Here is a 72,089-nt window from a genome sequence, read left to right on the forward strand (position 1 = left end):
CCACCTGCATTCTGACCTACTTCACTCAGCTCAACTCAATACAGAAAACCTCTTTTGGGTCTTCTCAATAGAGATTTCCCTGGTGGCTCAGATGGTAAAGTGTCTGTCTACAATGTGGGAGACCCAGGTTCGATCCCTGGGTTGGGAAGATCCCCTGGAGAAGGAAATGGCAGCCCACTCCAGTCCTATTGCCTGGAAAATCCCATGGATGGAGGAACCTGGTGGGCAACAGTCCACGGGGTCACAAAGAGTCGGACACGACTGAGCAACTCCACTTTCTTTCTGTTGGGTCTATCCATTCCAGAGATAGTATGGAAATGTAAAGAGCAAACCATTATCTTGGAAACAAATAGCTTTCTTGTTTTACATGTGTTGTAACGAAGATGATGACAATAAAAAGACATTGGAGGGGACTTCTCTGGGGGCTCAGATGGGAAAGAATCTGCCTGCCATTCAGGAGACCAGGGTTCCATTCCCCGGTCAGGAAGATCTCCTGAAGAAAGAAATGGCAACCCACGCCAGTATTCTTGCCTAGAGAATCCCATGGACAGAGGAGCCTGAGGGCTACAGTCCATGGGGTCATAAAGATTCAGATGTGACTGAGTGACTAATACACTTGCCCTGGTGGACCATTGTTTAAGACTTTGCCTTTCTAGTGCAGGGGCTGTGGGTTTCAACCCTGATCAGGGGGCTAAGATCCCACACATCTTGCAGAAATAAAACCAAACATAAAATAGAAGCAATATTGTAACAAATTGAATAAACAGTTTAAAAATGGTCCATCTCCAAAAAAAAAAACAAAAAAAAACTTTTAAAAAAGACATTGGACACAGTGCTTTATACATAAAACTGCTTACTGTTTGGGTGGTACTTACTGGGCTGGCCAAAATGCTCCTTTGGGTTTTCTCTAACATCTTATGACCATTTTGGCCAACCCAATATTATCAGCTTCACATTAATCTTTTTATTTTTTTTTATATGAAAATCTTCTCTTGCTGGCCCATTCAAGACAATCCACCTGCATCATTGCCCCCACACCAATCTGATGCTCCCCATCTGCTTATAGAGAGATTACAAGTCTAAGGCATAGATGATGAAAAAGATTTTATCACATGAGGCATAAAAAAGAGATCATGATGGCTCAAGTCTATGCAAGAAGGAGACAAAAATTTGAGGAGAAACAAATAGCCAGTATGTATCAAACTCTATGAAGTGTGGGTATACTCACAAACTTAACTCCTTACAACAGTTCTAAGGAGACAGACATTATTATACCAGCCCTTTGTTCATATTTCTCCACCACCCAACTGGAGCCTAGAGAAGAGAATTTTCTCTGGAAGCTTCTCTGAATGGCAATCTTCAGCTCCTTATTCCTCAGACTGAATATAATAGGGCTAAGAAAGGGGGTGAAGACTGTGTAGGTGGTGGCCAGCAAAGTGTTATTATCCATGGAATGGGCGCCTTTGTGCTTGAGGTAGATGATGGAGGCAAAACCGTAGTGCTCGACAACTATGGTGAGGTGGGAGACACAGATAGAGAAGGTCTGGTGCCGGCCCTCAGTGGAGGGGATCCTCAAGATGGCAGCCACGATGAAGACATAGGAAAGGATGATGAGGAATAAGCACCCCAGCAGGGCCGTGACACAGACCAGGATCACACCCATGGTGAGAGAGGCTGTCTCCTTCCCACAGGCCAACTTCAACAGGGCAAACACGTGACAGCCAAAATGCTGAATCTCATTAGACCCACAAAAGGTCAGGTGAAAAACTATCAATGTCAGTATCATCCCCATGACTGAGCCACCGGCCCAGCAGCAGGACACAAGGCGGGCACAGCCTCGGGGGCTCATGAGCGTGTTGTAGCGCAGGGGGCGGCAGATGGCCACGTAGCGGTCATAGCCCATGATCATGAGCAGGAAGGAGTGGGTGAAGCCAAACGTAAAGGAGAAGAACATCTGGCTGGCACAGGCCACAAAGGTGATGGAGCGGTGGGTGGAGAGCATGTGAACCAGCATGCGCGGGGTGACCGCAACAGTGAACAGGATCTCAGAGATGGAGAGGGCACAGAGGAAGAGGTACATGGGGGTGTGGAGGCTGTGCTCCCTCCAGATGGTGCCCATGATGAGCAGGTTCCCCAGCAGTGTGAACAGGTACATCAGCAGGTACAGCAGGAAGAAGGAGGGCAGGAGCTGCTGAGGGAAGTTGGAGAAGCCGATGAGGATGAATTCAGACGCTGTGCTGTAGTTCTGACCAGACGAGGATGCTGCATCTGGGGAGATCAGAAACAAAATCAACAATGGTTTAAGCATAGGCTCTGATGTAGATCAAATGGAAATTTAAGAGCTGTATACTCTTTTAAAATGCCCTTACTTTATCTGGGTCTCACCATCTTCACCAGTAAAATCGGTGAATCATAATACTTCTTACTATTCAGTCTTGTGATAAAGATAAACTGAGATTAAATGCTTACATGTATCAAGTGCTTAAGACATAGTTTGGCCACTGGGTTCTCATTATAATTTTTTCTTTCAAAAGTAAATCATAAAATAAATTCAGAAATATTTCTAATTGAATTGTTTAAACATCAAATGTCAAAACTTTAGGCTAAAATGATAATGGAATTAAATATACCAATTTAGATATTTCATTAATAAATTTTATCCAGGAAAAAATTGTGCTTAAATAAAGTCAAATTAGGTTATTGGAAAAGATTAATAAGATAGAGAGACAGAAAGAGAAGATACCAACAACAAAACAGGAAATTGAAACTGGGAAGTAAATATAAATGTAATGAGTATTGGAAATTAATAAAAATAGTCAAACAGTATGTCAACAAATATGAAACTCTAGACGAAATGAATGAACTCTTAGAAGAATGTAAAATTAATCCAAAACTGGCACAGGAAAAATTATGGGTCCCAGATACATAAATATTTTTAAAAGTTTTAGTTAGTTAAAAAGCTTTCCTCCCTAAAATTATTTCCTCAATTGTATTTGCAAGTAAGCTCTCTAAACTTTTAAGGAACAGTGGGTGTGTATCATATGCATGTTCTTCAACAAACAGAAAAATATATGAAATTGCCCAGCTCATTGCATCAGGTTAATGCAATCTTGATTCTAAAACCAGGGAAGAATATTTGTAAGAGATGATAATTATGTGCTCATTTTATTTACTCATGCATATTTAAAAATTCATAGTAGGATATAACCCAGTAAAATCTCATGGTACTAAGAATAATATATTATGATCATGTAGCTTTGATTTATCCTATTAATGACAAGAATGGTTCAACATCAGAAAATCTATCATGTGATTCACTACATGAATAAGCTATAAAAGAAAAATCATTTACTTATTACTATTCCAAATAAGGCAGGAATAATGTTCTAATATTCAAATTTTATTCACAATTAAAAAAAAAACTCTTTTGACCATGTGGGAGGGTGACTTTCATAACTAGATTAAGAATATATACTATAAAGTCCAAAAAAGAGAGGATGTGTGTATACAGGGATCTTCTTGATGGCTTAGATCGTAAAGAATCCACCTGCAATGTAAGAGACCCAGTTTCAATACCTGGGTCAAGAAGATCCCTTGGAGAAGAGAATGGCCAACCACTCCAGAATTCTTGCCTGGAGAATTCCATGGACAGAGGAGCCTGGCGGGCTATGGTCCATGGGATCACAAAGAGTTGGATACAACCAAGCAACTAACACTTTCACTTTTTCATATGTATACATATAGCTGATTCACTTTGCTCTACAGCAGAAGCTATAATAACATAGTAAAGCAACTGAATTCCAATAAAAATAAATTGAAGACAAGAAAATACACCATAAACCAGCAAAAAGTAGTATACTAATGGGGGAAGTAGATGCATTATCTTAGGATCAAGAACAAGCCAAGCATACTTACGGTCTCTGCTGTTCTTTAACACGGAACTGAAAGTCATGAGTGGTGCTACAAGGGAAAAAGAAGATACATAATGATTGGAAGCGAAGACCTGAGCATCTATCTAGAAAAGATGAAAGAATAAAGATGTAACATGTTAGAACAATAAGAGATCACAAGGCTACATAAAGAAAGATCAACTTCCAAAGATTCATGATCTTTCCCATAATATTACATCTAATAAACATTCAAAGCATATGATTTAAGTCAAAATTAAGATAAAACTCCCACTAGCAACACAGCTATATAGAAACCACTCTCAAGCACTTTGGTCTCAGGGTATCTTTACACTAAAAAATTACTGAGGCCCCTAAAGGGTTTTTGTTTAAGTGGATTATAACTAACAATTTTTACTAGATTAGAAATTAAAACCAGGAATTAAAAAATATTTAATTATTAGTACATTTAAAAGAACACTAGTAAACCTAGCACATGCAAATTTAAGTAACATTTTTTAGTCAAGTAACATTTTCAAAAAAACTTAAGAGTGAGAAGAGTGGCTTCGTTGCCAATTTTTTTCGAATACACCTAATATCTGCCTTGTAGAAGACAATTTGATGGCAGTGTCTGCTTCTTCATTCAGTCTAAAACATCTTGATTTAGTTGAAGTAGATGATGAAAAACATTCTCATTGTTAAGGATTTCATGGACCTGCAGAAAAGTTGTGAGTGACTCCCAGAAGTCTTCACATCACACTTGAAATACCTCTGTTACAAAACAGCTGGAGTTAACCAGAAATGTAAGTACTCCAAAGACTTGGGTCTGAGAACCACTGACCCACAAACTGCAAAGGGCATCTACGTTGGGTGAGAGCTGAAGTCTCAGATGGACAAACTGAGAAGACCTCAGGCAGACTCTGAAGATAGAGCTCTTCCCTAACGACCTTCTCCCCAGGACAGACCTCCATCCCTAGGCTGGGCAATGCTTCCCACAATCGCAGGGTTCTTCCCTCCTACCATTCCCTCCAGGTCCCCCTCAGCCTGGCCTGCCTTTTCCATAAAGTGGTCAGGAGGGAGGGGCAGAAGAATCTCTGCTGCTTGATGCTATCAGTGGTACCCACAGGCCGGGGTGGGATCAGACCTCCTAGAACAGATACTGTCTGCTTATTTCTGCTGTAGCCTTTCCTGCTGGCTGCTCCCTAGGGTCTCTTCAGGATGCCAGCCTAGAAGATCTGTCCTCAGGGTCTGGAGAGGCTGGGAGGGGCCACAGGGGATCTTCAGGGACTGCTGCCTCTAAATTTCCTCCAAATATCCACACACAAAAAGACTCTCTGCCTCTGTACTCAGAGAAATCTCAGCCCATTTTCAGGGTTGAGAAGCTCCCAGTCATTGAGGAGACTAGGTTGGACACAGACACCGTCATCACCTTGGGACCAAGGAAGGGTCAGAGGGCAGGAGCTGGAGAAATCCCAAGTGGGAATCAGTGACTCTGCCCTGGGGTGAGGGCAGCTGGAGGGCTTCCCAGACAAAGGTGATTTGGAGCTGAATCTTGGATACTGGTTTCTCTTGGGCATTTTAAGTGTTCAACATCTCTGGTCAAATTGGATCATCTTACTTCTCTTTTCAATCAAATTCCACCCTATCCCCATGGTCCTGGTGACCTAGTCACATAGTCTGACATTCACATATGCCTTCTTGTTATGTTATAAAACACAAAGATTTGGGGTTTTGGTGTTGTCCTTGGCCTCTGACCCTGTGATAAGAGTGTCTTTTGTATGCTAATTGCGGGGAGCGGCTTGAAAGAGCTGACTCTGGGAGCTGCCTTGATTATCGAGGGTTCCTTCAAGGACATAGCTCTCTGTCCCGCCACCCCTCTGAATTTACTATCCAAAGATAAACACAACACTAATAAGCCTTGAATGCACACAAGACGCAGACAGACAGCCTTTTTACGATTACCCCTAATATAAATCAGGATGCCATTCCTGTGCTCTGGCGCCTAGTGAGAGTTCTAATTACTGTTATCTTAAGATGATGTACATGGGGAAGAATTTTCTTTGTGATGTCTCCTTCTTGGTTTAAGTATAAATGAAGCTTAGAGAAATAAAGGAGCATCGTTGACTGCAGCGATCCTCTCGACCCCATCTGTCCTGTCTCTTTATTTCTTAGCCTAAAGGAATGCGTCGTGTTGCTCGCTGAAATCTCCCGGCTGGTCCGGCACTAATGAGATGACTGGTGGCTGTGGGTTTATCCTTATAAAGCATCTTTTGTTTTCAACTCAAATATTTGACCTCGTCTTTTATGTTAACAATGTACCTTCCACAGAGGAATGTGAATTCCTGGATCCTCAATCACACATTTCCAAAAATCAGCAAGGGAGTCAAACAGATACAAAGGTTCATAGGACTCTATTTATTCACATGTTGTGTGAACTCCACCAACATTTCCTTTCTGCATAATGAAGATGCCTGTAGGTAGCCTCTGTTCTCTCTTTGTGCCATCTTGAGATAGCCCTCTGCCCTTTGCAAAACAGAAAAAGAGACCCAGATGTACAGAACAGACTTTTGGACTCTGTGGAAGAAGGTGAGGGTAGGATGTTTCGAGAAAACAGCATGTGTATTATCTATAGTGAAACAGATCACCAGCCCAGGTGGGATGCATGAGACAAGTGCTTGGGCCTGGTGCACTGGGAAGACCCAGAGGAATCGGGTGGAGAAGGAGGTGGGAGGGGGGATCGGGATGGGGAATACGTGCAACTCCATGGCTGATTCATGTCAATGTATGATAAAACACACTGCAATGATGTGAAGTAATTAGCCTCCAACTAATAAAAATAAATGAAAAAAAAAAAAAAAAAAACACACTCCCCCAAAAGATACGATTTTAACACAGTAATGAGAAATGTATGTGTTACTGGAATTTAATTGTGGAAAAAGGATTTCTGTAAGACATGAAATAACAACACACTTTTAACATGTGTACATGCTTAGCTAAGCATTGATGCCTCTTCCCTTTCTCCTTCCCTCTACCACCCTTCTTTCTCCTCTAAATCACTCTTTCTTTCTTATATTCTCTCCCTCCTTCATTTTCCATTCTACCTCTTCTCTCCCATAGCCCTGTAATTAGTAAACAATTTCCATGGAGACAAATAATTTATTATATCTTTTTCCTTTTTTTACATTTGTCATAACTAAAAAGATAGTCATAAAACACTGGACGTGGTGCTTGATATAGAGAAAATTTTCAATGTTTGTTGATTTTTATAATTATTTTCTGTTATTGTTTTTTATTTTATATTGGTCGGTAAAGAGAAAACTAAAGTCTTTTCTTGCTTGTCCATTCAGTAAGAACCATGGGCATCAGGGCCAGCACTCATTCATGGGATGCTCCCTACTTGACTATAGATACATGTTCTCAGCCATAGATGATGGAATGGAGTTTATCACACTGTGTCATGAAAGAGTGGTGCCAAAAGGATTACAAATGGGGGAGAAATAAGTAGCTAGTATGGAGTGTAGATTCTTCACCACCCAACTGGTCATCAGGAGCTTAGAGAAGAGAATTTTCTGTGGAAGCTTCTCTGTATGGCGTTCTTCAGCTCCTTATTCCTGAGACTGAAAATGATGGGGCTAAGAAAGGGGGTGAAGACTGTGTAGGTGGTGGCCATGAGCGTGTTACTGTCCATAGAATGAGAGCCTTTGGGCTTGAGGTAGATGAGGGAGGCAAAACCGTAGTGCACGACCACTATGGTGAGGTGGGAGACACAAGTGGAGAAGGTCTTGTGCCGGCCCTCAGCAGAGGGGATCCTCAAGATGGCAGCCACAATGAAGACATAGGAGAGGATGATGAGGAATAAGCACCCCATCAGGGCCGTGACACAGACCAGGATCACACCCATGGTGACAGAGGCTGTCTCCTTCCCACAGGCCAACTTCAAAAGGGCAAGGACATGACAGGCAAAATGGTAAATCTTACTAGACCCACAGAAGGTGAGATGAAAAACTATCAGTGTCAGCATCATCCCCATGACTGAGCCACCAGCCCAGCAGCAGGACACAAGGCGGGCACAGTCACGGGGGCTCATAAGCATGTTGTAGCGCAGGGGGTGGCAGATGGCCACGTAGCGGTCATAGCCCATGATCATGAGCAGGAAGGAGTGGGTGAAGCCAAACGTAAAGGAGAAGAACATCTGGCTGGCACAGGCCACAAAGGTGATGGAGTGGTCGGTGGACAGCAAGTCCGCCAGCATGCGCGGGGTGACCGCAACAGTGAACAGGATCTCAGAGATGGAGAGGGCACAGAGGAAGAGGTACATGGGGGTGTGGAGGCTGTGCTCCCTCCAGATGGTGCCCATGATGAGCAGGTTCCCCAGCAGCGTGAACAGGTACATCAGCAGGTACAGCAGGAAGAAGGAGGGCAGGAGCTGCTGAGGGAAGTTGGAGAAGCCGATGAGGATGAATTCAGACACTGTGCTGTCATTCTGACCAGACAAGGATGCTGCATCTGGGGAGATCAGAAACAAAATGAAGGCCCAGTGGTTAAAACAGAGTCTCCAACATAGGTTAAAGGCTAATTGAAGACTTCTGTACTACATAACTATCTTCTTAACTTTTCTGGGCCTCAAGTTTTCATCAGTAAGGTAGAGTAAATCATAATAGTTGTTATCATTCCATAATGTGATAAAAATAAAATGAGATCAGTATATTAAATGCTGAAGACCTAGTTTAGCTCCTAGGTTTTCAACAATGCCTACAAAATGAAAAGTTTCCATTTTTTGTAGGCATTGAGGACAAATATAGGTGATCAGCATCATATGCTCTTGAATAATGTGCCTATTGTAGGAAATACTTATTTGTTTCTCAAGGCTAAAATGTTTTTCCTCCAAGAATATTTGTCTTTTAATTGAATATTTAATCCTTTGATCATTGTGTAGTGTCCTTCTTTGTGTCCTTTCACAGCCTTTATTTTGAAGTCTATTTTATCTGATATAAGTATTGTGACTCCTGCTTTCTTTTGGTCTCCATTTGCGTGGAATATTTTTTTCCAGCCCTTCACTTTCAGTCTGTATGTGTCCCTTGGTTTGAGGTGGGTCTCTTGTAGACAGCATATATAGGGGTCTTGCTTTTGTATACATTCAGCCAGTCTTTGTCTTTTGGTTGGGCCATTCAACCCATTTACATTTTAGGTAATTATTGATAAGTACGATCCTACTGCCATTTACTTTGCTGTTTTGGGTTCGAGTTTATACACCTGTTCTCTGTTTCCTGTCTAGAGAAGATCCTTTAGCTTTTGTTGAAGAGCTGGTTTGGTGGTGCTGAATTCTCTCAGCTTTTGCTTGTCTGTAAAGCTTTTGAATTCTCCTTCATATCTGAATGAGATCCTTGCTGGGTATAGTAATCTGGGTTGTAGGTTATTCTCATTACTTTAAATATGTCCTGCCATTCCCTTCTGACTTGAAGAGTTTCTATTGAAAGATCAGCTGTTATCCTTATGGGAATCCCCTTGTGTGTTATTTGTTGTTTCTCCCTTGCCGCTTTTAATATTTGTTCTTTGTGTTTGATCTTTGTTAATTTGACTAATATGTGTCTTGGGGTGTTTCGCCTTGGGTTTATCCTGTTTGGGACTCTCTGGGCTTCTTGGACTTGGGTGGCTATTTCCTTCCCCATTTTGGGGATGTTTTCAGCTATTATCTCCTTGAGTATCTTCTCATGGCCTTTCTTTCTGTCTTCTTCTTCTGGGACTCCTATGATTCGAATGTTCGGGCATTTCACATTGTCCCAGAAGTCCCTGAGGTTGTCCTCATTTCTTTTAATTCTTTTTTCTTTTTTCCTTTCTGCTTCATTTATTTCCACCATTTTATCTTCTACCTCACTTATCCTATCTTCTGTCTCCATTATTCTACTCTTGGTTCCCTCCAGAGTGTTTTTGATCTCATTTATTGCATTATTCATCTTTAATTGACTCTTTTTTATTTCTTTTAGGTTCTTGTTAAACATTTTTTGCATCTTCTCAATCCTTGTCTCCAGGTTATTTATCTGTAACTCCATTTTGTTTTCAAGACTTTGGATCATTTTTATTACCATTATTCTAAGTTCTTTTTCAGGTAGATTCCCTATCTCCTCCTCTTTAGTTTGGCTTGGTGGGCATTTTTCATGTTCCTTTACCTGCTGGGTATTTCTCTGCCTTTTCATCTTATTTAGATTGCTGGGTTTGGGGTGGCCTTTTTGTATTCTGGTAGTCTGTGGTTCCTTTTTATTGTGAAGGTTTCTCCCAGTAGGTGGGGCTGGATGTTTGGCTTGTGGAAATTTGCTGGTTAGAGAAGCTTGTGTTGGTGTTCTGGTAGGTGGAGCTGGATTTCTTCTCTCTGGAGTGCAATGCAGTGTCCAGTAGTGAGTTTTGAGATGGGTCTGTGGGTTTGGTGTGACTTTGGGCAGCCTGTATGTTGACGCTCAGGGCTATGTTCCTGTGTTGCTGGAGAATTTGCATGGTACATCTTGCTCTGGAACTTACTGGCTCTTGGGTGGTGGTTGGTTTCAGTGTAGGTATGGAGGCTTTTGGATGATCTCTTATTAATTAATGTTCCCTGATAATTTAATATATTTTTATTTATCTTAATATTATATTAATGGTACTCTTTTTTCTGTGTTGTTTCATATTGATATTTACTATTCTAAATGAGCTGAACAGAAAGTTTGAAAATAAATAGATGGAAGAATATATGCCAGAAAAAATGTACCAAGTGACAGCTGAGGCAGTAATTTTGAAAACAGACAAAATGAAATTTACAGAAACAATAATTACAGAAGATTCTGTAATTACAATTACAATAATTGTAATTATTTACAATTGCAACTCAGAGCATCAGGTTTCCATGGAGAAATCTTCTGAGAAAGAAACCAAGCTTAGAATGTCTTGTGCCAGTGTGAAAGGGGACTTTCAGTGAGTGATGGCTTAATGTTGAATGCATGCCAGAACCAGATTGCAAATGTGCCCACTAAGCTGATTGCCAGAATGAAGGATCATTGTACAAAGAACGGAGGAGCAAGCTACATGACTCCACAAAGATGCAATCAGACAGATCCAAAGGTGGAACATGCTACAGAACAATTGACATAACAAGTGATTGCAATATACAGTCCTAGCTTGGATACTAGTTTAGATGAGCCAGTGTAAATTAATTTTAAGGCAATGGAGGAAATTTTCATTATGTTATGAATGAATAATTAGGTATAAGTAATGTGAGATCATTATTAACTTAATTATTGAGCAGGCCAAAAAGTTTATTCAGGGTTTCCTGTAATATCTTATGGAAAAACCTGAATGAACTCTTTGGCAAACCCAATATTAATTTTAAATGTGATCTTGTGATTTTGTGCATGACAAAAAGCATTCTTAGTTTCAATGTAGGCTGAAATTAAAAATTACACAGTCACACACACATCCACACTCCAAGAGAAAAAGAAAATTATTTTCTTAAGTATAGAAAAACATCATAATGATTGGCATAAATATCACTAATCTATGTAACTGTGTACCCTGGAATAGGAAATAATATATAATCAGCATAATTTCAGTGAATAGATATAAACAGGAAAAGCTACATTGATATGAGGTAGATAGATGCAATATGTAACTAGATTTGCTCAAAGTATAGAAAGGTAACTCATGAATTATTATTTAGAATGCAATTAATAATATCTGCAAATGGTGGCTTAGACGGTGAAGAATCCACCTGCAACGTGAGACTTGGGTCCTATCCCTGGGTTGAGAAGATCCCCTAGAGGAGGACATGGTAACCACTCCAGTATTCTTGCCTGGAGAATCCCCATGGACAGAGGTGCCTGGCAGGCTACAGTCCATAGGATCGCCAAGACTTGGACATGACTGAGTGACTAAGCACAGAACAGCATAAATTAGTTATTGGATATATTTAGACTCTTCAACAAAGAGAGATTAAACATTTTTTGAAGAGTTCAGGGAACTTTTACAAAAACTGAACTTGTATATAGGACATAAAAACATTTTCCATGAATTTCAAGTATAAACATGATGTAGATTAGAGTGCACAAAAAGTAGACATTGTTGAGCAGTAGCTTCTTAGATCCATTGTGTTTGGGAGCTAAAGGTTGTATTAAATAATACTTTGTAACAATAGTAAAATGTAAAGTAAATTTTAATACTTTATAAAATTTTATAATTAAACAATCGAAGCACCTAAGGTCAAATTTTAAACTAAACTTGTACTATGGAAAAATACACAACTTTCAATATATTTATGGAGAAACTTTTACAAGAAGAAAGTCATGCTTAATAAAATCAAAGTCAGGTTGTTATAAAAAATTAAAACAAGGAAACTTTTGGACTCTGTGGGAGAAGGCGAGGGTGGGATGATCTGAGAGAACAGCATCGAAACATGTATATTATCAGGTGTGAAACAGATCACCAGTCCAAGTTGGATGCATGAGACTGGTGCACTAGGATGACCCAGAGGGATGGAATGAGGAGGGAGGTGGGAGGGTGGTTCAGGATGGGGAACACACGTAAATCCATGGCTGATTCATGTCAATGTATGGCAGAAACCACTACAATATTGTAAAGTAATTAGCCTCCAACTATTAAAAATAAATGGAAAAAAAAAACAAGGAGAAGATGCAATAAGAAAACACAAAAATTAAAATTGAAAAATAGCTAGAGAAATAATGGATATTTTAAAATTAACAAATATATAAAAATACAAGTTAGGAAATTTGAAATAATGCACTAAGGAAATAAGTTTAGAATATATAGGGAAATGTAGCTTAGAAAACTATAAAATTCCAAGTCTGGTGCAAGAAAAAATAGAGACCTTGGTGACTCAAGTCAATTTTGAGGAAACTGAAAAATTTAATGAAATGCAGTCATTCCTCAATAATCTTGGCCCTAGTGGGTTTTCAGGTAATTGCTCTTAAAATTTTAAGGAACATTTAAGGAGTATCTTATACTCATTTTTAAAAGCCAGAAAAATCATATAAGATATGCTCTTCCTGTTTCATTAAGTTAGTGCAATCTTGGTTCTAAATCAGATTGAATGTTAATAAGAAATGAAAATTATAGGTCCATTTCACCTACCCATGCAGATTTTTTAAAACTCTTAAGAAGACATAGCCTAGTCAAATCCATTCTTTTTTCAAAAATAGTGTATGATGGTAACGTGTTTTGACTTCTCCCATAAATGACAAGAGTGGTTCAACATCAGAAAATCTATCATCCGACACATCAGCTGGATAAACTAAAGCAAAGAAATCATATAACTATTTCTTTTTTTCATTTATTTTTATTAGTTGGAAGCTCATTACTTTACAATATTGTAGTGATTTTTGCCATACATTGACATGAATCAGCCATGGATTTACATGTGTTCCCAATCCTGAACCCCCCTCCCACCTCCTTCCCCATCCCATCCCTCTGGATCATCCCAGTGCACCAGTCCCGAACACTTGTCACATGCATTCAACCTGGGTTGGCGTATAATTATTTCTATCAAGGCAGGAATCTATTTCCTAAAATTCCAGTCCTATATTTATGATTTTAAAAATTGGCATGTATTTAATATATGTATTAGTATATATACATAAAACATTGTTTTATGTCTACAACATAATGAATGATATATATATATATATGTGTGTGTGTGTGTGTGTGTGTATACACACACACACACACACACACAATCATTTATGATTTTAAAAAGCCTCTGCAACATGTTATGGTAAGGGCATTTCTTAACTAGGTAAAGAATATACACTATAGGTACTGGTACAAAACAGACACACACAATCAATGGAACAAAATGGAGAGATCGTAAACAAACCCATGCAACTATGTTCATTTAATCTATGACAAAATAGACCAGAATATAAATGGAGAAAAGATGGTCTCTTCACTAAGTGTTGCTGGAAAAACTGAACTAGATGTAAAACAAGGACATAAGAACATTTTCTCACAACATATTAAAAAATAAACTGAAATGGATTAAAGACTTAAATGTAAGACTAGAAACTGTGAAACTCCTGGGAAAAAACGTTGGCAGAACACACTTTGACATAAATTAGAGCAATATTTTTGTCTCCTAAACCAAAAGGAAAAGCAAAAATAAGTGCATGGAACCTAATTAACTTTAAAAGCTTTTTCTTGTATATTTTTGAGATTAATCCTTTGTCTGTTTCCTCATTTGTTATTATTTTCTCCCAATCTGAGGGCTGTCTTTTCACCTTACTTATAGTTTCCTTTGTTGTGCAAAAGCTTTTAATTTTCATTAAGTCCCATTTGTTTATTTTTGCTTTTATTTCCAATATTCTGGGAGGTGGGTCATAGAAGATCTTGCTGTGATTTATGTCGGAGAGTGTTTTGCCTATGTTCTCCTCTAGGAGTTTTATAGTTTCTGGTCTTACATTTAGATCTTTAATCCATTTTGAGTTTATTTTTGTGTATGGTGTTAGGAAGTGTTCTAGTTTCATTCTTTTACAAGTGGTTAACCAGTTATCCCAGCACCACTTGTTAAAGAGATTGTCTTTTTTCCATTGTATATCCTTGCCTCCTTTGTCAAAGATAAGCTGTCCATAGGTTCGTGGATTTATCTCTGGGCTTTCTATTCTGTTCCATTGATCTATATTTCTGTCTTTGTGCCAGTACCATACTGTCTTGATGACTGTGGCTTTGTAGTAGAGTCTGAAGTCAGGCAGGTTGATTCCTCCAGTTCCATTCTTCTTTCTCAAGATTACTTTGGCTATTCGAGGTTTTTTGTATTTCCATACAAATTGTGAAATTATTTGTTCTAATTCTGTGAAAAATACCGTTGGTAGCTTGATAGGGATTGCATTGAATCTATAGATTGCTTTGGGTAGAATAGCCATTTTGACAATATTGATTCTTCCAATCCATGAACACGGTATGTTTCTCCAACTGTTTGTGTCCTCTTTGATTTCTTTCATCAGTGTTTTATAGTTTTCTATGTATAGGTCTTTTGTTTCTTTAGGTAGATATACTCCTAAGTATTTTATTCTTTTTGTTGCAATGGTGAATGGTATTGTTTCCTTAATTTCTCTTTCTGTTTTTTCATTGTTAGTGTATAGGAATGCAAGGGATTTCTGTGTGTTAATTTTATATCCTGCAACTTTACTATATTCATTAATTAGCTCTAGTAATTTTCTGGAAGAGTCTTTAGGGTTTTCTATGTAGAGGATCATGTCATCTGCAAACAGCGAGAGTTTCACTTCTTCTTTTCCTATCTGGATTCCTTTTATGTCTTTTTCTGCTCTGATTGCTGTGGCCAAAACTTCCAACACTATGTTGAATAGTAGTGGTGAGAGTGGGCATCCTTGTCTTGTTCCTGATTTCAGAGGAAATGCTTTCAATTTTTCACCATTGAGGGTGATGCTTGCTGTGGGTTTGTCATATATAGCTTTTATTATGTTGAGGTATGTTCCTTCTATTCCTGCTTTCTGGAGAGTTTTAATCATAAATGAGTGTTGAATTTTGTCAAAGGCTTTCTCTGCATCTATTGAGATAATCATATGTTTTTTATCTTTCAATTTGTTAATGTGGTGTATTACGTTGATCGATTTGCGGATATTAAAGAATCCTTGCATTCCTGGGATAAAGCCCACTTGGTACAAGCAACTCCTGAAGCTCAATTCCAGAAAAATAAACGACCCAATCAAAAAATGGGCCAAAGAACTAAACAGACATTTCTCCAAAGAAGACATACAGATGGCTAACAAACACATGAAAAGATGCTCAACATCACTCATCATCAGAGAAATGCAAATCAAAACCACAATGAGGTACCATTACACGCCAGTCAGGATGGCTGCTATCCAAAAGTCTACAAGCAATAAATGCTGGAGAGGGTGTGGAGAAAAGGGAACCCTCTTACACTGTTGGTGGGAATGCAAACTAGTACAGCCACTATGGAAAACAGTGTGGAGATTTCTTAAAAAACTGGAAATAGAACTGCCATATGACCCAGCAATACCACTTCTGGGCATACACACTGAGGAATCCAGATCTGAAAGAGACACGTGCACCCCAATGTTCATCGCAGCACTGTTTATAATAGCCAGGACATGGAAGCAACCTAGATGCCCATCAGCAGATGAATGGATAAGGAAGCTGTGGTACATATACACCATGGAATATTACTCAGCCCTTAAAAAGAATTCATTTGAATCAGTTCTAATGAGATGGATGAAACTGGAGCCCATTATACAGAGTGAAGTAAGTCAGAAAGATAAAGAACATTACAGTATACTAACACATATATACGGAATTTAGATAGATGGTGGCGATAACCCTATATGCAAAACAGAAAAAGAGACACAGAAATACAGAACAGACTTTTGAACTCTGGGGGAGAACGTGAGGGTGGGATGTTTTGAAAGAACAGCATGTATATTATCTATGGTGAAACGGACCACCAGCCCAGGTGGGATACATGAGTCAGGTGCTCGGGCCTGGTGCACTGGGAGGACCCTGAGGAGTCGGGTGGGGAGGGAGGTGGGAGGGGGGATCGGGATGGGGAATACATGTAACTATATGGCTGATTCATGTCAATGTATGACAAAACCCACTGAAATGTTGTGAGGTGATTGGCCTCCAACTAATAAAATAATATTAAAAAAAAAAAAAAAAAAAAGAATATAAAAAAAAAAAAATAAAAAAAAAAAAAATAAATAAAAATGCACATAACAAAGGCAAAGCAAAAAAAAAAAAAAAAAAAAAAAAAAAAAGCTTTTTCTTTCTTGCATATAGGGTTATTGTTACCATCTTTCTAAATTCATGTCAATGTATGGCAAAAACCACTACAATATTGTAAAGTAATTAGCCTCCAACTAATAAAAATAAATGAAAAAAAAGTTCTTTTATAAAAATAAATAAATAAAAATAAACAAATAAATAAATAAAAACTTTTGTATAGCAAAGGAAACATGGACAAAACAAGAAAACAGCTTACAGAATGCAAGAAAATATTTGCAAATACCATGACTGAGAAAAGTTAGTATACAAAACATAATCATACATCTCAATATAAAAAGCAACCTAATAAAAAAATAGGCAGAAGATATGAGTCATCAGTTTTCCAAAGAAGATATACAGTTGGCTAACAGGAACAGGAAAAGATGCTCAACCTTGCTAATTATTAGAGAAATGCAAACAATAAAAAGAGCTATCATCTCACATCTGTCAGAAGGGCTATCAACAAATTCTAGAAATAGCAATGTTGCAGATGATGTGAAGAAAAGGGAACTCTTGTACATTGTTCATGGCAATGTAAATTGCTGAAGCCATTATGAAAAACAGTATAGAAGTTTCTAAAAACAATAAAAACAGAATTACCATATTATTTAGCAATTCCACTCCTGGTTATACATTTGGAAAAAATGAAAACACTTATCTGAAAATAAATTGTTAATAGCAGCACAATTTACAATAGACATGATTTGGAGTATCCCAAGTGCCCAAACAGCAGATAGAATGGTTTAAGAAGATTAATAATATTATCAGTATAAATAATATATATAATGGAATATTATTCAGTCATGAAAAGAACAGAATTCTGCCACTTGCAACAGCTGGGTGGAGCCAGACAATATTATGCTTTGTGAAATAAGAAAGAGAAATACAAATATTGCATGATATCACTTATAACTGTAATCTAAAAACTAATGCACACAAATGTATATGTAAACAGACAGACTCACAGGTACAGAAAACAAACTAGTGAGTACCAAAGGGGTGAGGGAAAGGGTGAGGGAAAAATTAAGGGTGGAGATTAAGAGTTACCAACTTCTGTGTATAAGCAACAAAAAAATATTGTAGAGCATAGGATATTATAGCCATTGTCCTATAATAACTTTTAACATAATGTACTCTGTAAAATCACTGGGTCATTATGCTGTACACCAGAAAATCATGTAACATTGTAAAACTCAACTCAAAAACACCTTAAAGCAGAATATATGCTACAAAACTAGCACATAGTTTACTAATGGGGAACTTTAGATGCATTATTTTAGGAGCAAGAATCCAAGGTTGTCTCTGTTGTCCTTTAACATGGAACTGAAAGCCATGGGCAGGGCACAAAGGAAAGAAAAAGAGAGAAGGCATAGCAGGTTGGAAGGGAAGAAACATGATTATGCATGCAGAGAAGGTGAAAGAATGAAAATGAAGTTTATTAGAACGTAAGAAGCACAAAGTTTCAGAAGGCAAGATTGACAACAAAGAAACATAGTGTTTCTCATAGTATTACACCAGTGATTATCATTCAATACATATAATTTAAGTTAAGTAGGATAAGACAGGGCAAAGGCTACTAGAGTTTCGCCAAGAGAATGGACTGGTCATAGCAAACACCCTCTTCCAACAACACAAGAGATGACTCTACAAATGGACATCACCAGATGGTCAATATTGAAATCAGATTGATTATATTCTTTTCAGCCAAAGATGGAGAAAAAACAAGACCAGGAGCAAAAATAAGTCAGCAAAAACAAGATTGGGAGCTAACTGTGGTTCAGATCATGAACTCCTTATTGCAAAATTCAGACTTGAAGAAAGTAGGAAAACCAGTAGGCCATTTGGATCTGACCTAAATCAAATCCGTTACAATTATACAGTGGAAATGGCAAATAGATTCAAGGATTAGATCTGACAGAGAGAGGGTCTGAAGAACTATGGATGGAGTTTCATGACACGGTACAGGAGGCAGTGATCAACACCATCCCCAAGAAAAAGAAATGCAAAAAGTCAAAATTTTGTCTGTGGAGGCCTTACAAATAGCTGAGAAAAGAAGAGAAGCTAAAGGCAAAGGAGAAAAGGAAAGATATATCCATTTGAATGCAGAGTTCCAAAAAATAGCAAGGAGAGATAAGAAAGCCTTCCTCAGCGATCAGTGCAAAGAAATAGAGGAAAACAATAGAAGCTAAAGACTAGAGATTTCTTCAAGAAAATTAAAGAAACCAAGGGAACATTTCATGCAAAGATGGGCACCAAAAAGGACAGAAATGGTATGGACTTAACAGAAGCAGAAAATGTTAAGAAGAGGTGGCAAGAATACACAGAAGGACTGTACAAAATGATCTTCATGACCCAGATAACCACGATGTGATCACTCACCTGGAGCCAGACATCCTGGAATGCAAAGTCAAGTGGGCCTTAGGGAGCAACACTATGAACAAAGCTAGTAGAGGTGATGGAATTACAATTGAGTTATTTCGAATCCTAAAAGATGATGCTGTGAAAGTGCTGCACTCAATTTGCCAGTAAATTTGGAAAACTCAGCAGTGACCACAGGACTGGAAAAGGTCAGTTTTCATCCCAGTCCCAAAATAAGGCAATACCAAAGAATGTTCAAACTACCGCACAATTCCACTCATCTCATGCACTAGTAAAGTAATGCTCAAAATTCTCCAAGCCAGGCTTCAACAGTACATGAACTGTGAACTTCCAGATGTTCAAGCTGGATTTAGAAAAGGCAGAGAAACCAGAGATCAAATTGCCAACTTCCGCTGGATCATCAAAAAAGCAAAAGAATACCAGAAAAATATCTACTTCTGCTTTATTGATTACACCAAAGCCTTTGACTGTGTAAATGACAACAAACTGTGGAAAATTCTTAAAGAAATGGGAACAGCTGAACACCTTACCTGCCTTCTGAGAAATCTGTATGCAGCTCAAGAAGCAACAATTAGAACTGGACATGGGACAAAAGACTGGTTCCAAATTGGGAAAGGATTATGTCAAGCCTGTGTTTTGTCATCCTGCTTATTTAACTTGTATGCAGAGTACATCATGTGAAAGGCCAGACTGGATGAGGCACAAGCTTGAATCAAGATTGTTGGGAGAAATGTCAATAACCTCAGATATGCAGATGACACCACCCTTATGGCAGAAAGTGAAGAACTAAAGAGCCTCTTGATGAAAGTGAAAGAGGAGAAAAACCCAGTGAAAAAGCTGGGTTAAAACTCAACATTCAAAAAACTAAGATTATGGATGGCATCTGGTTCCATCACCTCGTGGCAAATAGATGGGGAAACAGTGGAAACAGTGAGAGACTTTATTTTGGGGGCTCCAAAATCACTGCAGATGGTGACTGCAGCCATGAAATTAAAAGATGCTTGCCCTTTGGAAGAAAAGCAATGACAAACCTAGACAGCATATTAAAAAGTAGAGACATTACTTTGTCAACAAAGGTTTATCTAGTCAAAGCTATGGTTTATCCAGTAGTCATGTATGAATATGAGAGTTGGACTATGAAGAAAGCTGTGCACTGAAGAATTGATGTTTTTGAACTGTGGTTTTGGAGAAGACTCTTGAAAGTCCCTTGGACTGCAAGGAGATCAAACCAGTCACTCCAGAGGAAATCAGCCCTGAATATTCATTGGAAGGACTGATATTGAAGCTGAATCCCCAATACTTTGGCCACCTAATGTGAAGTACTGACTCACTAGAAAAGACCCTGATACTGGGCAAGATTGAAGGCAGGAGGAGAAGGGGATGACAGAGGATAAGATGGTTGAATGGCATCACTGACTCGATGGAAACAAGTTTGAGCAAGCTCCGGGATTTCACGAGGGACAGGGAAGCCTGGCATGCTGCAGTCCGTGGGGTCGCAAAGAGTCAGAAAGACTGGATGACTGAGCTGAGTATAAGACTGTCAGTAGTGACACAGACTATAAAGAAATGCTGTAAACATCTTGTTCTCAGGGTCCTTGAAAGAAAAATTATTGTGTTTGCAAAAGGTCTTTTCTTCGGGTGAGTTATAACTACTGATCTTCACCATTTTTGAAATTGAATCTGAGAATGATTTACAATATTTAATATTAACACATTTAAGAGAACAGTAATAAACCCGTTACATTCTAATATAGCAACACTTTTAGGAAAGCAGCTGCATTTTCAAAAACCAAGTAGTGAGAATAGTGGTCTGGTTTCAGATTTTCTCAAATATGTTCCATTTCTGGCCTACTGCAAGACAACTAGATTCTGGTGTTGGATGCTTAACTTCATCTGTGGCAATAAAGCATATGACAAAAATACATCCTGACACAAGCTGGGAAAATAAGGACCTGAAAATAAGGCCCTTGAGAAATGGCCCCTGGACCCCATGGGTCCTCATGTGACATTTTTAAAAGCTCTTATACAAAATATCCAGGATTTAACCAAAGACATGCAATACCTCCTGAGACAAATATTTTAGCCTATAGCAAACATGTAGAGGATGACTGGAATACATGTAAAATCATACACACTTGTGAATGGGATGACCTAATATGGTAATAATATCTCTTCTTCCCTAAATTATCCTGTCTGCACAATTGCATTAACTACTCCATGAATGGATTATAAATTTAATAATTATACTAACCTTCTTCTAAAAATAAAGTCAGAGTGAATCTATACATCTTATAAATTGAAGCAAACAGGAGAAATATTGTATGTCTTCCCAGATGTTGTGACACATTATAGAGTCACTGTCATTTTTAACAATGTGAACCAAGAACAGAAAAAGACACTGGTAAATTGAATGGATATCTCAGAAAATACCCATCACTATAAAAAATCTAATATATGATAAATGTGACAGCACATATAAAGGAAAAGATGCATTGTTTACTCATTTCTGGTGGGAAGACAGGTTCTTTTAGGAAGCAAACTTCATCTGAATTTCTCTTCAAGACCACATACAAGGTGGAATCCAGATGGATTCAAGACATATATATGAAATATAAACCATAAAGTTAATGGGGGGAAGTGTATGAGAATTACTTTGTTGATCAAGCTGTGAGTGGAGAAGGACTTCCTAAACAAAACATATACAGCACAAACCTAAAGGTGACAGGAAAACATCAGTGTTTTGAATTTTGTTTCCACAAAAGATACCCTGAATAAAGTTAACAGGCAGATGGAAAATTGGTACAAGATCATCTGCATTGTCTAAAACAGGTAACACTCTCAAGAAGAATAAAGAAGAAGTAGGTACCTCGATATAGGTATGAGCAAAGGATACAAAGGAGAAATCACAAGAGCTACTCAGGCAAATGAAAAGATGCTCAAAAAAGGACTGCGGGGAATGAATGAAAGCAATGGAATTTCACTGTGTGCATATTCACACGTACATATTCAATTTCCCAAATTGGAAAATGCCGTGGTGATTGGGCAATGGGGAGAGGGGAATCCTCCTGCATTGCTGGTTGGAATGTAGAATGGTGAAAATTAAGAATCAACATGCTCTGTACACCAGCAAATTCATACCATATCACAATAAATTTGTTAAAATTGATAGAAGTTATAACACAAAGAGAGACTTCTAAGGTAAACTACGAACTTCAGTTAATAATAACTGATCCATAATGGTTCACCAGTTGGAACAGCAGTGCCAGACTGTTACATTTGCTCAGTATGTAACAGCATCCCAGGCATTAAGACACCAGATGTCTGTAGCATCCCTCTCTCCCAAGATCATGACAACCAAGCTATCTCTGAACATGTCCAATGTCGACTGTAGGACAGAACCACCTCAGGTTAAGAACTGCTGACTTAGGAGCAGCAAAGCAAGCCTAGGCTGGTTGAGAACCAATGGTTCAGAATGACTAGACACAGAAGAGCCCCAGCAGCCTCTTGGGAATGAAATCCTCTCTTTTGGACCTTCTCCCCAGCCCTGACTCCATCCCCAGGCTGACCAGAGCTACCCACAGCTGTCTGATTCTGCTTTCCTACCCTCTGCCTTCTGATGGCCCACAGCCTGGCCTGCCTCTTCCATGAAGCAGCCAGCAGGGGAAGGCAGAAGATGCTCTCCTGCCTGATGCTCTCAGTGGTGCCCACGCAGGGCTGGAGTCGCACCTCGGGCTCCTGGAAGTGATCCTGTGTGCTTTATCCCTGCTGTGGGTTTCCAGCAGGCTGCTCCCCAGGAAGCCAACCTAGAAGCTTTGTCCTCAGGGTCTGGGGAAATGGAGAGGGACTTCAAGGGGCCTTTGGGAGCTTGTAGCATCTACTCCTTCCTCTCATTATCCACATACACAAAGGTCATGAGTCTCTCCTCTACCCAGAGGGACATGAGCCCCTGCTGAGGACTGAGGAGCTCCCAATCTCTGGGGGAGACAGGGCTGGAAACAGATGTCCTCAATCCACTGGGGTAAAGGTAGGGTCAGGAGGAAGGCAGAGGTTGGAGGAGCCAAGAGTGAGATTGTAGGACTGTGTCCTCAGAAGAGAACAGCTGGATGGCTTTTCAGAATAGGAGTCAATAGGACCCAGTCATGGCTGGGTCTTGAAGAGTCATTTTCCTTGTGTAACGTATGTTTTCTGGCCATATTGGCCAAAAGTTGCCTCTTCTCCCAATCAAATTCTACCCTATTCCCATAGTCCTGTTAGTTCAAACCAGAGAGTGGGATGTTCATATAGGTCTCCCAATGATGTCATAAAACATAACTATATGGCAGAAAGTGAAGAAGAACTAAAGAATCTCTTGATGAAAGTGAAAGAGGAGAGTGAAAAAGTTGGCTTAAAACTCAACATTCAGAAAACTAAGATCATGGCATCCAGTCCCATCACGTCATGGCAAATAGATGGAGAAACAATGGAAACAGTGAGAGACTTTATTTCCTTGGGCTCCAAAATCACTGCCAATGGTGACTGCAGCCATGAAATTAAAAGACACTTGCTCCTTGGAAGGAAAGCTATGATCAACCTAGACAGCAAATTAAAAAGCAGAGACATTACTTTACAACAAAGGTCTGTCTAGTCAAAGCTATGGTTTTTCCAGTAGGCATGTATGGATATGAGAGTTGGACTATAAAGACAAGCTGAGGGCCAGAGAATTGATGCTTTTGAACTGTGGTTTGGAGAAGACTCTTGAGTGTCTCTTGGACAGCAAGGAGATCCAACCAGTCTATCCTAAAGGAAATCAGTCCTGAATATCCATTGGAAGGACTGATGCTGAAGTTGAAACTCCAATATTTTGGTCACTTGATGTGAAGGACTGACTCACTAGAAAAGACCCTGATGATGGGCAAGATTGAAGGCAGGAGGAGAAGGGGACAACAGAGGATAAGATGGTTGGATGGCATCACTGACTCGATAGACATGAGTTTGAGTAAGCTCTGGGGGTTGGTGATGGACAGGGAAGCCTGGGGTGCTGCAGTCCATGGGGTCGCAAAGAATCAGACACAACTGAGGGACTAAAGTGACTGACTGACAGATTAGGTCTTTTGGCGTTGTCTTTGGTTCCTGACCCTCTGATTAGAGTGTCTTTTGTATGCCAATGACATGATTGGTGGCTGTGGGTTTATCCTTTTATAAAAGGTTTATCTTTTATAAAAGATCTTCTCCCTCAACCCAAATATCTGGCCTCATCTTTGAGTTAACAATTGACATCCCACATCAGGTTCCCTTTCTTGGTCCTCAGTGCTATATATTCCCAAACACCAGTGTGGGACTCAGATAGACATAAAATGCCTCGTGATTCCCTCCATTCACATTTATGTGACTTCCACCAACATTTCCCACCTGCACAATGAAGGTACCCATCTTTGGCCTCTGACCTCTCTTAGTGTAATCTTGAGACAGCATTTTGCCTTTTAACACACTTCTCAAAGAGGTGCAAGTGTAATATAGTAGCAAAAATTGATGTTTTACTGAAAATTATGTGTGGGAAAGGAAGATTCTCTGGAGAAGAAAATGGTAACCCACTCCAGAATTCTTGTCCAGAGAATCCCATGGACAGAGGATAGAGGAGCCTGGCAGGCTACAATCCATGAAGTCACAAGAGTCAGACATTTAGCAACTGAACCACCACATGTGTGGGAAAAATAGAGATTTCCATAAGATGTTGGATAATAGCACCCTTTAATATGTTCATGTTCTTACCTAAGCACCCATCGCTCTTCCTTTTCTCTCCCCTCCAATTCTTTCTCTGCCTCTCCCTTCCTCCCTCCAGCCTCTTTCCTTTCTTCCCTTTCTTCATATGGAGATTGCTCTACTAGCAACCTCCTCTTCTCTCGTCTTGCCCAGGTTTTGCCCTGTATATGCTTTAATCCATTGAGTGATCAGATCTAATGAGCTCAAATACTACTTGCCTGCTTTGTCTCCCTCCCTCTCTGACTCTCCCTTACTCTCACAGTTGCTCTCTCTAGTTTGAATTCCTCCATAGTTCATTCAGTTCAGCTCAACAGAAAGACTTCCTTTTCTATCTATAACTCCAAAACCAAGTGAGAAACTGTGAACAGTAAGCCATTTTCTCTGACAATTACTTTATTTTCCATTGTACATTTGTAATAATCAGCATATGTCAATAATAATAAAGCACTAGGCACAGTACTTTATGCATAAAAAGACTCAATTCTGACAGCATTTATTACTTATTTATTATTTATTATCTTTAGCTTATTTTGTTTATTCTTATCTTTGAGCACAGAGGAATAAAATCTTCTCCTTGCTGCCTATTCAAGAAGAAGCACATATGTCAGAGTCCTCACTCATTCTTCTGGTGGCCCCCACCTGCCTATAGAAAGGCATAGATAATGGGATGAAGTTCCTCTCACTGAAAATAATTTAAAGATCATGATGATAGAACTTATGGAAGAGAGGGAAATATTGGAGAAAAACAAACAGTATGCATGAAACTGCATTGGAGTGTGGATAATCGGCAGACCTGAATCTTTGCAAGTTTTATGGAGACAGACATCATTAAGCCCAAAGCTTCTGTCACCTTCCATACCACCTAACTGGTCATCAGGAACTTAAGGGACAGAAAGTTCTGCGGGAGCTTCTCTGTATGGCGTTCTTCAGCTCCTTATTCCTAAGGCTGAAAATGATGGGGCTAAGAAAGGGGGTGAAGACCGTATAGGTGGTGGCCATGAGTGTATTACTGTCCATAGAATGGGGGCCCTTGGGCTTGAGGTAGATGATGGAAGCAAAACCGTAGTGCACGACCACTATGGTGAGGTGGGAGACACAGGTGGAGAAGGTCTTGTGACGGCCCTCAGTGGAGGGGATCCTCAAGATGGCAGCCACGATGAAGATATAGGAGAGGAAGATGAGGAATAAGCACCCCATCAGGGCCGTGACACAAAGCAGGATCACAGCCATGGAGACAGTGGCTGTCTCCTTCCCACAGGCCAACTTCAAAAGGGAAAACACATGGCAGAGAAAATGGTGAATCACATTAGACCCACAAAAGGTGAGTTGAAAAACTATCAGTGTCAGCATCATCCCCATGACTGAGCCACCGGCCCAGCAGCAGGACACAAGGCGGGCACAGTCATGGGGGCTCATAAGCATGTTGTAGCGCAGGGGGTGGCAGATGGCCACATAGCGGTCATAGCCCATGATCATGAGCAGGAAGGAGTGGGTGAAGCCAAACGTAAAGGAGAAGAACATCTGGCTGGCACAGGCCACAAAGGTGATGGAGCGGTGGGTGGAGAGCATGTCCACCAGCATGCGAGGGGTGACCGCAACAGTGAACAGGATCTCAGAGATGGAGAGGGCACAGAGGAAGAGGTACATGGGGGTGTGGAGGCTGTGCTCCCTCCAGATGGTGCCCATGATGAGCAGGTTCCCCAGCAGTGTGAACAGGTACATCAGCAGGTAAAGCAGGAAGAAGGTGGGTAGGAGCTGCTGAGGGAAGTTGGAGAAGCCAATGAGGATGAATTCAGACACTGTGCTGTCGTTCTGACCAGACGAGGATGCTGCATCTGGGGAGATCAGAAACAAGATGAAGGCCCAGTGTTAAAACAGAGGCTCTTCCATAGATTAACGACCAACTGAAGACCTCTATACTAAATAACTTCCTGAGCTTCCCTGATGACTCAGGTGGTAAAGAATCTAGCTGTAACTAGATTCTGCAACTGGAAGACCCAGTTTCCATCCCTGATTGGGGAGATCCCCTGCAGAAGGGAACAGCAACCCACTCCAGTACTCTTGAATGGAGAGCTCCATGGACAGGGGAGCCTGGCAGTCTACAGCCCATGGGGTCACAAAGCGTCAAACAGGACTGAGCCACTAACATTTTCACTTCATATTTATAACTATTTTTTAAACTTGTCTGGGTCTCAGAATCTTCATCAGTAAGATGGAGTAAATCATAGTAATCCCTGTCATTCATCTTTATGATAACAATAAAGCAAGACACAGATATAGCAGACACAGACAATCAAGGTCAAATTCTCTTCAATACTGTGCCTATGCTAGAACATATATATTTGGATATTGAGGTTCTAAAATTTTTTTGAGAGTCTTTGTCCTTTTATTGAGTAGCCCTCTTATATTTATTTTAATTCTGTTTGACTGGTACTCACTTCAGCTATCTTGTTTTGAATTATATATTAGTTTCCTAAAGAAGCATAAGCAAAGGTTTGAAAATAAAGGAATAGGCTGCAACTAAAGATCCCACATGGCACAACCATCCCACATGGTGCAGTCAAAAAAAGAAATAAGCACTTTCAAAAAGAAAATAAAATGATGGACAAATGTATCCCAGCCAAATAAGCACCAAAGGAAAGCTGAAGAAGTAATCCTGAAAGCAGAAAAAATGAGAATTTAAGGAAAGACTGATTATAACATCTGTTACCCTGTTCCATTAAAAGGAACCAAGTTACCTAGAGAAATGATCTGTGCATGAATGGCAAGCCTAGGACACTGCTGCCACAGTGAAGTGGAACTTCCACCGAGCAATGTATTTATGTTAAATGATGCCAGAACAGTATGGATGGTCCTCAAAAATCTATAAACAGAACTACCATATGATCTGGCAATTCCAATCCTGGGTGTGTAACTGGAGAAAATGAAAACACTAGTTCAAAAAGTACATTCACCCCAATGATCACAACAGCACTATTTACAAGATATGGGAGCAACTTAATTGCCCATCAGCAGAAGAACAGATAAAGAAGATGTGGTTTATAAATACAATGGATTATAATTCAGCCAGTAAAATAATGAAATTTGTCATTTGCAGAAACCATGAACAGACCTAGAGAATATTATTCTTAGTGAAATATATCAGATGGAGAGAGACAAACACTGTAAGATATCACTTATATGGGGAATCGAAAAAACAATACAAATAGACTCACAGATAAAGAAAACAAGCAAGTGGTTACCAAAAGGGAAAGGGAAGGGGAGAGGAAGAAAATTAAGGGACTGGGATTAACATATAAAAACTACTATACAATACAGATACAAGTTGCTATATACAAAGACATACTGTATAATACAGGGAATTATAGTTATTATGTTGTAATAACTTTGAAACTTTGAATGGAATATAATCTGTAAAAACACTGAATTACTAAACTGTACACCTGAATCTAATAAAATGTTGTAAATTAACAAAACCCCAATAAGAAATAAAATAAATTACAAACACATGCACACACCAAAGGAAAAAGAAGAATATTTTATGAAGAGTAGAAGAAAATTTTAGAGACCTGAATATCATTTAACATATAACAATATACACTAGAGTGTTAGTAATAAATAGATGATGTCAGTGAAATAGATATAATATACAAAGAGATAAATCAACTTTGGATAGTTGGATAAAATTATTGAAGCTGGAAATTTTAAGAGTTCAGAAATGCAATTTGGGAATTATAATGCAATTAATACATACAGACATAGGCTCCTGAATATACTTATGCCTCTCACCAGAGATTAAAAATTTTCTTTCAAGAACATAGAGGACTTAAATGAAATTTGTTTGAAGGTCAAGAGAAACCTCCATCCACTTCAAAGTATAAATATTATATAGATTACAATGCATTATATTTGGAAATCGATGGAGAAGAAATAGCTTTTGAAATTCCATAAGTTAGAAAGCTCAATACAGTATTAAATATGCTTTTGTTTCAGTAGTAAATCATGAAATAAAGAAATATTTATAATTAAATAATTTAAACATCAAATGTAAATATTTTAAGCTAAAATAGTATGAGGGAATGAAGGAAATTTACAGATCTACATATAATTATCAAGAAACTATCCAGAAAATATTATGCTTCTGACAGCCAATATCGGGTGAATGAAAAAAGACTAATAAGACAGAAACAAACAAAAGATGCCAATAAGAAAACTAAAATTAAAATTGGGAAATAACTAAAAAATTTTGGATATTTAAAAACTAATAAAAATAGAAAGAAATTATAAGTTAAGAAATTTAAAATAATACATGAAATTAGCATATTATCAGAAATATGAAATTCCAAACTGGTGCAAGAAAAAACAGACTCTGGATATTCAAAAAGGATATAAGGAAAAGGAAGTGGTTAAAGAACTTCTCTTTTTATAATCGTCAGCCCCACTTGGCTTACAAGTGAGAGCTTATGAATTTTTAACGAGCAATTGATGAAAACCTTATACATGTTCTTCAAGTTAAAAAAAAAGGGAAAAATAAAATGTTCAATTCATTTCATCAGCTTAATGCAAGCTTGATACTATTAATAAAACCAGGTTTTATTAATGTTTATAAGACAGAAAGTTTATAAGACAAGGCAGATTGTGGACCCACTTCACCTATCCATGCAAGTGTAAATATCCATTATAAGTCAAATAGAATGTAGTAGTAAATATAGTGAATTGTGATCAAGTGGTGTTGGTTTATCCCATGAATGACAAGATGGTACAGTGTCATATAACCTATCATGTGGTTCATTACATTCATAAGTTGAAAATATTCGTATCATTATTTAGATCAAGGAAGGAATACATTTCTAAAATTCAACTCATTTAAAATTGTAGAAATTTTGATACAATTGTCATGTAACATTGTATTAGTTTGAGGTGTAAAACAGCAGTTTGATATACCCGTATCTGCTTATGACTTTTAAAAAACATTTTTTGCAACATGACCTCAAAGGGGACTTCCTTAACTGGATAAGTACAAAACTAGCAAGCAGTATACCAACTGGGGACGTTTACATGCATTATTTTAGGACCAGGAACAAGCCAAGGTTACTCACTGTCTCTGCTGGTCTTTAACATGGACCTAAAAGTCATGAGCGGTGCTACAAGGAAAGAAAAAGAAAAAAGATACATAAGGATAGCAAGTGAAGAGACAGGACCATCTATCCAGAAGTGATAAAAGAATCAAGATGAAATATTTAAGAACAATATGAGAGCGCAATGGTGCAGAGGAAAAGATCGATTTCCCAAAATCACACTTTTCTCCCACTGTTACTCTAGTAATAATCATTCAAAGCATAGAATTTAGGTGAAAGTAAGAAAACACGTCCAATAATGCACTTAACTATAAAGAAAGAGCTCTCAAACATTCCTGTCTTCAACCCCTTTGTGTTCATTTTTTTGTTTGGTTGGGTATAATAACTATCACTTTTACCACATTAGAAATTACAACTGAGACTATTTCAAAAATTTAGCTAGTGTGGGAAGGAAGGTGGGACGGGGTTCAGGATGGTGGGACACATGGCTGATTCATGTCAATGCATGGCAAAAACCACCACAATACTGTAAAGTAATTATCCTACAATTAAAATGAATAAAAAATTGTCAAAGTACATTTAAAATAATAATAATAAAACTGTTTCATGTTCATATTAGTAACATATTTATTATATGAGAGCAATTATATTTTCTTTTTTTTTATCTTATTTTTTTATTTTTCAGTGGGTTTTGTCATACATTGATGTGAATCAGCCATAGAGTTACATGAATTCCCCATCCCGGTCTCCCATCCCACCTCCCTCTCCACCCGATTCCTCTGGATCTTCCCAGCCCAACAGGCCCGAGCACTTGACTCATGCCTCCCACCTGGGCTGGTGGTCTGTTTCACCACAGATAATACACATGCTGTTCTCTCGAAACATCCCACCCTCCCCTTCTCCCACAGAGTTCAAAAGTCTGTTCTGTACTTCTGCGTCTCTTCTTCTGCCCTGCATATATATGAGAGCAATTATATTTTCAAAAAGCATTTAGTGAGAACAATGGCCTCGTTTTACATTTTTACAAATATGCCTGATATCTGCCTTGATAGGAGACGACTTGATGCTCATGTCTACTTCTGCATTCAGGCTGTGGCAATATGCTGTTTTAACTGAAGTATCTAATGAAAATGCATTCTCACATGTAACTGGAAAAGTAAGGACCTGATGGACTACAAAAAGGGTCTCTGGAACCCTCAGGAATCCTTATCTTGTTTTGAGAACCTGTCTAATATAATATCTAGAAATTAATGAAAAGCATACAACACACCCCAAACCAAAAGTTTTAACCACTAATAAAAATGTAGATGATAAGAATATTTGAAAACAGTCGATACACTTAGATGAGTTGAACTAATTTTGTGATGATGTCAATTCTACCCAAATTATATTATCAGGGCCATTGCACTTAAAATTCCAGTGAACTGACTGTGAATTTGATAAAAACTAAAATTCCCTTTGGGAAAAAAGTGGACTTCCCTGGTGGTCCAGTGGTTAAGAATCTGTTTGTCAATGCAGAGGACGCTGATTCAGTCCCTGGTCCGGAAAGGTTCCACATGCCACAGGGCAGCTAAGCCTGTGCTCCACAACTACTGAAGCCTGCAGGCTCTAGAGCCCATGCTCTGGAACAAGAGAAGCCATGGAAACGAGAGGCCCACGCGCCACAACTGGGGAGCAGCCCCAGCTCTCTGCAACTGGAGAAAGCATGTGCACAGTGAGGAAGACCCAGGGTAGCCAAAAAAAAAAAAAAAAAAAGTAGAAAACTGTACTAATCTTATACAAACGGAGTAAACAGAAGTAATGAGACACCCTGTAGATTCAAGATCGTTCTTTAAGGTGTAAACCCTGAATAGACATAGATATTGATTAGATTGACAGAATGTCTCAGAAGCTATCCCTTTATTATCCACATCCTGATATATGCTAAAGGTGGCAGCACAAATCAAAGGGAAAAGATAAATTGTTTTCTAGTTTGTGGCACAGAAACTCTTCATGCGATGAAGCAAAGTAAATATGAATTTCTGCGCACAACCACATGTGAAGGTAAATCCATAAGATATAAAACATAAACTATAAGGTTACTAGAAGTGAAAGAAAAGAATATCATTGAGTTTCTAACACATAAACGTTAAGGTGATTTTTTAAAATGATATGAAAACACCAAAATAGGAAGTATTAAATCATACTCTAGATAAAGTTATTAGACTTTATTTTTTAGAATTCCACCAGGAATTTCCTGGTGGCTCAGCAGTAAAGAATCTGCCTGCCAACGCAGAAGACACTGGTTTGATCTCTGGGTTGGGAAAATCCCCTGGAGAAGGAAATGGCAACCCGCTCCAATATTCCTGTCTGGGAAATCCCATGGACAGAGGAATCTGATGGGCTACAATCCATGGGGTTGCAAAGAGTCAGATATGACTTAGCAACTAAACAACAAAACAACAAAGCTGACAAGAAAAGACTATTTAGAAGAATGAAGATGTAGGAATACAGAGATAAGGGAAGGATATGGGCAGAGAAACCACAGAGGAAGTTACCCACACAAATGTAAAAGCTCAGTAAAAAGGGAAAGGGAAGGAGGAAGAGAGAGAGAAGAAGGAAGATAGCAATGGAATTTTCCAATATGCCTATTCGATTTTCAAAAGTCGAAAATGCCATGTTGATTGGACTATGATTGGACTACAGGGAGAAAGAATTTTTTCAACCATGCTGGTAAGAATGTAGAATGGTGAAAATTCAGAATGTACATTGCTCTGTATGCCAGCAAATTTGGTCCTAAGCAGCTATCTTGATTTCTCATTTCTTCTTATAGGCAAGCAAATAAAGATGTTCTTTGTAGCATTGCTTTAGTGTGGGGACTGGACAAGTCTGCTTATCCATAACTGGGGTGAGAACATGTAAGATGGGGTGGATGAAAGCATTGAAACCCCAGCAGATGTTAGAGGTACATATAGCAATGTCAATGAATTTTTAAAATAATATTGAGTGAATAAGAGAAAAAAAACTCCCCATGATGAACCCTCTACCATAATTCCATTTGGGCATATTAAAAATATAGTGCATGAAACAATTCATGAAACTGGAACATTAGATACATGTCATTACTCATTTGTCAAAACCAATAGAACATACCACACAAAGAATGAAATTTATGTAAAGTTGAACTTTGGTTAATTATAATGTTTTATTATACTGGTTCATCAGTTGTAAAAAATGTAAAAAATGTACCACACAATTGCAAGATGTATAAATAGAGAAAATGTTTGCTTGGAAAGGAGGCAAGTGGGAACCTGTTATATGATCTGTTCATCTTTTCTATAAACTTAAAATTCCTCTAATAAAATAAAGCCCATTAATTTAAAAATTGATTTAAAGAGATATGCATATAGAAAGCAATACAAAAGTGCAAAAATACACACATATACACAAATTGAAGAGTATGTATGAAATATTTTTAAAGGATTGGTAAAACAAAAAGGAAACAGGGTGAAAGGGAATATGTAATACAGGAAAGATCTTATGCAAACAAATGCTATTCAAATGCTGAAAACTAAAGTATCATTGACTTAAAGCTCTGCACCTAAATTCCATCCAAAAATTTTAAGTATATATTTTTATGAATAATTTGCGGCATGTTGCTACCCAGAGATCCTGAACTCCTTGGTTCTGGGACAGGGACCTCCCGCTTCCCCCTCATTATTGCAGCTGCCAGTTGTCTTACTAGAATATTGTCTATAAGTTTTCCCCACAGTAGAGATCAGCCTGGAATTTGGATGACACGGAATCTCTAGAACATTAAGGAACTTAGCTGGAGTGATGATACTCTGTGGAGTGAGGAAGATGCATTTATGACCAAAAAACAGTCTTCTGACGACCTAAGCACCCCACCCAGAAACTAAGACATGGGTGTCACCTGCCTTCCATGCTTTATCCCTCACTTCACTCAGGATTCTCCTTCCTAACTGAACAGTTCTGGGTTTCTCCCACTCCTCTCCATCCTTATGGCTCCATCTTCTCTCTCCTGGACCACAGCTGGCTCCTCCTATATCCCCTCCTCTGCTCTCAGTCCACTCTGGCTTCCAGAAAGAATTTTCTGAAACATACACAAGGTATGTAGTCATCAGACCCAGGGTTCAAATCTCAGCTCCCACCGTGTGCCTTTGAGAAGGAACTTGACATCTCTGAGCCTCCTTACCCCAAATGAAAATTATGGGTACAGAGAACACAACCTTCAGTGGGTACGTGATATTTCACATAAAGGGCTCAGGTTACCTAATAGATGTAGTTATCACTGACTTTGAGACTGTGTGCCTTCTTCTGAGTTGGCTTATTGTTATTCCGCACCAGATAGCACCCATTGGCCCCATTCTAAACTCACGGTCTCTGACCCCAGTGGAAAACTTGTGTGTGTTAGTTGCTCAGTCGTGTCTGACTCTTTGCAACCCCATGGACTGTAGTCCACCAGGCTCCTCTGTCCATGGACTTCTCCAGGCAAGAATATTGGAGTAGGTTGCTATTTCCTTCTCCAGGGGATCTTCCCAAGGGATTGAACCCTGGTCTCCTGCACTGCAGGCAGATTCTTTACCATCTGAGTCACCAGAAAATTCCACCATTGGAGTGCTTAGTATCTGCATCAACCATACAATACAATTCCACCCAAAATACTGATTCAAGCTCCACTTTCTCCTCCAGCCCCCACATCATGGCTATAGTCAACTTTCCTACCTCCTGCTTGGTGAAACAGCTATGATTCTTGAGGCTGGGCTCTCCCAACTCCTCTGACAAGTGAACAGAATTCTGTATCCTCTCTGGTCTTACAGAGAATGGCTCACATATCACACACATCACAGGAATGCACCCAGCTCATGCCTATCTCCCTCAGAGATTCTCCCTCAGGTTCACAGGGGTCGCCAGCCCAGGACACAACAACAGAGACAAGATATGTCTAAAGCAGGATTTCTCAGCCTCAGCACTGATGATATTTGGAAGCAGATCATGCTTTGGCTGTCCTTTTCACTGCACAATGTTCAGCAGCATCCCTGGCCTCACCCACCAGATACCAGTAGCATTCCCTCTCCACTGTAAGTCATGACAATCAAAAATGCTCCAGATATATCCAAATATCCACCATAGGAGAGAATGGCCCTGGGCTAAGAACTACTGACATAAAAGCTACAAAGGGCGGCTAGGCTAAATGAAAATCAGGGACCCAGAGTGGGCAAACTGAGAAGACCACCAGAAACATCCCCAAACTAATATCATCTTATATTACCCATCTCTCCAGCAGTGACCTCATCTTCAGGCTGAACAGTACTACCCACAATTGAATTTTCCTTCCCTCATACCCTTTCCCTACTGGTCCTCCTCTGCTTGAATTGCCTCTTCCAAGAAACACCCAGCAAGGAAGGGTAGAAGAAGTTCTCCTGCTTGCTGCTGTCAGCGGCATCCACAGTCGGGTGTGGGGTCAGACCTAAGGGTTCCTGCACCTGATACAGTGTGCTTTATCTCTGCTGAAGGCTGCCAAGCAGGCTGTTCCCAAGAGCCTTGCCAAGAAACCAATCTGAATGGGCAGTCCTCAGGGTCTGAGGGGTTGGGAGGGACCTCAGGAGGCCTTCTGGGATCTGCAGTCTCTATCTCCTCCTTCAACTATCCACACACAACAGACTCCTTGCTGCCTCTCTGTGCCCAGGGAGGCTGCATCCCCTCCTGAGGGATGGGGACCTCCCAGTATGGAGGGATGCAGGACTGGATACAGATGTTCTCAATCTCTTGGCATCAAGGCAGGGTCAGACCAAAGTCAGGAGCTGGAGGAGCCCAGAGTGAGAGCCCAGGGCTGTGCACTAGGGTAAGGGCAATTGGAACGTATCCCAAAATAAGGGTAGTTTGGAACTGAACCGTAGAGAGTGATCTCTCTTGGGTCGTGCATGTGCTCAGTTCTTCTAGCCAAACTGGAAAGCCTCCCCTCTCTTCTCCATCAAGTTGTCCTCTACCCCTGTTCTTTGGTGATCCAAGCCAGAAAATCTAACAATCACACATGCCTCCAGGTGGCGCAGTGGTAAACAATCCACCTACTAATGCAGGAGGCGCAGAAGACACGAGTTCGATCACTGGGTCAGAAAGATCCCTTGAAGAAGGAAATAGCAACCCACTCCGTTATTCTTGTCTGGGAAATCTCATGGATAGAGGAGCTTGGAGGACTACAGTTCATGGAGTTGCAAAGAGTCAGACACGACTGGAGCGACAGAGCACGTACGTGCACACACACACACACACACACTCACTCACACAGACTCTGATGAAATATGAATATGTGATCTTTGCTCCTTGTCCCGGATTCTTAACACTTAGTTCCGACACAATTTGTGTCTCAGGAGTGATAAGAGTATCTTTTTTATGCTGATGAGATGACTGGTAGCTGGGGGCCCCTGAGTAGCTTCAGGAAGGGGGCTGCTTTCAGAAAAGACCGAGGTAGGATTAAAGTATTGGAAGTTTCCACTCTACTCCCTAGACCTCCAGAGCTGGAGATTGAGTTAATCATCAATGGTCAATGATCTAACCAGTCATAACTCTGAGATGAAAACTCCATTAAAAGCTCCTTAAAGAACAGAATGGGAGAGCTTCCAATTTGGTGAACACCTGGAGGTGCTAGTAGAGTGCATCCAGAGAGGGCATGAAATTTCCTCATTTATCCCATAAAGAAAGAAAGTGAAGTTGCTCTGTCATGTCGGACTCTTTGCAACCCTGCCAGGCTCCGCCATCCTTGGGATTTTCCACACAAGAATACCGGAGTGGGTTGTCATTTCCATCTCCAGGGGGTCTTCACAACCTAGGGATCGAACCCTGGTCTCCTGCATTGCAGGCAGACTCTTTACCATCTGAGCCACCAGGGAATCTCTTCCACTTGACTATTCCTGGGTTTATTGTGTGTATGTGTGTGGGTGCATGCACAGTCAGTCACATCCGATTCTTGGCAACACCTCTGTGTTGCTATCTTTGATTACGTAACAGCTTCTGCATTGAACCACAAGAAATTGAGCTCGGAGACCCCTCTGTTCTTGGTCATTACTGGTCATTTTCATATAAAACAAGCACTGGATAAACTTTTGTTGATTCTGTGGGTGTGTGCTCAGTCATGTCTGACTCTTTGCAACCCCACTGACTGTAGCCCACCAGGTTCCTCTGTCCATGGAATTTCCTAGGCAAGAATACTGGAGTGGATTGCCATTTCCTGCCCCTCCAGGGAGCTTCTCAACTCAGGGATCAAATCTACTTCTCTTGCATCTCTTGTATTGGCAGGTGGATTCTTTACCACTGTGCCACCTGGGAAGTCCTTGGTGACTATATAAGGACAAATGCTGTGAGGGCAAAGAGAGATAAGATCATCAAAGTGAGTTCATAGAAGAGGCACAATTTAACCTGGAGCACTTTGAAGGACAAAGAAGAGTTTCATAAGCAATGTTGTGATGGCATTCAAGGCAAAGGGAGCAGCCTGAGGAAAGGTGTGCTGAACATAGATGGACCGGGATGAACTTGGCTCGAAAGACCTCGTAGAATAATTTCTCTGAGGCCCTAAAAGAGGCCAGTAAGAGGCTCGGCAGGGAGCAGATTAAGGCAGAGTTCAATACGGACTGAGGCAGTCCTGCCACCACTCTTACATGAGTTCTGTGTATGCCCATACTGCCCTGGATCTAGATGCTTGGGGAAACACCACATGGCTCACCTGTGTACATTAGTGGCAAGTTTCCTCAGCTCAGCAGAAACCCAGAAAGAAGCTGAGGGAGAGCCAGTCATTTTGTCAACAAAAGATTGCTGGGTTCCATGAACTCACTCTTTACTGATGCCTCTGGTACTCAAAGGCCAGAGGAGAAAGAGACCTAGATTTCAGGCTCAAAGATGGAGTAGATGTGGCCCAGGGGAGGGGCTCTGTTTCTTTTCACCAATCCACCTGTCCAAATGACCGTTCTGCAGGAAGCTATTGTAGGGACCATGACGGAGCATCCGATGCAATCTTTAGATTCTTGAGTGCTTTTTGTCCCCAGTTTTCACATTTCTGTGAAAAGACAAAGGTATCATGATGCAGAAACATTCCTTTCTTGGCTCCAGGATTACATAGATATATATACCACCACCCCCCCCCCCAACAAAACTGGAATCCAATCTCTTTAACACCTAGGATTCCAAAGCGAATCCTCCAATCACATCTCAGGAAAGTTAATCTCACTAGATTCGCAGAATGAAGAGAAGGCATTCAGCTTTAGTTCTCATAGTAAGTCTTTGCCACCCTGACCACTGCCAGGGCACCACCTCTGTATGCCCAGCCCATGGTTGGCTCTCTCTCAATGAGGGAGAGTCTTCTTAATTGTCTGCAACAGCCTGTGATTAGATTCTGGAACCAGCCTCGTGAAGTTGAACAAGTAACTTGTTTTTCTCTGAGCCTCAGTTTTCCCTTTGGTGAAAGACTGGTTTATGAGGACAGAAGGTCAAACACCCGTAAAATATACAGTAGTGATTGGTCTGTCAACTCCAACACACACTTTGGGGAGGAGTGGTAACCTAAGATAGCCCCCTGCAGGGGCTGAGTGGTCTGGCTGTAGACGCACACACCTGCATTTCAACCCCGTTTTGGCTGTGTGATCTTGGCACCTTATCGAATTTACCTAGCCTCAGTTTCCTCGGGTGGAGCATAGAGGTGAAAACATAACTACATCTCATAATTGTTGTGAGTATTCAATGAACTAATGTGCAAACAGTGCCTGACACAGAAAGCAGTCTTGGAAGGGGTTCTAAAAGTATGATCATAGAACACTGAATGCTAGGCTAAGAATTTTGGTGTATTTCATAAAGACATGTTTCTGGCCTTCAACCTATATATTATGGACCAGACTCTGAAATCAATACAAGGGCCACAGAGATGGATTGTGTCTGATTCCTCTTCTGAAGGCACTCCAGTTTGTCAGAGAAGCAAGGCATGAGGATATAACTACAAGAAGAGATATATGTATGTGGTGCTGGAAATTTTGTAACTGTGTCAAGCATACCAACATTCCTTTTACAGGTTACAGACATTCCCAGAAGGGAAAAAGAGAGAAAAAGGGGTCAAAAAAGTATCTGATGAAATTATGGCTGTAAATTTCCCAAAGCCGAAGAAAAAAGTGGAATCATACACATAGAAAGCCCAGAGAATCCCAAACAAGATGAATGCAAAGAGACCCACAATAAGACATGGCATAATGAAAATGGCAAATGTTAATGATACAGAGAGAATTCTAAAGGCAGCAAGAGAAAAACAAAGAGTCACATAAAAGGAACTCCTATAAGGCCATCAGCTTTTTTTCGTTCTGAAGAAAATTTCCAGGACAGAAGTGAGCAGCATGATATATTTAAAGTGCTGAAAGGGAAAATTTACAACCTAAGGTACTCTACCCAATCAGATTATTATTCAGAGTTGAAAGAAGATAAAGAATTTCTCATACACGTGAGAGTAAAAGAGCTCACCAATACTAAATTTGCCCTACTAGAAGTGTTAAACAGTCTTTCCTGAGTGTGAAATAAAAGATTACAAGAAGAAGTAAGGATCTATAGGGAAACAATCCCACTACTAAAGGCAAATATATAGTAAACGCTGTGGATCAACCAACTAAAAAAAGACTAACTACAAATGGATCAAAGACTTAAATGCAAAAGCTAAAACTATTAAATTTTTAGAAGATAAAATGATGGTGAGTCTCAGGGACATTGGATTAAGCAATAGTTTCTTAGATATGAGGGCTTCCCAGGTGGCAAAGTAGTGAAGAATCCATCTGCCAATGCAAGAGATGCAAGAGATGTGGGTTCAGATCTCTGGGTCTGGAAGATCCTCTAGAGGAGGAAATGCCAACCCACTCCAGTATTCTTCCCTGGGAAATATCATAGACAGAAGAGCCTGGTGGGCTGCAGATCTTGGGGTCACAAAGAGCTGGACACAACGGAGCACACATGTTTTAGATATGATATTAAAAACATAAGCAACAAAAGAAAGCAATACATAAGTCGAATGTTGTCAGAATTAAAATCTTTTGTACTGCAAAGAATATCAACAACGGAGTGAGAAAAAAATCTCATCGAATGTGAGAAAATATTTGAAAATTACATACCTTGTAACCTTATCACTAGAAAATATAAAAAAATTATTAAAACTCAACAACAAAAAAGGCAACCCAATTTTTTAAATGGGCAAACTGTAGCAGCACTAGTTAGCAGTGGCCTACAAGCCTATGATAAGATGCTCAACATCTTTACTCATTGGAGAAATGCAAATCAAAACCATGTGACACCATTTGTTCCATACTAAAATAGCTATCATCAACAAGACTGACAACAAGTGTTGACAAGGATGTGGAGAAATTGAACCCTACTACATTGCTGGTGGAAACTTAAAATGGTTCAGCCACTTTGGAAGTTTCTAAAAAAATTTCTAAAAAATCTGGAAGTTTCTAAAAAAAGTTTCTAAATATAGGAAATAGATGAGTAAACAGTGGAAACAGTGTCAGACTTTATTTTTGGGGGCTCCAAAATCACTGCAGATGGTGATTGCAGCCATGAAATTAAAAGATGGTTATCCCTTGGAAGGAAAGTTATGACCAACCTAGATAGCATATTAAAAAGCAGAGACATTACTTTGCCAACAAAGGTCCATCTAGTCAAGGCTATGGTTTTTCCAGTGGTCATGTATGGATGTGAGAGTTGGACTGTGTAGAAAGCTGAGCGCCGAAGAATTGATGCTTTTGAACTGTGGTGTTGGAGAAGACTCTTGAGAGTCCCTTGGACTGCAAGGAGATCCAGCAAGTCCATCCTAAAGGAGATCAGTCCTGGGTGTTCATTGGAAGGACTGATGCTGAAGCTGAAACTCCAATACTTTGGCCACCTCATGCGAAGAGTTGACTCATTGGAAAAGACCTGGGAGGGATTGGGGGCAGGAGGAGAAGGGGATGACAGGGAATGAGATGGCTGGATGGCATCACCGACTCAATGGACATGTGTTTGAGTAAACTCCAGGAGTTTGTGATGGACAGGGAGGCCCGGCGTGCTGCGATTCATGAGGTCCCAAAGAGTCGGACACGACTGAGCGACTGAACTGAACTGAACTGAAATATAGTGTTACAATTTGACCCAGAAACTCCATTCCTTCATACATACAACACAAAAATGAAACATATATTCAAGAAAAAAACTTGTATGCAAATGTTTTTAGTAGCATTACCAAAAATACTAAAGGGCAGAAACACTGAAATGTTCATCAAATGATAAATACATGGATAGGTAAAATGCAGTCTATTTGTACAGTGGAATACTATTTAGCAATATAAAGAAACCAAGTTCTGATACATTCTACAATATTGAATAAATTTATGCAGGTCAGGAAGCAACAGTTAGAACTGGACATGGAACAACAGACTGGTTCCAAATAGGAAAAGGAGTATGTCAAGGCTGTATATTGTCACCTTGCTTATTTAACGTATATGCAGAGTACATCATGAGAAATGCTGGGCTGGAGGAAACACAGGCTAGAATCAAGATTGCAGGGAGAAATATCAATAACCTCAGATATGCAGATGCTACCACCCTTATGGCAGAAAATGAAGAACTAAAGAGCCTCTTGATGAAAGTGAAAGAGGAGAGTGAAAAATTTGGCTTAAAACTCAACATTCAGAAAATTAAGATCATGGCATCTGGTCCCATCACTTTATGGCAAATAGATGGGGAAACAGTGGAAACAGGGGCTGTCTTTGTTTTGGGGGACTCCAAAATCACTGTAGATGGTGATTGCAGCCATGAAATTAAAAGATGCTTACTCCTTGGAAGGAAAGTTATGACCAACCTAGACAGCATATTAAAAAGCAGAGACATTACTTTGCCAACAAAGATCCGTCTAGTCAATGCTATGGTTTTCCCAGTGGTCATGTATGGATGTGAGAGTTGGACTATAAAGAAAGCTGAGTGCTGAAGAATTGATGCTTTTGAACTGTGTTGTTGGAGAATACTCTTGAGAGTCCCTTAGACTGCAATGAGATCCAACAAGTCCATCCTAAAGGAGATTGGTCCTGAGTGTTCATTGGAAGGACTGATGTTGAAACTGAAAATCCAATGCTTTGGCCACTTGATGAAAAGAGCTGACTCTTTGGAAAAGACCCTGATGCTGGGAAAGATTGAAGGCAGGAGAAGGGGGCTACAGAGGATGAGATGGTTGGATGGCATCACCGACTCAAGGGACATGAGTTTGAATAAACTCTGGGAGTTGGTGATGGACAGGGAGGCTTGGCATGCTGCAGCCCAAGGGGCTGCAAAGAGTCAGACATGACTGAGAGACTGAACTGAACTGAACTGAACATGTGTTCTAAGTGAAAGAATCCACTCAAAAAGATCACATAATATATGAGTCCATTTATATAAAATATCCATAATAGGCAAAGTGAGACAGAAAAAAAATAAGAGATTTCCCATTGTTGTTCAGTCACTAAGTCATGTCCAACTCTGCTACCCCATGGATTGCAGTATGCCAGACTTCTTTGTGCTTCACTATCTCTCAGAGTTTTCTCAAACTCTTGTCCATGGGCTTCCCTGGTGACTCAGTCAGTAAAGAATACCCCTGCAATGTGAGAGACTTGGGTTCAACCCCTTTGTTCGGGAGACCCTCTGGAGGAGGGTATGGCAACCCACTCCAGTATTATTGCCTGGAGAATCCCCATGGACAGAGGAGCCTGGTGGGATACAGTCCATGGGGTCACAAAGAGTTGGACAGACTGAGTGACTAAGCACCTGTCCAATGAGTTGGTGATGCCATCCAACCATCTCATCCTCTGACGCCCCCTTCTCCTCCTGCCTCAACCTTTCCCAGCATCAAGATCTTTTCCAATGAGTCAGTTCTTCACATTAGGTGACCAACATATTGGAGCTTCTGCTTCAACATCTGTCCTTTCAATAAATATTTAGGGTTGATTTCCTTTAGGATTGACTGGTTTGATCTACCAGAGTTAGGGGTAAGTGCATTGGGAGGAAAAAGGAAGTTACTGATAAAAACTGACTGTGTATGGGTTTCTTTCTTGAGTGACAAAAATATTTTTAATTGATTGTGGTGATCACTGTTTAACTATGCATATAAGAAGACCAATTGACTTGTGTACTTTAAATGGTTGAATTATATAGTACATAAATTATATCTCAATAAAACTATTTGATTAAAAATAAAACCAATATCAGACACACAGATCAAGGGAGGAAAAAGAAGCTAATATTTATTGAGCACTTACTATGTGATGATTGCTGTCTTACACACACACACACACACACACAGACACACACACACCCCAGTCATACAAGGTAGTCATTATTAACCCCAACATACTGATGGTCATCCTGCCATATCCTGACCACCTCCACAGTGGCCACTCAGATGCTGGAGGGATAGAGTTTGCTGAGGAAGGTCTTCTTTATGGCAATCTTCAGCTCCTTGTTCCTGAGACTGAAGATGATCGGACTGAGGAAGGGAGTAAGGACTGTGTAGGTGATGGCCATCAGAGTATTGCCTTCCTCAGAGTAGAGACCCTTGGGCTTGAGGTAGATGACAGATGCAAAGCCATAGTGCACAACGACCACAGTAAGATGAGATGCACACGTGGAGAAGGCTTTGTGCCGGCCCTCGGCTGAAGGGATCCTCAAGATGGAGGCCACGATGAAGGCGTAAGACAGGAGGATGAGGAGAAAGCAACCCAGCAGAACCGTGATACACACAATGCCCACCCCCAGGGCTACTTCTGGTACATTATTTCCACAGGCTAACTTCAGTAGTGGAGGCACATGACATAAGAAATGATGAACTTCATTGAGCCCACAGAAGGTGAGGTGGAAAATGGCAGATGTCACCAGCATCCCAATGAGTAAGCCACCAACCCAGGACCAGACCACCAGGCAGGCGCAGCCTCCGGGGCTCATGAGCGTGTTGTAGCGCAGGGGGTGGCAGATGGCCACGTAGCGGTCATAGCCCATGACGGTGAGCAGGAAGGAGTGGGTGAAGCCAAACGTGAAGGAGAAGAACATCTGGCTGGCACAGGCCATGAAGGAGATGGAGCGGTCGGTGGAGAGCAGGTCGATCAGCATGCGCGGGATGATGGCGAAGGTGTAGAGGATCTCGGAGATGGAGAGGGCACAGAGGAAGAGGTACATGGGGGTGTGGAGGCTGCGCTCGCTCCAGACGGTGGCCATGATGAGCAGGTTCCCCAGCAGCGTGAACAGGTACATCAGCAGGAAGAGCAAGAAGAAGACAGGCAGGAGATGCTGAGGGAAGGCGGAGAAGCCGATGAGGATGAATTCAGACACGGAGGTGTAGTTTAGCCCCAACATGGCAGCATACCTGCTTGAGGAGAAAGTGAAGACCCAGTGGGGAGGAATTAATGAGCCCTACGTGGAAGGACTTCCTGGAGAGGCTCCTTCACCTCTCCAAGCCATGGTTAATCCATCTGCAAAATGGTGTTAGTAATAATGGGTTGAGGTTTAAATAAGATCATGCATCTTAAGTGCGGTAGCACACATACTGCCACATAGCAAGAACTCAATAAAACATAATATGGATAATACCAAGTATTATGACTACTATTATTACTATTATTAACTCCATGCAGGAACCCCCTCCCCTAACCAGTCTTTTCTGAAGCTTTTCTGTCTTAGAGCTCGCTGGTCACTCTGTACTGCTCCCCATCTCCTTGAGACCAACTCCCTCCTAAACTTTAAGATCAATCGACTCCTTAATTGCTACCTTCAGTTAGAAGTCAACTCTCCCCTACCACATGGAAAGGACTTAGGTTCTGCTTTTATTTCTCAGCACCACTCTTTGCAGCTCACTGGGAAATGAAGTAATATTCCTTCTTCCACAGGGCTACTTTTGGGCTTCAATGAGATGACGCACCTTAAACTCAGCTACTACTGTTGTTGCGTGGTCTGACTTGCGTAAGTTCCTCACAAGGATGTGATACTGACTGGCATTACCATAGAGTCCTGTTCTTTGATCTCAGCTGGGCCCTCTATCTCTGGTCACTTCCCAGTGCTAGTCTCTGAAGCTCCTCATCTCTCTTCAATCCTTATGGCACTCTCCTATCAACGACTTGCTTGTTGTTGAAGCAAAAATGATGCTTAATGGAGAAGCCAAGATGCTCAGTGGTGGGTTCTCTCATCTCCCTCCCTGAGTGGCAGCAGATTTCATATCTGTCCCAGCTCCCCGTGAGGTCAGTTTTCCTTCCAGGCAACTGCTCCACCAGCAATCCTTTTCTCTCTCCCTCTGGTTCTCTCTCTCTCTCTCATCTGTCACAAAAGAACCTGATGCAAAATACAGCAGTTTTTAAAGATGCAAAATCGGTCAACAGATGAATGAGTAATGAAAATATGGTATACCATTCAGCACACAAAAAAACAAACTACTGATACATGATACAAGATGCATGAACCTCAAAGACATTATCCTAACTGGAGGGAGCCTGCCACAAAGGCTCCATTTATCTGAAATTCCTTGGATAGGCAAACCTATCAAAATAGGAAGCAGATTAGTGATTGCCAGGAAATGGGAATAGGCTGGAATGGGAAATGGCTGTTAATGGGTTCAAGATTTCCTTTAAGGTTGGTGAAATGTCTTGGACCTAAATGGAGGTGATAGTTCCACAATATTGTGAATGTCCTAAATGCCACTGAACTGTGCTGTTTAAAATGGCAAGGCTGTGAATAAGCTGGAGTACTTGTGAACTGTTGGTAGGATTGTAAACAGCTCTGGAAAACCATCTGGATATTCCTCAGAATATTAAAAATAGAACTACCATATCATCTAGTAATCCTACTTCTGGATATGTCTGTAAAAGCATTGAGAGTAAGATCTCAGGAAGATATTTGCACACCCCTGTTCATAGCAGCACTTGTCAAAATAGCCACGAGCTGGAAGCAACCTAAATGCCCATCACCAGATGAATGGTAAACAAAGTGTAGTCTACCCATATAACATCATGTTATTCAGCTTTAAAAGGAGGTTAATCCTGTGTCATGCTGCAACATGAATGAACCTCAGGAACATTATGCTAAGTGGGATCAGCCAGTCCTCCCAAAAGGAGAGATCTTTCATGACTCCATTTTTTGAAGTATCTAAAGCAGTCAAATTCATGGAAATGGAAAGTACAATGAGTTTGGCCAGGGCCTGGGGGGAAGGGGAGTTGGAGAGTTACTGATTAATGGCTACAGAGCTTCCCTTTTGCAAAATGAAAAGAGTTTTGGAGATCTATATACAGCATTATAAATAGGCTTAACACTACCCAAAAAAGTCATGTTTGACTCTTTGTGACCCATAGACTGTAGCCCTCCAGGCTCCTCTATCCATAGAATTCTCTAGGCAAGAATACTGGAGCAGGTTGCCATGCTCTCCTCCAGGGGATCCTCCCAGGATTTTGCCCTGGTCTTCTGCACTGCAAGCAGATTCTTTACCATCTGAACGACCAGGGAAGCCCAACACTACCAAACTACTTATCTAAAAATGGTTCAGATAATAAATTTTATATTATATGCTTTACACACACAAAAGATAGTGCTACAACATGGATGAAACTTGAAAACAGTGTGCTATATGAAAAAATGCAGATGCAAAAGAATGCTTGATTCCATTAACATGAAATACCTGAAATAAGGAAATCTATAGAGACAAAGGGCAGATTAATGGTTGCCAGGGGGCTAAGGCCACTGAAGATACGGAGTCTGACTGCTAATGAGAGCAAGGTTTCATTTTGGGATGATGAAAATATTTTGCAACTAGATACAGATAATAGCTGCACATTGTGAATGTACTAAATGCCACTGAAATGTACACTTTAAAATGATTAATTCTATAGTATGTGAATTTTACTTCAGTTTTTTAAAAAGCAAAATGATCCCTTCATTCAGCCCTCTTAAACCTCTGCACTGTCTTTCCCCTGGTTCACAGCCCAGCCGGTCCGCAGAAATGGAGAGGGAGGGTCTCCGAGTGTCGAGGGCCAGCCCTGACCCAAAGAAGGGAGAACACAACTTCTCTGGTTCAGCCTCCCTGCTCCTGCTGTGGGCAGCCTTTGACCTTGACCCAAGCAGAAGGGGAGGCACTTTAGGACAGCTCTTCTGAGGGGTGGGCACCTTCCTGTTCCTGCAGACTGGGACCCAGGTACCCCTTGTGTCTCTCACACACACCTACACATGGGTGTCCCTACATCTCCACATTCCTGCATTTCACCACCATATCCCCCGCCACACACATGTTCTTACTTCCACCAGATACGCACGTGGCAGTTCACGGCACTCAGACCTGTGCACTCACACAGATGCAGAGACCCCACCCTCGAGGCTGGACGCACACCTGCCGAGTCCTGGCCTCCAGCACAGCTGGAAGTGCACCCAGACCTATATACTGTCACAGCACGATACTGCAGAAACTCAAAGAAGATGTCTACTGCCTGTGCTGCTGTCTGGCAGCTTTCACTCTGTGCTCTGCCTGACAACTACATTGTGCACACATGTGTGCATGAGTGTGTGTGCCCACTGGAGCCTGGGTGCAGGATTCTGGAGTAAGAAGCTTCTGCTCAGGCACTGCTTGCCCTAAACTTCGTTCCACTGAGTTTCTGATCTGCATTCCACACCCAAACTCCTATTAACCATGGCCAGTCCCCCTATCTCATGCTTGCATCACATTCTCCAGGAAAACATCCAGGACTCACCCTCCCTTCTCTTGGCAGCCACCAGGAGCACTCTAAAAAGGTAGCAGAGAAGGCCCTGGCCCCCTCACTCACACAGGGAGCTCGGAAGGGAGTGGATGGGGTGGGAGGCTGCTCCCTCACTTTATCCCTTTTTTCTCCAGAGGCACATTCCGAAGGCATCCCAGGGGAGCTTGGTGCAGGAGGCAGGGGGGGCTCCCTCAGGGCCCAGAGTCAGGTGGGAGGGGGCCTTGGGGGGACTTCTGGGCACACCAGGCTCCCCTGGGATCAACCCACAGAGGTATATGCAGCTGCAAACCTTCCCTGACAGCCCTCTGTACTCTGCTGGGAGCTGGGCTATTCTGTAGCACCAAAGGGAATATTAGGTTGGGAGATGGAGATGACAAGACAGCCCCTAACTAGACCAAGGAAGGAATAGAGAAGTAGGTACCCCTTCCCTAATCACTCAACCCCAGGGGCTCCTTCCCTTCCTGGGAGGGTCCACTGTGGGCCTTGCAGGTCAAAAGGCTAAGACCATCCACACCCCATAAAAGGTAGCCCTGTGCCATCCCAGAAGACATCACAAGGTTCCCAGGCAAGACCTGCCTCTACTTTGGTCAGGAAACCCTGGCTCCCAGCTACAGGGAGTGTCCTAGCAGAGAGGCTGATGGTCTGACCTCTGTGGGAAGGAGAGGGACCAGGTCGGGATGGATTCTCTAAAGTATGAACCTGCTCTGGACCCAGGCAGGCCCTTGAAACTGAAGGACTGGAGAGGGAAGGAGGAGACAGTGTCAGGCTCTGACAGCCACGAACAACTGGGCTTCCAGGTTGTTGGGCTAAAATGCAGCTCCGTGTCTGCTCTCTTCCCATTTTCCACTTTTCATCTTCAAGACCCCAGCCTGGTTGATGCAAGCACATAGAACCTGGAAGATAGGTATTAGAGTAACCCTGTAACTAATAACCCTGCATTAGTGTCTTAGGGATGATAAAGCAATTTACCACACAATGGGTGGGCTTAAAGCAACAGAAATTTATTCTCTCATGGTACTGGAGGGCCAGAGTCAAAATCGAGATTCGGTACAGAGCCCATATTTGATCTCCCTGAGCCATACAGCAAATTCCCATTGAGTATCTGTTTTATATATGGGAGGGGGTGGAAGGTGGGAGGGAGGTAAAAGAGGGAGGGGACACATGTATACCTATGGCTGACTCATGTTGATGTATGGCAGAGGCCAACACGATATTGTGAAGCAATTTTCCTTCAATGAAAGATAAATAACTTTTAAGGGAAAAAAGCATAAAGAATGAAAAAAAGAAGAATTGGTTCTTCTGGAAGCTCTGAAGGAGAATCTGTTCTATGCCTCGCTCCTGGTGGGCTGCTGGTAACCCTTGACTGCATCGCTGCAGTCTCTGGCTACTTCTTCACATGGATTTCTCCTTGTGTCTCTGTATATCTTCTCCTATTTTAAGGAGAGAAGTCATTAAGGTCCACCCAAAACCAAGGATGAGTTCGTTTTGAGATCCTTAACTAATTACAACTGAAAAGACCTTATTTCCAAAAGAAGTCTAATTCTGAGGTTCCAAGTGGACTTGAACTTCTGAAGGACATGATTTTAACTCACTATTCCATCCTTCTTGTTACAGTTTTCTGCCTTAGCTCTCACCTCTACATCCACTGCATACAGAACAGCAGAGGGATCCTGCTAAACAAGCTGATTTCTTCCTTCTCCTGTTTAAAGACAGCCATGGCTCCCTAGTGCCCAGATACTTCATTGTGTCCTACAGGGCCCTGTACAATCTGACTCTTGTTAGCATCTCCAATTTCTAATCTCAGCTCCCATCCCCTCCTCCAATGCAACACTCTGTGAAATGGAATGTCTCCTGTCATATCAATAAACGAGGATAACAGCCATCAGCAGTTTTGGGCCTCCAAATGTGAATGAGGGCTCCCAAAAGGGACACAACACCGGTTATCCATCAGATGCTGGAGGGTGGGGTGGGGGGATTTGAGAAATCAAGACAGGATGCTGGCCCCAGATAGCTGAGATGAGTATGTAAGAAATGACTTCAATAATCCCAGACTCTTGCATCTTTCCATATGTAGAAGAGTGCTAAATTCTTTAACTTGATATCTGGTTTTCCTTACTTAACAATAATCTTTGATATTCAGACTGCCTGCCCGCCTTGTTGCAAACTTGTATGTAGCCCGACTCCCTCTCTTGCCTCTTCAGAGCAGTTTCTCAGGGCTACTGAGATGCTGTCTTTTGGGCTCAGAGTCCTAAATATTGTCAATGAATAAAACACTCTCTATTTTCAGATTGTGACTGATTTTTAAGTCGGTCACTTCCATTTTATATCTCCAGCCTAAAACAAGACAGGAGCATTTTCTGACTCCTATCTTCCCTTGGAGTACCATATCAAAGTTGTCATCATTGCCAGGTTACGAGTCAGAGTCTCCCATGAGACTGTGAATTCCCAAGGGCAAGAGTGGTGCCTTACTGATTTCCAAGCTGTGTTCCCAGCACATAGTGAACAGTCAATAAATATTGAAGAAAATAGTGAATAGAGGAACTTGCATGTTGCCCTTGAGACTATCATGCAGGCAGGGGAGTGAGGAGGTGGCATCTGAACTGAACTCTGAAGGGTGAACAAGAGTCCTTGGGTACGTGGTGTCAGAGAGGGAATCCCAGGCAGAGGAACCAGCGTGAGCAAAGGCATGGAGAACAGTCCAGAGTAGGGTTAGGATAGTTTGGGAATTCAAACTGGGGTTGAATTATGAAGGGTCTTGATAGCACCTTAGAACCACCCCTCTATCCCTCAGAGTGTGAGTGGGCTGGAAGAAGATGCCAGGAAGAGGGGCTGGGGCAGTCAGATGGCACAGGCAAATGCCAGCTTGAACTGAGGGTCTAGCCAAGATTGTCTACTAAGTTCCATCCTCTTGGGACAGCAGAAGACCTAGAATTTAAGGAATTTCTTGGCACAGTCCACTTCTAGAAAGTGAGAGGGACAGAATGAAGGGACAATATAGGTGATTAAATAGTTAACCCCACTAGGAAATTAAGGGCTTCCCTGGTGCCTCAGATGGTAAAGCACCTGCGTGCAATGTGGGAGACCTGGGTTCAATCTGTGGGTTGGGAAGGTCCCCTGGAGAAGGAAATGGCAACCCACTCTAGTATTCTTGCCTGGAAAACCCCATGGATAGAGGAGTCTGGAGGGCTACAGCCCATGAGCTCACAAAGAATAGGACACAACTGAGTGACTAACATAACAAGGGGGATTATGAGTAGAAAAAACATGGGAAAATTCTGTAAGTAAGTGATTATTCAAGAAAGCAGGCTTGTTTAGCAACAGAAGCATGGTACATGCCCTGAAACAATAAAACAATGATGGCATGAAACCCATAGTGAGCTCAATAAGTTAATGAATCCCAAAACAGGCTCTGTGCACTCAAAAAAGCACCATTTATGGGAAGGTGACCTTTTCAAAATGAAAATCCCTCATTGTACTGAGACCAGAAAATATTTTTCCAAAGTGCGGTGACATTCCTTGCCTGACCATGAAGGGAGGGACAAATAAACTTCCCTGCCCTATGTAGGGTAGGAACCAATGATGGAGACATGATGTCTACTCAAGAAAGACAAAGAAAGTCTTCTTCCCTGCCCCACTTTTCCTTTGATTATAAAGCTGTAGCCCACTAATTTCTCGGGGCACACAGCATTTATTGCCAGCCCGCTTGTAAGTCTCACAAGCATCCTATTCTAATAAATCATGTCTTATATGACTTTGCTCTTGCTGAATTCTTCTCTGCACTGAGATGTAAAGAGCTGTGGTACCAGAGTTTTTCGGAGGCCCCCCTGAAATAATACCAATCAACTTCAAAAGCACATCAGAGGGACAAGTGTTGAACCAAGAAGTGGAGTCAGGACGTAGGCAAAAGATCTAAACACCTGCTGCCGCATGGCCAGAGATCAGGAAATGGGGCTGGAGTCACAGAATGCAGTCAGTACTAAGCCTAGAAACAGAATACAGGAAACCACAATTAAGCTGTATCTTAGTGTCTTCACTGGAGGCAGTGCTAGACCAGGACACATGTCTGAGATGCTCTGGGTCTCATCTTCTCTTTTGTAAAATGGGGCCAAATTATACAATGCATGTAAGGAGATTGGCACAGGGTAGGTGGGTGGTGGGGGCAAAATCCCCCCCATCTACCTCCATTTCAAGTTTTTGTTGTGTGTGTGAACTGTGGATGCTGTTCTTTCATTTGCATCACAAATATTTGTTGAGCAATGACTCTGTTCCTTAACAGTGTGTGGCCACTAGAAAAACAATGACAAGAAGCCAAGTTCTCTTTGAACCACTGCCTTGTAGCTTTGCTCAGATGTTCTCCCAGGCAGGACCCGTGCACCTCTTGATCTCCCACTGGGTTTGTCCCAGGGTATGACCAGTAAATATTGATAGTGACCCAAGTTATTTCATTCCCCAAACATTCCTCACCCCCTTCCCTGTGTCAGTCCTATGCTCAGGGCAACCCATGAGAATATGGGTCAGGTTCATCACCCTCAAGAAGAATGTTCTCCATCTACTTTCCTCCACTGTACCAAGCCCATGAGTTAATAGATGTGCTGCTGGTTTCCCATGTGTATTCAACCTGATCCCTAACATAGAAATCTGACAGATATCCTTTCATGTTTATGCTACTGAGTCCAAGCTCGGTTTGCCCATGACTCAATGAATCTGAGAGACAAGGGGTTGAGGCAAGGAATACAACTTTATTCAGGAAACTCAGCAGACTAAGAAGACAGCAAACCAATGTCTCGAAATAACCATCTTATGGGGCCTGGATGTCAAGTTCTTTTACAGAAAAAAGATGGGGGAAAGTGAGGAAATAAAGTAAAAATACCATTAATCTTGTAAATATCTCCTAGAATGGCAAGCTTCAGGCAGGGGATTTGTTAATTTATTTCTTCCTGCCATCCACCAGAGGACAGGGTTATGAGATAAAGCACTGTAACTTAACAGTCAGGCAGAGGGGCAGGATTCTCTGAGGCAGGTCATTTTGTGTGATTATAATAACAAACGCAACCAAAAGCAAGTCAAAGAAATATTTCCAACCGGGAGTCGGGATTGGCCCTTCCCTGCAACATGTATAACAACTTGGTTATCAGTGGCTTTGTTTAGGGGGATCTTTTTATCTTGAGATTCACATCTGTATTGGGTTCATGTTGCAATGTCTATATGACTTAGGCACTTGCCTGTCTCCATCCCTCGTCCAGAGTCTCTTAGAAATGGACTCTGAGTCCCACTGACTTTTTATGTCTAGCACATGCTAGGTATACCATAAATATTTGCAGGACAAAATTCCCACCAAGGATTGGGCCATTAAGTGGAGTTGAACTCTTCTTCAATTTCTAGGTGATTGGCTTGCTCAGGAGGTGTCCTCTTTTCTAAGGCTGTGCTGTGATAAATAGAAGAAGAATACTTGATTCTTCTTGAATACTTGAATCAAATACTTGATTTGTTCTTTAACAACTAGGAGAAGACAGAGAAGTCAGAGCCAGTCACCCTTGCAGGATAGTTTGATAAGCATGACCAGCTTCAGTACCTAAAGACTGTGCATGAGATAACTCTTATCTCCAGCTCAGAGGAAGCCAGGCTCAAACACCCATGTGTTCAACAGATGTGTATGGGGCATCTGAGCCCATCTCTGGGGAGACCACAGTGACCAGGACAGGGATACCTGCTCTCACGAACCTTACAGGGTAAAGAAGAAATAGATGGTGAGTAACTGACAAAAGAAGTTACAAGTGGGAGGAAGAGAAAGCCATGAAAGAGTGCCATGAAAGCTCAATGACTGAATTCATAGAGAATGTTGCAGACTAGGGGGGGACCTCATGGAGAAGATAGCATTTCAATAAGACTTTCTGCTCAAAAGGGAGAGGAAAAGGGGCACTGGACAAAAGGAACAGCATGTGCAAAGGGCCCAAAGTGGGAAGACAATTGCCTATTTGGGGAACAGAGGAAGGCCAATATGACAGGGCACTTGGGCAGCAAGGAGTGGCTGTGGCTCATAGTGACTACTGGCAGGGGTCGAATAATAGTGTTGCAGGGAAAAGTCAGTTCTGACTCCATGTTGGAAATGTTTCTTTGATTTGATTTTTGTTGCTTTTGTTATTATAATTATACACAATGGCCTGCCTCAAATAGCCCTGACCCTCTGCCTTAAACTAAAGTTCTTTTGTTCAGAACTCTGTCCACCTGTGGATGGAAGGATGGAAGAAATTGACACATCCCTTTGCCTGAGACTTGCCATTCTAGGAGATATTTGCAAGATTAATGGTCTTTTTACTTTGTTTCCTCACCTCCCCACATCTCTGATCCATTAAACAACCTGACATCCAGACTCCATAAGATGGTTATTTTGAGACATTGATCTGCCATCTTCTGGGTCTGCTATTTTCCAAATAAAGCTGTATTCCTTGTCTAAACACCTCATCTCTGATTCACTGGTCTGTTGTGTGACAAGTAGAGTGAGCTTAGATTCAGTAACAATAGGACCTTACTCCATAGCCCCACAGCCACAAGATGATACTCACTGGCACAGGGGAACTAGCTATGACACATACACAAGAAGAGGCAGGTTCCTCTGATGCCAACCACACCTGAAAATGAGTTTCAGAGAAGCTAGAAGATAGTCATTTACACTTCAGAAGGATTTTGTAGCTCATAGATTCCATAGTGTTGTATAGAGAGAGCTGTTTGCTTGTTTAGAAACAAGCACCTACTATTTGCCAGGTTTTAGAAACACAATGGTAATCAAGTCCAGAGTGGTCCTACCCCTTTGGGGTTGCCAACAGAACAAGGAAAGAGGGGAGATATTGAATATGTAATTTATATCACATAGGATCATGAACATTATGATTGAGGAAGTAGAAGCTGCAGCTCCCAGGAGTATGCAACACTTAGCTGCTTTGTGGGCCTTGGGTTTGGCAGTCCGGGGCACCAAGGTGCATGATGTAGCATTTGGCTGCTTGGAGGTCTGGCAATCCTGTGCCTTGGGGAAAAAGAAGGCCACCTCCAATTCCCACTTATATCTCTTGCTGCCAATTAAATCTGGGGCTTGAAAGTAAGTGGGGAAAAGTAGGCCTGGGACCATTCCTCCAGAGTGGGGTGGACCTGTGGCTTTGTCTGTACCTTATCCTTGAGCTATGCATCTAACCTCATCTGCCTTAGCTTTGTGCCTGAAACTCATAAAATTAAAAAAAAATTCAGAAATGAAGTTGGGGATGGGAATTACGTGTCAACTTTTAATGAGTCCCCAGGTATCACAAAATATCCCTTGGCTTATTCACTAATGAAATCTGGAATTGGCTCACAGGGAATGTTATGTCAGTGAAGTTTCACAGGCAGTTCAGGGCAAGTGTCATTAATCTCACTGTGTCCTCCAAGAAGGATGGTCAGGAACCTTCACTGATAAGAACACTGGGTTACAGCTGGAGGTGGCAGGTTCAGGTGAAATATACTAATTGTCTGTGAGAAATAGAGCATTTCCTACCATGTCAGTAACAAAAATGTCATAGTTATCAGCAATTCTGGCCCTCAAAATTTGAATTCCTGAGCCCTAAGAACAACCAGAAAGGAGAACAATACCTGTGCATCCTGGCAGCCACGAGGCTGCAGCCACTCCCTATGGTGAACACTGAGGAGCTCAGGATACAAAAAAAAAAAAAAAAAAAAAAAAAAAAAAAAAAACGCGAAACACTGGCCCCAGATAGCTGAGATGCCCAGGAAAAAAATGATTTCGGGGAGCCCAGACTCTTGCATCTTCCCATAAATAGAAAAACACGAGATCCCTTAACTTGAGATACCTGGTTTTCCTTGATTAGCAATAATCTTTTGATGTTCAGACTACCTGCCCCTTGTTGCAAACTTCTGTATAACCTTACTCCTCTGCTTGCCTCCTTGGAACAGCTCTCTCAGGGTTCTTGAGATGCTATCTCCCAGGTTTGAAGTCCTAAAAATTTCCACAAAATAAATCATAACTCTCAACTTTTAGGTTGTGACTGTTTGTTTAGTTGACATCTGCTAAGAAGACCATATTACATCATTTTACCTCAGTTTTTAGGAATTTTTCAATTTGTATTCTTAAACAGAGAGAATCTGGCTATTGGGGTTGTTTAGTTGTTGAGTTGTGTCCGACTCTTTGTGACCCCATGGACTGCAGCACATCAGGCTTCCCTGTCCTTCACCATCTCCCAGAGCTTGCTCAAACTCATGTCCATTGAGTCAGTGATACCATCCAACCACCTCATCCTTTGTCATCCCCTTCTCCTCCTGTCTTCAATCTTTCCCAGCATCAGGGTCTTTTCCAACGAGTTGGCTTTTCACATCAAGTGGCCGAAGTTTTGGAGTTGCAGCTTCAACATCAGTACTTCCAATGAATATTCAGGTTGACTTCCTTTAGGATAGATTAGTTTGGTCTCCTTGCAGTCCAAGGGACTCTCAAGAGTCTTCTCCAACACCACAGTTCAAAAGCACTAATTCTTTGGTGCTCAGCCTTTTTTATGGTCCACCTCTCACATTTGTACATGCCTACTGGAAAAACCATAGCTTTGACTATATGGGCCTCGGTCAACAAAGTGATGTCTCTGCTTTTTAATGTGCTGTCTAGGTTGGTCATAGCTTTTCTTCCAAGGGACAAACATCTTTTAATTTCATGGCTGCACTCACCATCTGCAGGGAATTTGGAGCCCCCCCAAAATAAAGTCTGTAACTCTTTCCATTTTCCCCCATCTATTTTCCATGAAGTGATGGGACAAAATGCCATGATCTTAGTTTTTTGAATGTTGAGTTTTAAACCAACTTTTTCACTCTTCTCTCACCTTCATCAAGAGACTCTTTAGTTCCTCTTCACTTTCTGCCATTAGGGTGGTGTCATTTGCATACCTGAGGTTGTTGATATTTCTTCCAGCAATCTTGATTACAGCTTGTGCTTTATCCAGCCCAGGATTTCGCATGATGTACTCTGCATATAAGTTAAATAAACAGGGTGACAATATGCAGCTTTGATGTACTCCTTTCCCAATTTGGAACCAGTTCATTGTTCTATGTCTGGTTCTAACTGTTGCGTTTTGACTTGCATACAGATTTCTCAGGAGGCAGGTCAGGTGGTCCAGTATTCCCATCTCTTTATGAATTTTCCATAGTTTGCTGTGATCCACACAATCTAAGGCTTTAGCATAGTCAATAAATCTTGTGGGAACTGTTCTATTCACATTCTTAAACATATATTGAAAACCAAGGCCTAGATAGCTTAGTGCTTCTTTGAATGACTCATATCAGAAGACTCACATTCAAACCCTGGTCCATCCAATTTCTTGCTGTGTGACTTTGGTGAAGTGAAATGACTTCTCTGAGTCACCATCTGCCAGTGGGTAATCTAATATTAATAGCACTTCATCTTAAGCACCATCTTCAGCTAAAGAAAAAGGGACTGGTGGGGGTAGTAATTTAAGACTTCAATGGGGAAAAAAGCAATTCACATAAAAATGGAAAAGCTTTTTATCTTGGAGGTGGCACAGCTGCTTGGATCACATGGGAATGCAAATTGATACAACCACTATGGAGAACAGTATGGAGATTTCTTTAAAAACTAGGAATAAAACTACAATATGACCTAGCAATCCCACTCCTAGACTTATACCCTGAGGAAACCCAATTGAAAAAGACACATGCACCCCAATGTTTATCACAACACTATTTACAATAGCTAGGACATGGAAGCAACCTAGATGGCCGTCAGTGATGCATGGGTAAAGAAGTTGTGGTACATATACACAATTTAATATTCAGTTCAGTTCAGTCACTCAGTCATGTCTGACTCTTTGCGACCCCATGAATTGCAGCACACCAGGTCTCCCTGTCCACCAACTCCCGGAGTTTACCCAAACTCATGTCCATCGAGTCGGTGGTGCCATCCAGCCATCTCATCCTCTGTTGTCCCCTTCTCCTCCTGCCCTCAATCATTTCCAGCATCAGGGTCTTTTCAAATGAGTAAGTTCTTCCCATTAGGTGGCCAAAGTATTGGAGTTTCAGCTTCAGCATCAGTCCTTCCAATGAACACCCAGGATTGATCTCCTCTAGGATAGACCGGTTGGATCTCCTTGCAGTCCAAGGGACTCTCAAGAGTCTTCTCCAGCATCACAGTTCAAAAGCATCAATTTTGGGGGGCTCAGCTTTCTTTAAGTCCAAATCTCACATCCATGCATGACTGCTGGAAAAACCATAGCCTTAACTAGACAGATCTTTGTTGGCAAAGTAATGTCTCTGCTTTTTAATATGCTGTCTAGGTTGGTCATAACTTTCCTTCCAAGGAGTAAGCGTCTTTTAATTTCATGGCTGCAGTCACCATCTGCAGTGATTTTGGAGCCCAAAAAATAAAGTCTGACACTGTTTCCACTGTTTCACAAGATGCCGTGATCTTAGTTTTCTGAATGTTGAGCTTTAAGTCAACTTTTTCACTCTCCTCTTTCACTTTCATCAAGAGGCTTTTTAGTTCTTCTTCACTTTCTGCCGTAAGGGTGGTGTCATCTGTATATCTGAGGTTATTGATATTTCTCCCGGCAATCTTGATTCCAGCTTGTGCATCTTCCAGCCCAGCCTTTCTCATGGTGTACTCTGCATATAAGTTTAATAAGCACGGTGATAACATACAGCCTTGACGTACTCCTTTTCCTATTTGGAACCAGTCTGTTGTTCCATGTCCAGTTCTAACTGTTGCTTCCTGACCTGCACATAGGTTTCTCAAGAGGCAGGTCAGGTGGTCTGGTGTGCCCATCTCTTTCAGAATTTTGCAGTTTATTGTGATCCACACAGGCAAAGGCTTTGGCATAGTCAATAAAGCAGAAACAGATGTTTTTCTGGAACTCTCTAGCTTTTTCAATGATCCAGTAGATGTTGGCAATTTGATCTCTGGTTCCTCTGCCTTTTCTAAAACCAGCTTGAACATCTGGAAGTTCACAGTTCACGTATTGCTGAAGCCTGGCTTGGAGAATTTTGGGCATTACTTTTCTAGCATGTGAGATGAGTGTAATTGTGCGGTAGTTTGAGCATTCTTCAGCATTGCCTTTCTTTGGGATTGGAATGAAAACTGACCTTTTCCAGTCCTGTGGCCACTGCTGAATTTTCCAAATTTGCTGGCATATTGCATGCAGCACTTTCACAGCATCATTTTTTAGGATTTGAAATAGCTCAACTGGAATTCCATCACCTCCACTAGCTTTGTTCGTAGTGATGCTTTCTAAGGCCCACTTGATTTCACATTTCAGGATGTCTGACTCTAGGTGAGTGATCACACCATTGTGATTACCTGGCTCATGAAGATCTTTTTTGTACAGTTCTTCTGTGTACTCTTGCCACCTTTTCTTAATATCTTCTGCTTCTGTTAGGTCCATACCATTTCTGTCCTTTATCGAACCCATCTTTGCATGAAATGTTCCCTTGGTATCTCTAACTTTCTTGAAGAGATCTTTAGTCTTTCCCATTGTGTTGTTTTCCTCTATTTCTTTGCATTGATCGCTGAGGAAGGCTTTCTTATCTCTCCTTGCTATTCTTTGGAACTCTGCATTCAAATGGGAATATCTTTCCTTTTCTCCTTTGCTTTTCTCTTCTCTTCTTTTCACAGCTATTTGTAAGGCCTCCTCAGACAGCAATTTTACTTTTTTGCATTTCTTTTCCATGGGGATGGTCTTGATCCCTGTCTCCTGTACAATGTAACAAACCTCTGTCCATAGTTCATCAGGAACTCTGTTTATCAGATCTAGTCCTTTAAATCTATTTCTCACTTTCACTGTAATATTACTCAGTCATAAAAAGGAACTTATTCAACTCAGTTCTAATAAAGCGGATGGAACTAGAGCCTATTATACAGACTGAAGTAAGTCAGAATGAGAAAGACAAACATCGTATATTAATACATATATATGGAATCTAGAAAAATGGTGCTGCCCTATTTTCAGGGCAGCAAGGGAAACACAGACATAAAGAACAGACTTGTGGACATGGTGAGGTTGGGATAAGGAGAGGGTGGGATGAATTGAGTGAGTAGCATTGAAACATATACACTACTGTATGTAAAATTAGATAGCCAGTGGAAATTGTGCTGTATAATGTCCTGTGTGATGCAGGGAGCTCAAATACAGTACTCTGATAACCTAGAGGGTTGGGGTGGGGTGGAAGGTGGGAAGGAGGCTCAAGAGGGAGGGGACACACATATCCTATGGCTGACTCATGTTGATATACAGAAGAAACCAACACAATATTGTAAAGCAATTATCTGCCAACTAAAAATAAATATTTTTTTAAAAGATGGAAAAGCAAACATTGGGTAAGCAATAAAAAAAGAAAGAGTCCTGCAATGAACACTGTAGTACATATGTCTTTTTCAGTTATGGTTTTCTCAGCATATATGCCCTGCAGTGGGATCGTTGGGTCATATGATAGGTGTTACCTTTAATTTTTTAAAGAATTTCCATACTGTCTTCCATAGTGATTGTATCAAGTTACATTCCCACCAACAGTGCAAGAGAGTTCCATTTTCCCCACATCCTCTCTAGTATTTATTTTTTGTGGATTTTTTTTAATGATGGCCATTCTGACAGGTGTGAGGTGATATCTCATTGTAGTTTTGACTTGCATTTCTCTACTAATGAAGGGTGTTGAACATCTTTTCATGTGTTTATTCACCATCTGTATGTCTTCTTTGGGGAAATGTCTGTTTAGGTCTTTTGCCCACTTTTTGATTGGGTTGTTTGTTTTTCTGGTATTGTTGCATGAGCTGCTCGTATATTTTAGAGATTAATTCTTTGTTTAGTTCACTATTATTTCCACCTTGTTTATAGTTTCCTTATTTGTGCAAAAACTTTTAAGCTTAATTAGCTCTTATTATTATTATTTTTTTTGTTTGTTTCTATCTCCATTACTCTAGGAGGTTGGTTGTTGAGGATTTTGCTGTGATTTATGTTATGGTGTTCTGCCTATGTTTTCCTCTAAGAGTTTTATGGTTTCTGGCTTTACATTTAGGTCTTTAATCCATTTTGAGTTTATCTTTGTGTATGGTATTAGGAAGTGTTCTGATTTCATTTTTTTTACATGTAACTGTCCAGTTTTCCCAGCACCACTTATTGAAGAGATTACCTTTTCCCATTGTATATTCTTGCTTCCTTTGTCAAAGATAAGATGCCCAGAGGTGCATGGGTTTATCTCTGGGCTTTCTATCTCGTTCCATTGGTCTATATTTCACACTATCATTTCTTGACTGCTTCTCTCTTGTCTTGTATCTCCCCAATTCCCTGATTTAACAACTGCTTGAATGCGCCCTTTGGAACTCAGGGGAGGTCATAGAGGTTGGAGCCTATTTCCTACAGACAAGAAATGGTGGAGGGTGGGGGACGGGTTCAGAAAGGTCTCTGTGCCCAGGAGCCCCACAGGGTCCTGCTCAGTTTCCTTGCCAACCTCTTCCTTCCTCCTCTCTTTTCCAGATTTTCCCATATATTTTATATTTTTTAATCCAATTGAATAATCAAAACTATTCCTAGTGTTCTACTCTCTGCCCTTTCCATTTTAGAATCTTTCACTTAACTCAGCTCAAAATAAAACTTCCCTTGGACTCCATTACTCTAAAATGGAGTCAGAAACTACAAATAGCAAATCATTTTCTCAGAGACACCTTATTTTCTTTTGTACATTTGTTATTGTTAAAGGATAATAGTAATAATACTCTAGACACAGTACTTTATACATAGAAAAGACTCAATTCTGGTGGGTTATTAATTTTAGGTTATTTATTCTTATTCTTCAGGTTGTTGATTCTTATTTTGGGGGGATGAAGGGACAAAATCTTTTCTTGGTAGTTCATTCAAGAAGAATCATGTGCATCAGGGTCCTGACACATCCTTGTGATTCTGCTCACCTGCCTATAAGTAGGTAGCATATTCCTAGGCATAGATAATGGGATACAGCTCATCACATTGGATATAAACAGGATATTATGAAAGCTTGAGGCTATAAGAGGGAGAAAACTAGAGAAAGTCAAATAGCTACTATGTATCATACTCCTAAGGAGTGTGGGTATTTTCTTATATCTGAATCATCACAAGAGTTCTATGAAGAAAGGCAAAGGCATTATTGTCTCCAACCCTTCTACCCTATACTGGCGGTTAGGAGTTTAGGGGACAGAAAGTTCTGCGGAAGCTTCTCTTTATGGCATTCTTCAGCTCCTTATTCCTAAGACTGAAAATAATTGGGCTAAGAAAGGGGGTGAAGACTGTATAAGTGGTGGTCATCAGAATGTTACTGTCCATAGAATGGGTTCCCTTGGTCTTGAGGTAGATGAGGGAGGCAAAACCGTAGTGCACGACCACTATGGTGAGGTGGGAGACACAGGTGGAGAAGGTCTTGTGCCGGCCCTCAGCAGAGGGGATCCTCAAGATGGCAGCCACGATGAAGACATAGGAGAGGAAGATGAGGAATAAGCACCCCATCAGGGCCGTGACACAGGCCAGGATCACACCCAGGGTGAGAGAGGCTGTCTCTTTCCCACAGGCCAACTTCAAGAGGGAAAAAATATGGCAGAAAAAATGATGAATCTCATTGGACCCACAAAAGGTGAGATGAAAAACTATCAGTGTCACCATCATCCCCATGACTGAGCCACCGGCCCAGCAGCAGGACACAAGACGGGCACAGTCATGGGTGCTCATGAGCGTGTTGTAGCGCAGGGGGTGGCAGATGGCCACGTAGCGGTCATAGCCCATGATCATGAGCAGGAAGGAGTGGGTGTAGCCAAACGTAAAGGAGAAGAACATCTGGCTGGCACAGGCCACAAAGGTGATGGAGCGGTGGGTGGACAGCATGTCCGCCAGCATCCAAGGGGTAATGGTCACAGTGAACATGATCTCGGAGATGGAGAGGGCACACAGGAAGAGGTACATGGGGGTGTGTAGGCTGCGGTCCCTCCAGACGGTGCCCATGATGAGCAGGTTCCCCAGCAGTGTGAACAGGTACATCAGCAGGTACAGCAGGAAGAAGGAGGGCAGGAGCTGCTGAGGGAAGTTGGAGAAGCCGATGAGGATGAATTCAGACGCTGTGCTGTAGTTCTGACCAGACGAGGATGCTGCATCTGGGGAGATGAGAAGCAGAATGAAGGCCCAGTGGTTAAAACATAGGCTCTAGCATACATTAAAGGCCAATTAAAGAGCTCTATACTATACATTGGGCTTTCCTGGTAGCTCAGACAGTAAAGCGTCTGCCTACAATTCGGGAGACCCGAGATCGATCCCTGGGTTGGGAATATCCCCTGGAGAAGGAAATGGCAACCCACTCCAGTATTCTTGCCTGGAAAATCCAATGGGCTGAGGATCCTGGTAGGCGACAGTCCATGAAGTTGCAAAGAGTTGGACACGACTGAGCGACTTCACTCACTTCACTATACTATACAGATGGAGAAGGAAATGGCAACCCAATCCAGTATTCTTGCCGGGAGAATCCCATGGACAGAGGAGCTTGCCAGGCTACAGTCTATGTGGTCACAAGAGGCAGACATGACTGAGCGACTAAGCACATACTATACAGAGAAGTTGGACTTCCCCAGTGGCTCAGACAGTAAAGTATCTGCCTCCAATTCAGGAGACCAGAGTTTGATCCCTGGGTTGGGAAGATCTCCTGGAGTAAGGCATGGCAATCCACCCCAGTATTCTTGCCTGGAGAATACCATGGACAGAGGAGTCTGGCAAGCTATAGCCCATGAGGTCACAGAGTCAGACAAGATGATCAGCTAACATTTTCACTTCACTTCTTTTTTCTTACCATGCAGGAAGCCCCCTACTATAAACCTTCAAGTTGTAAACTTTCAAAGATATGAGCCTGTGTTCAAATGTCCACTCACATAAGTTAGTTCACATATCTGGTGAGACCTGCTATACTTTTCAAGGTACTGTGCTCTAAGATTTAAAATGTTTTCTTTATTTTTTGTGTTTATTTATTTTCTATGTATTTTTTTTTGTGAAAAGTATTATAAGCTGGTAATGGTACAGTATTGTATAGACAGTTGTGTTAGTTGGGTACCTAAGCTAACTTTGTTGGACTTGAAAGAAAACTACCCTTGTGAACGCACTCTGGTAATGGAACTCATTTGTATGTAGGGGGCTTATCGTATATCCATTTGCTTAACTTCTCTGGGCCACACAGTCTCCATCAGTAAGTTGGAATAAATCATTATAGCTTTTGACATTCAGCATTGTGATAAACATCAATGAATTAAGTGCTTAAGACATAGTTTTGGCTCCTGGGTGTTTATTAACACTGATGAAAAGAAGTAAAATATCTAGGTTTGTAATTAAGACAGACATAGATGATCAGAGTCATAGTTTCTTGAATACTGTGCCTGTTCTAGATTGGATTTCAGATTTATAAAAACAATTTTTTATCTGAGAGATTTTTCTTTTAATTGAGTAACCCGTTCGTCTTTGTTTCAGTACTGTCTTATTTTAGTACTGAATTCATTTCTGCCATTGTATCCTGTGTGCATGTATATGCATGCATGTTAAGTGGCTTCCAACTCTTTGTGACCCTACAGACCGCAACCCACCAGGCTCCTCTGTCCATGGGGTTCTCCAGGTAAGAATACTGGAGTGGGTTGCCATGCTCTCCTCCAGGGGATCTTTCTAACCCCTGGATCGAACTCACATCTCTTATGCCTCCTGCATTGGCAGGCAGGTTCTTTACCACTAGGGCTACCTGGAAAGCCTGTGTCTGATAAGTCACTCAGTCATGGCCAACTATTTGTGATGCCATGTACTGTAGCCTGCCAGGTTTCTCTGTCCATGGAATTTTCCAGGCAAGAATATTGGAGTGTGATGCCATTTCCTACTTCACTGGGAAGACTATATATGCAATCTGAAGAGAAACCAGATTTTATATATATATATATATATATATATATATATATATATATATATATCTATATATATATATATATATATCTTCTAAAGAAATTGAAGAGAACATTTGAAAATAAAAGGATGAGTGAATATATGCCAAGCAAATGTTCACCAAAGGAAAATGAAGAAGCAATGCTGAAAGCAGAAAAAATGGAATTTAATGAAATAATAATCATAAAATCTCTGTTACCATATGCCAGTAAGAGGAACCAGGTTCCCTGGAGAAGTGGTCTGTGCATGGATGCAAATCTAGAACATCTCTCCAACAGTGCAATGGAACTTTCACTGAACAGTGTGTTAGTGCTAAAGGATACTGGAACCAGACTGAAAATGTGCCCATTGGCATAGCTGAGCACCAGAAAGAGTGATCATGTGCAGATGATGGAGGAACAAGCTAAAGGATGCCAAGAAGAAGCAATTAGGAAATCCAGAATGTGAAAACTTTCAAAGAACAATTAGTTGAACCTCATCAGCAAGTCAGAGTCATGAAAAGGGTGAAGAGAAATTCAAGGGACAGAACAATCACATCCAGCATAGGGTACTAGATATGATGTGGATTTAGATAAGCTAGTTGTAAGGTGTTATTAAGGATATAGAGAAGATTTTGATTTGTTATAGGTGAATGATGAAGTATAAATAATATGAAGAGATCATTCTTAATTTAGTTATTAACTTTAAATATGAGCTTGTTAATTTGGCTATGAAGGAAAATAGTATTTTAAATACATGCTGAAATTAAAAAATTGCACACATGTGCACAACAAGGAAGAAAGAAGAATATTTTATGAAGATATTAGAACATTGTAACAACCTGATAGATATAAATAACCTATATAACTGACTCAGTGGACATGAACTTGAGCAAACTCTGGGAGACAGTGGACAGGACAGCCTGACATGCTGCAGTCCATGGGGTCGCAAAGAGTCAGACACGACTTAGCAACTGAACAACAACAACAATGTACCGTAGATAATTAATAAAGAAATAATGAACGCAACTTTCAGTGAAATAGATATGAGACAGAAATATATAAACTGAAACTAGATAGGTAGATTTTAAAACTGAGGTTGCAAGTTTTGATAGTCTAGAAATGCAATTTGGGAATTATTAATTATTATGCAATAATAATATTCATTCATTAGCTCCTGAATATACTTAGGCTCTTCACCAAGCAAAGACTAAAGATAATTTTCAACCATATAGAGAATTTTAACAAAACTTGGCCTTCTGTTTGAACATAGAGCAAATCTCCATACACTTCAAAGTATAAATACTATATAGATTGTAGTGCATTAAAATTGGAAATCAGTAGAGAAGTAATGCCTTTCCAAATTCTAAAAGTTAGGAACTCAATATAATATTAAATAATGTTTTTTCTGTAGCAAGTCATAAAATGAATGAAGAAATCTTTGTAATTAAATAATTTAATCATCAAATGTCAAATTTTTAAGCTAAAAGAGTACTGTCATGGGGAACACACTGCTTTAAACATACATGTACATATGTGTCATAAGACTTTATTCAGGAAACAAATCATTCTTAATACAGCCAAAATAAAACAATTGGAAAAGATTAATAAGATAGAAACAAGGAGAAAATTGCCAATGAGAAAACACAAAATTAAAATTGGAAAATAGCTACAGAAATAAATGACATTTCTAAATAAATGAAAATAATAAGAAAAATATGTTAAGAAATTGAAAACAATAAATGAAATGAATAAATTCTCAGAAACATGTACAATTTCAGAGCTGGTTCAGGAAATAGACACCGTGGATATTTAAAAAGTTTTAAAGAAGTTGAAATGATTAAAGACTTTCTCTTTCTATAATCATTAGCCCCAGTAGGTTTATAAGTGAATGTTCATAAATTTTTAAAGAACAGTTGATGAATACTTTATATATATTCTTCAAAGTATAAATAAATAGCAGATAGTTGAAATCTGCCATGCTCATTTCAATATGTTAATGCAATCTTGATTCTAAAACTAGGTCAGAATGTTTATAATTATGGACTCATTTTACCTATTTACCTATTTATGTAGATTTGAAAATCCATTATATGATATTACCAAGTCAAATGCAATAGTGTAGTAAAAATCATCTAGTGTGATCAAGTGGTATTGGTTTATCCCATGAATGACAGGATGCATAGCATCAGATAACCTATCGTGTGATTCATCATATAAACTAAAAAATTATATAAGTATTTTGATCAAGTAAAGAACATATTTTCTAAAATTCAACAATTGTGACTTTTTATTCAATTGACATATAAGATATTAGTTTCAGGTGCACAACACAATAATTTGTTATATATCTATGACTTTTAAAAAATCCTTTTGCAACATGAAATCAAAGGGAACTTTCTTAGCTAGATAAAGAGAATATACTACAAAACTAAAAAGTAGTATACTAAGTGGGGGAGCTTATGTGTATTATTTTAGGATCAGAAGCAATTCAAGGTTACTCACTCTCTCTGCTGTTCTTTAACATGGAACTGAAAGTCGTGAATGATGCTACAAGGAAAGAAAAAGAAATATATATAATATAACCTTAAACTTCTCTAATTAGCCTCATCAATTTAAAAAATATATTAAAAATCCATTTAAAATTGCATATAGAGAACAGTACATAACTTGCAAGAATACATGCAAATCTAAGAGTACACATGGAGTATTTTGAAATGATTGTCAAAACAAGAAGGAAATGGGGTGAAAAAAATGAAATACATTCATGAAATATGAGAAGGATCTTGGGCAAACCCATGATGATCAAAGCTGCAAACTGAAAATACCATTGATTCAAACCTCAGCAGCTGAAGTCCATAATAAAGTTTTTAAAATATATTTTTGTGAATAATTTGAGTTATGTTGCTGCCCAGAGCTCCTAAACTCCCTGACTCTGAGACAAGGCTCCCCCTCATTGCATACCCTAGTCACCTCATTAAGGCATTATCTCAAGAATACCCCACAGTAAGGGTCAGCCTGGAACTGGGAGGACACAGAATTTCGCCAAAGCAGTGAGGACCTTAGCTGGAGTGAAGATGCTCTATGGAGTGAGGAAGATGCATTTATGGCCAAAAAATTCTTCTGACCATCTATGCACTCCACCAAGAAACCAAGACATTGATGTCAATCCCCAGGAGGTTGATCCAACCTCCACTCTTTTCTCCAGTTCCTGCCTCACTCCTGCAGTCTGCAGTCAGCCGTCTTCCATGCTTCATCCCTGCATCCACTCAACGTTCTCCTTCCCCAAGAAGTACTCAGTCTCTCCCACTCCTCTACATTCACATGGCTCCATCTCCTCTCTCCTGAATCACCCTCCACACTCCTCCTCTGTCCCCTCCTCTGCCCCCACTCCATTCTGATTTCCAGAGAAAATTTTCTGAAACATGCACAAGGTAAGCAGTCCTCAGACCCAGCGTTCAAATCCCTGCTCCCTCTGTGTATGTTTGACAAAGAACTTTAGAGCTCTGAGTCTCCTCTCTGAAAAATCAAGGTTCCTAGAGAACTGCTTTCAGTGGGCCCATGAGGATTCACATAGAGGGCTCAGAGTTTACCTCTGAGTAAAAATAGATACCATTTAAATGTTATCACAGACTTTGAGATGGTGCTCCTTCTTCAGATTGGTTTTCTGCCATCCTCTATCAGATGTCACCAGTTGACCCCATTCTAAACTCACGATCTCTGACCTCAGTGGAGTACTTAGTCCCCCAGTAGCCACATAACACTGTCCCCCCACCCCCAGAAGGCTGGTCCAACCTCCACTCTCTTCTCCAGCCCCTCCCTCACCCCAACAGTCTGCCTTCCTACCTCCGGTTTGGTGGAACGGTGAACCTTGAGATTGGTCTCTGCCAATTCCTCTGACAGGTGAACAGAATTCTGTTTCCTCTGGTCTCACAGAGAATGGTTGAGGTGTTGAGCAAACATCACACATGTCACTGAGTGCATCCAATTCATACTTATGTTTCCCCCAGAGCCTCCCCTTAAGTTTAGCACCAGTCCAAGACACAGCAGCTGAGACAAAATATACCTAAAGCACAGTTTCTCAACCTCCCACTACTCATGATTTTTGGGGCCAGATCATTTCTTGGCTGTCCTTCTCATTGTACAATGCTTAGCAGCATCCCTAGTCTGAACTTAACAGATGAAAGGAGCATCCCTCCCCCACAATGAGTCATAACAATAAAAAATTATCAAGACATATTAACTTCTCATCTACTTGCTTTCTTCTCTGCAATCACCCTCTGTGGTTTTTCAGCTTTTTAACTTTATTGAGGTTTTCAATGGCTAAGTCGAAGATCTCTCTCAGTAAATGTCACATTGCACTTGAAAATACGTGGATTACTTTCTAATATCTTTTGATATTGATTTCTAACATAATTCCACAGTGATAAGAGAACAGACTCTATGATTTCAGTACCTTTAGACCATGAAATTTTTGCACCTTCTTTTATGTTCCTGGATTTGTTCCAGTGTCTCCTATATTACAGTCTATGGGAACTTGAATAGAATTTGTATCCTACTGTTGTGTGAAAATTGTACACATCTTAATTATGTTGAGTTGGTTCATGGTGCTTTTCAGGTTTACTATACCTTTCTACTTTTCTATATATTCACTCTATTAATTTTTGAGAGTTTGATATTGAAACTCCAACTAAAAATCTTAATTTGTCTACTTAAAAAAGTAATTGTAATAGATAGCATAACTAAAGAATCCACCTGCAATTCAGGAGATGTGGGTTGGATCCCTGGGTCAGGAAGATCCCCTGGAGAAGGGAATGGCAACCCACTCCAGTAATCTTGCCTGGAGAATCCCATGGAGAGGGGAGTCTTGCAGGCTACAGTCCTGGGGTCGCAAAGAGTCAGACATGACTGAGCAACTAACATTGCTTCCTGCAAATTTGTTCTGTGTTCTAAGTCTCCTGTAATTATGTTATCATACTTTCATAATGAAAAACAAATAAATGAAATTTAAAAAATTATCAAGACATATCCAAATGTCCAGTGCCAGACAGAATCGCCCTGGGCTGAGAACTGCTGACCTAGAAGCTGCAAAGGGCACCTAGGCTAAGCTAAAGCTAGGGACCCAGATGGGCAAACAGGAATGATTCCCAGGAGCCTCCCAAAGCTACAGTCCTCTATTACAACTCTTCTCTCTGGCCCTGACCTCATCCCCAGGCTGAGCAGTGCTACCAACAGCTGTAGGATTCTGCTTTCCTACCCTCTCCCTCCTCTGCTTGAGGGAGGTCCTTCTCTGCTTGAGTTGCCTCTTCCAAGAAATGGCCAGCAGGGAAGGAGAGAAGAAGCTCTCCTGCTTGTTGCTGTCAGCAGCATCCACAGGCAGATGTGGGGACAGATGTAAGTTCTCCCGGAACGGATACACTGTGCTTTATGCCTGCTGCAGGCTCCAGGAGACTCTTCCCAAGAGCCCCTTCATGAAACCAGCCTGGATGTGCAGTCTTCAAGGTCAGGAGATGCTGGAGGAACTGCAGGGGACCTTCTGGGATCTGCAGTCTCTACTTCCTCCCCCACCTACCCATTCAAAGTGAAGACTCCTGGTTGCCTCTCTCTGACCCTGGAGACCTCAGCCCTGACTGAGGGTAGAAAAGCTCCCAGTCTTGGGGGAGACAGAGCTGGATACAGATGTCTTCAACCACTTGGGATCAAGGTACTGTCAGGAGAGCAGGAGCCCAGAATGGGAATCCAGGGCTCTGCCCTTGGGTAAAGACAGTTGGAAGGCTTCCCAGAATAAGGGTAATTTGGAGCTGAGTCTTGGAGAGTGGTTTTCTCTTGGGCTCAGACTGTAAAGAATATGCGTGCAATGAGGAAGACCAGGTTCAGTCCCTGGGTTGGGAAGATCCCCTTGAGGAGGAAATGACAACCCACTCCAGTATTCTTTCTTGGGAAATTCCATGGACATAGGAACCTGCTTGACTACAGTCTACAGGGTCGCAAAGAGTTGATATGACTGAGCAACTAATACCTTACTCTTGGGCAATATAGGTATGCTGTTCTCTAGCCAGACTGGAAAACCTCACCTTCTTCCTGATCAAGTTCTACACTAATCCCATTGCCCTGCTGATCCAAGCCAGGAAGCCTGATGTTAGCATAAGCCACCCTGGGATAAAATATAATAATTAGATCCTTCAGTTTTTGCCCATGGCTCCTTACAGTCAGCTTAGGAGTGATAGTATCTTTTTTATGCTGATTGCTAATGAAATGATAAGGGCTTACAGGCTGCTAGGTAGCTACAGGATGGATCTGGTCTCCAGAATACCAAGGCAAGATTTAAAAAGATTGGGACATTCAACCCCACTCCCTAGATCTCTAGGGAGAGAAGAGGGCATGTAGATTGATTTAAGCATCAGTGCCAATGATTTAATCAATCAGGGGCTCTGAACTGATCCCTTTACAGAAAATCCCCAAATGGGGTTTCCAGGCTGATGAGCGTATGGAGCTGCTGGTAAGTGGGGTGCCTCCAGGGAGGGCAAGGAAGCTCCTTATTCCCTCCCTCATAATTTCCCCTTCGTTTCTCTTCCATTTGTCTGTTCCTGAGTTGTGTCTTTTATAATAAACTGGTAATAGGAATTTAAAGCACTTTTCTGAGTTCTTTGAGTTATTTTAGCAACTACTTTATATAGGATGTGAAAGGGGAGGGATGGATTGTGGATACCTCCAACTTTCTAGGTAGTGAAGACTGGCAGCCAAAGTGGGAGCACTCTTGTGGGACTGAGCCCTTCTCCTGTGAGTTCGGACACCAGTTGCAGGTTGTGAGTGTCCTAACTGAATTGTAGGACGTTATTAGTGTACAGAGAGTGGGAGAATTGACCTCCTTTCCTACAGAAAAAAGTCACACATATAATGTCATAAATGTTCAGCAGTGTCGTCTTCTCAGCCTTGTAATCAGCCTCAATTCTGGCCACTCAGCTCATCCTGGATGCCCTCACCTATCTCCCCACCTCCTCCTCTCCCCAATACTCCCTGAATCTCCTTATACCAATCTCTGCCCTCAGCAGCCTACTCCCCTCACAGCAGCCAGAAAGGGCTCTCTGCATACAAGAATCTGACCACGTTGCTTGTGTCTGAAACCAGCTCCTTGGTACAACCATCTTGGAAAACTGACTGGCAGTATCTATTCAAGCTGAACATAGATCTCTGCTATGACTCATATGACTCCACTATGGTTTTCCCTGGTGGCAGAGTGGTAAAGAACACACCTGCCAATGCAGGAGATGTGGGTTCAATCCATGAGTCAGGGAGATCCCCTGGAGAAGGAAATGACAACCCACTCCAGTAATCTTGCCTGGGAGATCCCATGCACAGAGGAGCCTGGTGGGCTACAATCTATGGGGTCGCAAAAGAGTCAGATACAACTTAGCAACTGAGCAACAACAACATGATTCATTAATTACACGTTTAGGTACAGACCCAATGGAACACAAATGTATTATCCATTAAAGGAAATGTACTAGATGTTCATAGGAATACCATTCATAGGAATCCCAAAGTG

The 72,089-nt window shown here is 41.0% G+C and overlaps 6 protein-coding genes across 6 annotated transcripts in view; 1 reads left to right on the forward strand and 5 right to left on the reverse strand.

Moving 5' to 3' along the window:
- Positions 1-1,240: 1,240 nt before the first annotated feature.
- LOC136154479 (olfactory receptor 10H3-like) lies at positions 1,241-2,308 on the reverse strand. Its single transcript, XM_065916774.1, has one exon. The coding sequence runs from the start codon at positions 2,306-2,308 to the stop codon at positions 1,241-1,243; it is 1,068 nt and encodes a 355-aa protein (XP_065772846.1).
- A 5,123-nt stretch (positions 2,309-7,431) lies between these two features.
- LOC136154581 (olfactory receptor 10H4-like) lies at positions 7,432-22,917 on the reverse strand. Its single transcript, XM_065916816.1, has 2 exons — positions 22,770-22,917; positions 7,432-8,393 (listed from the first exon to the last, which is right to left on the reverse strand). The coding sequence occupies exons 1-2, from the start codon at positions 22,915-22,917 to the stop codon at positions 7,432-7,434; spliced, it is 1,110 nt and encodes a 369-aa protein (XP_065772888.1).
- A 2,738-nt stretch (positions 22,918-25,655) lies between these two features.
- On the reverse strand, positions 25,656-29,918 carry LOC136154683 (olfactory receptor 10H3-like). Its single transcript, XM_065916881.1, has 2 exons — positions 29,882-29,918; positions 25,656-26,617 (listed from the first exon to the last, which is right to left on the reverse strand). The coding sequence occupies exons 1-2, from the start codon at positions 29,916-29,918 to the stop codon at positions 25,656-25,658; spliced, it is 999 nt and encodes a 332-aa protein (XP_065772953.1).
- A 13,367-nt stretch (positions 29,919-43,285) lies between these two features.
- On the reverse strand, positions 43,286-44,236 carry LOC136165498 (olfactory receptor 10H2-like). Its single transcript, XM_065931995.1, has one exon. The coding sequence runs from the start codon at positions 44,234-44,236 to the stop codon at positions 43,286-43,288; it is 951 nt and encodes a 316-aa protein (XP_065788067.1).
- A 17,557-nt stretch (positions 44,237-61,793) lies between these two features.
- LOC136154776 (olfactory receptor 10H3-like) lies at positions 61,794-67,800 on the reverse strand. Its single transcript, XM_065916964.1, has 2 exons — positions 67,764-67,800; positions 61,794-62,755 (listed from the first exon to the last, which is right to left on the reverse strand). The coding sequence occupies exons 1-2, from the start codon at positions 67,798-67,800 to the stop codon at positions 61,794-61,796; spliced, it is 999 nt and encodes a 332-aa protein (XP_065773036.1).
- Positions 67,801-67,968: 168 nt separating this feature from the next.
- Positions 67,969-72,089, forward strand: part of LOC136154852 (olfactory receptor 1f45-like) — an 11,661-nt gene continuing 7,540 nt past the window's right edge. Inside the window, exon 1 of the mRNA XM_065917013.1 lies at positions 67,969-67,977. Within this exon, the coding sequence (XP_065773085.1) occupies positions 67,969-67,977 (9 nt within the window). The remainder of the gene's footprint in view (positions 67,978-72,089) is intronic.

This window comes from Muntiacus reevesi, chromosome 1 (assembly GCF_963930625.1).
Source record: "Muntiacus reevesi chromosome 1, mMunRee1.1, whole genome shotgun sequence".
Taxonomy (NCBI): Eukaryota; Metazoa; Chordata; class Mammalia; order Artiodactyla; family Cervidae; genus Muntiacus; species Muntiacus reevesi.

What these genes read in the sequence shown, in the direction of transcription:
- LOC136154479 (XM_065916774.1), bottom strand. Translation starts at nt 2,308, where the DNA reads ATGCTTAAACCATTGTTGATTTTGTTTCTGATCTCCCCAGATGCAGCA.
- LOC136154581 (XM_065916816.1), bottom strand. Translation starts at nt 22,917, where the DNA reads ATGCTACAAGCTCCCAAAGGCCCCTTGAAGTCCCTCTCCATTTCCCCA. An exon ending in ATCACTTCCAGGAGCCCGAG is followed by an intron (nt 8,394 to 22,769) that starts GTGCGACTCCAG and finishes TGATCTCCCCAG; the next exon opens with ATGCAGCATCCTTGTCTGGT.
- LOC136154683 (XM_065916881.1), bottom strand. Translation starts at nt 29,918, where the DNA reads ATGACTTTTAGGTCCATGTTAAAGACCAGCAGAGACA. An exon ending in GTTAAAGACCAGCAGAGACA is followed by an intron (nt 26,618 to 29,881) that starts GTGAGTAACCTT and finishes TGATCTCCCCAG; the next exon opens with ATGCAGCATCCTCGTCTGGT.
- LOC136165498 (XM_065931995.1), bottom strand. Translation starts at nt 44,236, where the DNA reads ATGTTGGGGCTAAACTACACCTCCGTGTCTGAATTCATCCTCATCGGC.
- LOC136154776 (XM_065916964.1), bottom strand. Translation starts at nt 67,800, where the DNA reads ATGAAGCATGGAAGACGGCTGACTGCAGACTGCAGGA. An exon ending in GCTGACTGCAGACTGCAGGA is followed by an intron (nt 62,756 to 67,763) that starts GTGAGGCAGGAA and finishes TCATCTCCCCAG; the next exon opens with ATGCAGCATCCTCGTCTGGT.